At 37.5% G+C, this 62,252-nt stretch overlaps 2 protein-coding genes and 7 non-coding genes across 9 annotated transcripts; 5 read left to right on the plus strand and 4 right to left on the minus strand.

The window, feature by feature from the left end:
• The first annotated feature begins 15,873 nt into the window (after window positions 1–15,873).
• RACK1 (receptor for activated C kinase 1) lies at window positions 15,874–23,138 on the plus strand. The gene is made up of 8 exons (XM_051996064.1): window positions 15,874–16,093; window positions 19,058–19,229; window positions 20,200–20,347; window positions 20,585–20,680; window positions 21,435–21,545; window positions 21,913–22,053; window positions 22,513–22,623; window positions 23,013–23,138. Exons 1-8 carry the CDS (start codon window positions 15,985–15,987, stop codon window positions 23,076–23,078), a joined length of 954 nt encoding a protein of 317 aa, XP_051852024.1. The 5' UTR covers window positions 15,874–15,984; the 3' UTR covers window positions 23,079–23,138.
• On the plus strand, window positions 17,372–17,438 carry LOC127563610 (small nucleolar RNA SNORD95). Its single transcript, XR_007954052.1, has one exon. It is a non-coding gene; the product is annotated as a small nucleolar RNA SNORD95 (small nucleolar RNA).
• LOC127563609 (small nucleolar RNA SNORD95) lies at window positions 22,123–22,191 on the plus strand. The gene has a single exon (XR_007954051.1). It is a non-coding gene; the product is annotated as a small nucleolar RNA SNORD95 (small nucleolar RNA).
• A 1,239-nt stretch (window positions 23,139–24,377) lies between the features above and the next one.
• TRIM41 (tripartite motif containing 41) lies at window positions 24,378–36,008 on the minus strand. The gene is made up of 6 exons (XM_051996055.1): window positions 34,855–36,008; window positions 32,875–32,970; window positions 32,078–32,308; window positions 27,965–27,987; window positions 27,550–27,677; window positions 24,378–27,111 (listed from the first exon to the last, which is right to left on the minus strand). Exons 1-6 carry the CDS (start codon window positions 35,656–35,658, stop codon window positions 26,507–26,509), a joined length of 1,887 nt encoding a protein of 628 aa, XP_051852015.1. The 5' UTR covers window positions 35,659–36,008; the 3' UTR covers window positions 24,378–26,506.
• A 993-nt stretch (window positions 36,009–37,001) lies between these two features.
• On the plus strand, window positions 37,002–37,074 carry TRNAV-CAC (transfer RNA valine (anticodon CAC)). The gene has a single exon. It is a non-coding gene; the product is annotated as a tRNA-Val (tRNA).
• A 231-nt stretch (window positions 37,075–37,305) lies between these two features.
• On the plus strand, window positions 37,306–37,378 carry TRNAK-CUU (transfer RNA lysine (anticodon CUU)). Its single transcript has one exon. It is a non-coding gene; the product is annotated as a tRNA-Lys (tRNA).
• A 5,502-nt stretch (window positions 37,379–42,880) lies between these two features.
• TRNAL-CAA (transfer RNA leucine (anticodon CAA)) lies at window positions 42,881–42,986 on the minus strand. The gene is made up of 2 exons: window positions 42,949–42,986; window positions 42,881–42,926 (listed from the first exon to the last, which is right to left on the minus strand). It is a non-coding gene; the product is annotated as a tRNA-Leu (tRNA).
• A 4,334-nt stretch (window positions 42,987–47,320) lies between these two features.
• On the minus strand, window positions 47,321–47,393 carry TRNAK-CUU (transfer RNA lysine (anticodon CUU)). Its single transcript has one exon. It is a non-coding gene; the product is annotated as a tRNA-Lys (tRNA).
• A 752-nt stretch (window positions 47,394–48,145) lies between these two features.
• On the minus strand, window positions 48,146–48,217 carry TRNAA-UGC (transfer RNA alanine (anticodon UGC)). The gene has a single exon. It is a non-coding gene; the product is annotated as a tRNA-Ala (tRNA).
• Window positions 48,218–62,252: the final 14,035 nt, after the last annotated feature.

A 62,252-nucleotide genomic window follows, 5' to 3' on the forward strand; every position in this document is an offset into this window, starting at 1 on the left:
TTTTCAAATGTTTAGAAAAATAGAATACTATTAAAAACACAAAGAAAAAAGAACATGTAGTACCAATTAGTTCTACAAAAAATAATAGCTAGTGCCACAAATTATTCTAAAAATTTGGAGAAAGATACCTTACCAAAATCATTTAATGAAATAAACATTGTCTTAATACTTAAACATGTGAAATATAAAACCCCAAAGGAAAACTATAGCTTGATATCATTAATGAATATTGACTCAAAAATTTTAAAGAAATCTTGTCAAAAAGACTACAATTTATTTAAAAAAGCAACAACATGTATTATGCTCAAGTGAAATTTATACCATGGATATAAGAATCTTCAACATTAGGAAAACAATCAATGTAATTAATAATATTAAAAACCAAAACATCTAAAACCATATAATCATCTTACTAAATGTAAAAAATCTTTTGACAAAGTACAAAATTCTGTTATGCTAAAAGTTCTATAAAGAATAAGCATAGAGACCTTTTTAATATTATAAAAAGCATTTATCAAAAGTCATCATATCTAATTGGTATACCCTAAGACCTTTATCAATAAATGAGTGATGCAAGGGTGTCTGCTTTTCCCACTATTATTTGACATAGTTCTAGAAGTGCTAGCAACAGGAATAAAACAAGAAAAAAGAACTACAGAAATAAGCATAGTTAAAAGGGACATAAAACAATCACTATTTGCTTATAATACAACTTAGAAAACCCTTGAGAATCAGCAAAGATGAGACAATGAATAGTTTCAGCAAAGTTGCAGGCTACAAAATAAACTCAAGTCATTAATGTTTCTATATAATAAAAACAAAATCCAAGCAACAAAAATTAAAAAGGAAATACCATTCCAAATAACAACAAAATACATAAAATGTCTTGGAGTTGACCTACTGAATTACAAAAGAGATTTGTGTAGATTTAACTAAAATGTACTCCTTAAAGAAATAAAGAACATCTTAAATAGCTAGAGAAATATTCAGTGCTCATAGCTAGGCCATGCTAAACTAATAAAAATGACAATACATTCCAAGTTAATTCATAGTTTTGATGTTATTCTCTTAAAATTACCAAATTTTAAATTTAAATTTAAAAATGTTTTAAAAGAACTTGATACAATAATGACAATTTTTTTTCTTTCTTTCTTTGTTCCTTTCTTTCTTCTTCTTTTCTTCTTCGCTGATTTGAACTCAGGTCCTCCTGACTTCAGGGCTGGTGCTCTATCCACTGTGACACCTACCTGCTCCAATAATGATTTCATTTGGAAAAATAAAAGAGCTAGAATATCAAGGGAAATTTTGAAAAGAAGTAGGAATGAAGGAAAAATTACAGGGAAGATGGAGGAGTAAGTCAGAAAATTCTATGCTCTACAGATTTTATTCAGAAACAAGACAGAACATAGTGGCAAAAATCAAATATTGGGGTAGAACAGTCATCCTCCTAGGACAATTGAGAAGATCTCAAGAAAGATCTGAAGGATGGAGGCATGACCAAAATGACTCCAGATTGTCTTTACTGAAACAACAAACAACAATGCCCATCCCTAACTACAGCTGGTTTGGGGGAGACACTCTTAGTCTTGGCCATGGGAACTTTCATCTTACAGACATCTAAATAGGGAAAGATTTGAAGGACCCTCTGCTGCCTAGGGACTCAAGGTCCTGTTGTGCTGATCAGAAACACTAGGCTATGGCAGGTGAGCAGCTAGCACACATTCCTTGTGAGTGGGATAGCAGAGGGGATACTGTTGGTTGTGCCTAACTTTGTTGGGAGGAAGATGCCCTTTCTGGTGAGATCATAATAAAATTCCTTTCTGCTTTTACTTTGAGAAATCTCCTTTATTTATTTGAGCCAGTGGTCTTGACCCACACAAGGCCATGATTCAGTGCTGAGTAAATGGTCTTAGAATCAGCTCCAAATAGTGATCACCAAATGGTGATCACCAATCATAAATCGTGATCGTGAAGCTAATTAGTTTCCAAACATATGGCAATTTTCCTTTGGAGTAGGTTGAGATGCTATTCTCATTTTCATTCTCATTCCACAGTTTCTCCATCAAGATAGGAAATATTTAATCTGGAAGCGATCATATGAAGATAGGAAATGTTCTTCCATGGGAAACATAGCAAAAACTTTTAAAGTATGAAAAGAATTCATATTGGCTGGATGATACAGAAAGTGCAGCATCAACAGATGTAACAATGTAGATTATTATAAAAAAAAAATCTTTCTCTGACTTTAGGCAAAAGGACTGTAGTCTTAGAATACTAAGAAAAGAGATAAGAGCCTTAAACTGGCCTTTCTCTTTCTGCAGTCCTTGGTTCTTTTTCCTGACCCTTGGATACATAGTGACTGGAAATTGCTCTGAGTATAAAATGATGGTAAGCTCTTTGAAGTAAGGGATTATTTCATTTTTGTCTTTGTATTTCCAGCATCTAGCACAGTGCTTGGCATGCAGACTCAATTTTTTTTTTTTAATTAAATTGAATTGAATTAAATTTAACCAAATTTTATGCTAGCTACGGCAGGAGGCAAGGATACACAGATACTAAGGTGAATTTTCCCCAAAGATCTAAATACAATCTTTTCAGATTTTCTGAGAATTCTATCTCCCTCCCCCATTCCCACACCAATCTCTAAAAATCTTATAGCTTCAAAGAAAAAGTGTTTTTTTTCTCTTCTTCCAGAACTAGAAAGCAGCAATATAGTTATTGTATCTATACCACCTTGTGGTCATGCATAAGAAGTGCAACTTCACAAGAGAACACACACACACACACACACACAAACACACACACACACACACACCCCAAAAACTAATAGTTTTGATTATATAATATTAAAAAGACTTTTTCATAAATAAATTAAGTAGAATATATCAACAAGCATTTATTATGTACCTACTGTATTTCAGACACTCTTATTCTAATAAGGGAAATGGTCAAAAAGGCAATGACTTTCTGCATCAAATTTGCGATTAAGAGCTAGTACTCAACAGGTCATAAAATATGAATAAACAGTTTTCAAAAGCATTGCAAATAATCAACATTTTTAAATGCTCCAAGTCACTAATAAGAGAAATACAAATGAAGGAATGCAAAGTTTTATGTCATACTCATCAAACTGATAAAAAAAAAATTTGAATAAGTTTTGAGAGGATGAGTATACCTTAACAGAAAAAGGGGTCTCCAGTCCCAGTCTGTAAGTGAGGTTTTTGGACAAAAATTGGTTAATTTCACTGAGAAACTCTTTCCTTCAGTGGGCTGCTTCCTGATCAGGAAGATAGCAAAGGTTTGGGTATAGTCTGGTTTTTTATTTAGGTTTCTATGGTTTGGGGCGAGGAAGCAATTAGGGGCTAATTTACAAATCAATAAGGTTGGTGATTGTTTCCCAGATGAAAGTGATTTCCAGATCAGTTGGAAGTGGGAATTTCCCCTAGGAATTTGGTAGTTTTCCCAGAGCCAGGAGATTCAGGTGGGTGAGGATCATTTTTAAGAATTTCCCCAGGTCAGGTGGCCTGTTCTCCACAAAGATCAGGGGAACACAGAATCCTCTTACATCATAGTCATATTATTACATTTTTAAAATGATCACATTCTTTATTACAGACCAAATTTCCTTCAACACAAGTCATATTGATGAGATCAATGTCAGTCAGAAAGTTGTTAAAATCCCCTTTGTTGGTTAGTGCACAGGCTCTTCATGAAAGAATTCATGAACCTGAAATATTAATTGGCAAAAATGAAAGTTTATTGTTGGATAAGAAGCCAGTTTTGCTAAAAGACTGACTTCTTTAGTAGCAAAGTCCTATTAGGGAAGTGGAAGTTGGCACTGAGAAGAAAATGCCTTCTTAGTGGGCAGAGTCCTAGAAGCAGAGCAAAAGAACCCAAAAAAACAAAGGAGTCTTGAGACTTCAGGTTTCAGAAAGTCCAAGTCCCCAGGCCTAACTGCTTATTGGTATCCAGCCCAGATGGCCAATTGGAATTAACAACACTTCAAAGGGGTGTTTTTTGACCAAGATTTCTAATTGAATCAAAGGATCTGGCATACCCAAAAGATAACTTTTCTGGGGTGATATGCCTTCCTCAGGACGGGCTGAGACTCCAAAAGGGATCATAGATCAAAAAGGAACACAGTTTCAGAGTGATAATTTTAAAGGGAATACAGTTTTCCTCTCCCTTCAATACCATGATTAAATTTGAGATATTTTATTTATTTTAGAGGCTAAAATGGTCCCTAAAGGCTCAAATGGCACTGTATCTTTGATTGGAATCTAATAAATGATACTTTTCACCGCAGGATTTTGTTTTTTTACAATGAAAGCAAAAAATCAAACCAAAACAAAAAAACAAACCCCCAAATTCTCAGCTATAAACATACTATCAAATAAAACATTAAAAATATAGAACAACTTTGCTTTAAAAATGTGGAATAAATGTTAGTGGCAAACAAAACACATAAGCAAAATAATTTTAAAGGGCAGATTTCCTGCATAGAGTGTGAAAGTAAAGTCTATGTCATTTCTCAGTTCCTCTAACTAATACAGAATAAAATCATAATGAAGATCACACCTGCAATCCCCAATTCTACTAGCTTGAAACTTATTGTTGAAGACTTTATCAATAGCTTGGGGGTAAGACTCTGTAGTAACCAAAGAAATAAGGTCCTTCTTCTACTGGAAATGATGAGCAGGATGTTCTCAGGGAAAAAAAACAAACAAACAAACAAGCCTGGAAAACTTCCAGGAACTCAAGCAAAGTGAAATGTACTGTATACAAAGTAATAGTAATATTCTGGGATGACCTGCTGTGGTTGACTTTGCTGTTCTCAGTAGTATAATCATTCACAACTATCTGAAGGACTTATGATGAAAAATCCTATCTATACACAGAGAAGGAACTGAATGTGTTGAATGCAGATTGAAGCATTCTCTGTCTTTTCAATTTAACTTTTCTTGAGGGTTTTTATTTTCATTAGGATGAGAGATCTGGTTTTTTTTTTTTTTTCTCACAACTTGATTTTTATGAAAATGTTTTGCATAGCTTCATGTGTGATTGCTTATTTGTGGGTGGAGATAAGGGAGAGAACCTAGAACTCAAAAATTTTTAAAACAAATGTAAAATTTTGTTTTGTTTTGTATGTAACTGGGAAAAGTATTAAATAAAATAAAATAAACAAAAAGAAATAAGGTCCTTGCTGTGGCAGATGTCTGTGATTAATTGATCTAAAGTACATGGTATATAGTTGTGAGGGTGTTCTTGTAGAGGATTTCTTTAGTCCTAATTTCATTGTACATTTTTCTCTAAATGTCCGGACCTGACAAATTATCTGACATTTATGAAAATAGCCCAATTAGCATTAGCTATTTTGAAGGCAAAAATTCCCAAGACATTGAAATGATTGACCAAACCAGAGAACAAGTGATAAAGCAGGTGAGTATGAATACCTAATGTTCCACACACTATATGATGCTCATGAAGTTAATAATTTTATTTTTGACGAAGGAGGCTAAGTCTTATTTTGGGGCCATATATTGGAAAATATATATACATAAAAGAAAAACAACAATAATTTTAAAAGCATATGTTAAAAAAAAGTAACACATTTCCCAGCATTCCAAAAGAAAGTCTGATTGTGTTCACTTAATAATAATTCACATTTATATAAGGTTTTAAGATTTAGAAAATACCTCACAAAAATAACTAATATTATTGTTCCCATTTTACAGATGAAGAAACTGAAGTTCATAGATTTACCAAACTGATGAGCATTAGAGCCAGAATTTGATTACAGTTAGGTTTTCTGACTTCCAAGACAAGGCAGTTTATACCACAGAAGATCTTTTAATTAAAGAAATTGAAGAATTATGAAGTCAAGATAGCAGAAGAGTTATCAGTGTAGCATAAATAGACTCTCATAGTCTCTCCAAAACCTCTATTGTCGAGGTCCTTACTAATTGCATTTCTCCTCAAGATTCTAGGGGTAGAGGGTTCATTTTCTAATGCTCATGAGCCTCATGCTCAACAGATGATTTCCATTAGTCATTCTTAAATAGCTTTTAGAAATAATCATTTACTGTAGTGGTAATCTTGATACAAAACAATCTTCCCCCAAATCTGTGACACATTTCCATCAGTGTAAGTAGAGTTCAGAGGGAATGGATTTACCTTTAGGAACCCATAAATAAATGGTAAAAGATATAACTCAATGCTCTTGGAAATCCTTTTTTCTGGAGCTATCAAGATAGTTCTCTTATATGGTATAGCTTTTCTGCTGGGTTCCTTGAAGAACCTTGAATTTGATTTACATTGCATCCGGTGTTTTTTGGGTTTTTTTTTCCCATCTTAAAATGAAAAACAATCATGAGCCATTGTTTCCCTAGTGACAAAACTAGGATAGCAACAAAAAAGTACCAATCTTTTAGTTCTCTGAAATTCTAAACATTCTCTCTAGCTGAGTAAGGGGAAGAAATGTGAAGTTCAGATTCTGCTCCTTATCTCAATTAATTCATTATCAGGGCTTCGCTGGAACTGCTCACCACTCATTCAAATCTTCTGGGTTCTGAAATAGTCTGCTATTTTATTGACTTACAAGGAGAGAAAAAATTTCCTTGACAAATCCGAACATAATTCCTTACAATCCCACCTCATCCAATGACTTTGAAACCATGAGATAATGTTTCTTTTTAATTTTATGTGCCAATTCTTGGCACATGGTAGATGCTTAATAAATGGTTATTTTATTCTTTCCTTCTAAATTGATCAAAACTTCCTCACCTTTCCCTTACCCCCACTTTGTCTAAAGCAAGGTTTTGAGAACCTTTTTTTCTGCCAAAGGCAATTTGGATATTTATAACATCATTCACAGGCTTTACAAAATTGTCAATTTAAAGAACTCAAGAAGTGAGAGGTGGTCACCTGAGGTTGCCTTGGCATGGCCAGATCAAATAATTTCTCACCTGTAGGCTTAACTTTACCCCCACACCTCGTTTAAAGTCTAATTAACTTATTAGATGAAGAGTTTGACATCTGAGCAAGTTTCTTCATTTGCTTCTTGTTGACTTCATCTATAAAATTAAGATGACTATATTGAGTCCTTAGTTTAGAAGGCACCTTAGCCTCCTGAAGAATAGATATATTCTATATGTATATTCAGGGAAGGCTAGTACCTCTGGTATGAAGGCCCTGAGCCCTTTTGAGGCCTGCTTTCCAACTGTAGTTTCCACCTGATCCACCCAACTCTCACTTGTGACTCCAAGAGCTGTAGCAGGTGGCCTGGACACACCCCAGCAAACACTTTTGGCAGAAAGCTATATCAGGCTGAGGTGAACCAAGGATCTCAAATCCTTCAATGAGTTAGAAAGTGTGACTATCTCAAGCGTGTGAAAACTTCCCTCAGAAGAATGGATATTTGAGAACAATCTGTTTCAATGGCCATGAAAGCAACTGAAGCAGGCATTTGTGGAATGTTAAGAGCTTAGTGAGATATCAAAGATACTTAGGTCTATCAAAAACATCACTAGTCATCCTGACTTTGTCTTGCCACTGAACTTTGATGACTCTAGAGAAAGCCTCATTTAAGTCTAATTTATATGTGAAGCAAAAGACATTAACCATAGCATTTTTTTTTTTTAACTATTTTTACCTATCTTAAAGTCCTGTGGCATCAGGCAAGTAACAAAATAGTAGGTGCAGTTACATCGGGAGCTAGAGTTACAATGCTGCAGATAGATAGCCCATGCCATACAGCTGTCTTCTCAATGGAGGGAGCAGTGGGATTTGGTACTTCCTTGAGTGTCTGAACAGACTTTTAAAAGGATTGAACTGCTTACCTCCTGGTATGAGAAAGGAGATAGAAGAGGTGCCCTAAAAAAACTGTCTGCTTCACCCAATTCTGACCTACTTGCCATAGTAGATAGGGATCCCATCCTGCTGTTGAAATACCAAAAAAAAAAAAAAAAAAAAAAAAGGTAAAAACTTCTGCAAAGATGATTCTACTCCTCATTAGTACATGGAATTTGTCCATGCTTTTGTGAACAACACAAAATCCAATAAGATTTGAAAATTCTTGTGAGAGAATTTAGCAAGTATCATACCCAAATAGCAGCACTGGTTGAAAAAAAAAAAAGGTTGGCAAATGAAAAAATTTTGAATATTGTGGATAAATTCTCTTACCTTTTTTTTTTTTAAACTTTTCAGAGATGTACACATAAATGATGAAGTTGATGCACACATTGTGAGAGTTAGCTCAGTGTTTGGGAGACTCTGAATTGATTATCAAACTGAAAATTTACAGAGTCATTATGCTGATCCCATTGTTGTGTGCCTGTAAAACCTGACAGTACATCAGCATTATGCCAGGAAATAGAATAGATTCCATTTGAATTGTCTTAGGAAAATTCTGAAAATCACCTGGCAAGATAAGGTACAAGTCCTTTTTCAAGCTAAACTGCCAAGCATTCAGCCCCTATTGCAGAGATCACATCTAAAGGACTGGTCATATTATTTGAATGCCAAAGGTATGTTCAACTAACATACTATTTTATGAGAACTCATGCATAAAAAACCACTCACATGGCAAATGTTCTTCAGAAGAAAAAATACAAGGATGTTCTCCAGATCTCTTAAGAACTTTGGAATTGATTACATGATGTGGGAGACACTGGACAGTTGTCCAGCATGGTGTACCTATATTAAATAAGGCACTATGCTGTATGTATAAAGAATTGCAGTAGCTCAAAAGAAATATGAGATGTGCAACTTTAGACATACCTCCACTCCAAATGTTTATATGGATTATATAGGCCTGATTCATGATAGAGCCTTCTGAGCTCACATTGGTATGATCAGCCATAATTGGACACACTATATCTTTTTTTTTTTTTTGAATTTTTTATTTACAAAACATATGCATGGGTAATTTTTCAATGTTGATCCTTGCAAAACCTTGCGTTCCAAATTTTCCTCTCCTTCCCTCCATCTTTTCCTCCAGATGGCTGATATGTTAAATATGTTAAAATATATGTTAAATCCAGTATATGTATACATATTTATACAGTTATCTTGCTGCATAAGAAAAATCAGATCAAGAAGGGAAAAAAAAACTGAGAAAGAAAATAAAATGCAAGCAAACAACAACAGAAAGAGTGAAAATGCTATATTGTGGTTCACACTCAGTTCCCATAGTCTTCTCTCTGGGTGTGACTGACTTTCTTCATCACAAGATTATTGGAACCAGCCTGAATCATCTCATTGTTAAGAAGAACCATGTCCATCAAAATTGATCATTTTATAATCTTGTTGTTTCCATGTACAATAATCTGCTCATTTCAATCTGCTGATTTCACTCAGCATCAATTCATGTAAGTCTCTCCAGACCTTTCTAAAATCATCCTGCTGATTGTTTCTTATGGAACAATAATGTTCTATGACATTCACATACCATAATTTATTCAGCCATTCTCCAACTGATGAGCATCCACTTAGTTTCCAGTTTCTTGCCACTACAAAGAGGGCTGCCACAAACATTTTTGCACATGTGGGTCCCTTTCCCTCCTTTAAGATCTCTTTGGGATATAATCCTAATAGAAACACTGCTGGATCATAGGATATGCACAGGTTGATAACTTTCTGGGCATAGTTCCAAATTGTTCTCCTGAATGGTTGGATCCGTTCACAGTCCCACCAACAATGTATCAGTGTTCCAGTTTTCCCATATCCTCTCCAACATTCATCATTATCTTTTCCTGTCATCTTAGCCAATCTGACAGGTATGTAGTGGTATCTCAGTTGTCTTAATTTGCATTTCTCTGATCAATAGTGATGTGGAGCACCTTTTCATGTGACTACAATTTCACATCATTTCCTTTGACTATTTATCAATTGAAGAATGGTTTGAACTATTATAAATTTGAGTCAGTTCTCTATATATTTTAGAAATGAGGCTTTTATCAGATCCTTTGGATGTAAAAATGTTTTCCCAGTTTATTGCTTCCCTTCTAATCTTGTCTACATTAGTTTTGTTTGTACAAAAACTTTTATAAAATTTTATTTTATTTTATTTTATTTTATTATAGCTTTTTATTTGCAAGCTATATGCATGGGTAATTTTATCTCACTGACAAACCTTTTATTCCAATTTTTCCCCTCTTTCCCTGCTTCCTCTCCCCCCAATGGCAGGTTGACCAATATAGTGTACAAAAACTTTTTAACTTAATATAATAAAAATTGTCTATTTTATGATCAATAATGATCTCTAGTTCTTCTTTGGTCACAAATTCCTTCATCCTACACAAATCTAAGAGGTAAACTATCCTATGTTCTTCCAATTTGTTTATAATATCATTCTTTATGTCTAGATCATAAATCCATTTCGATCTTATCTTGGTATACAATGTTAGTTGGGTGGGTCTATGCCTACTTTCTGTCATACTAGTTTCCAATTTTCCCAGCAGTTTTTGTCAAATAGTGAATTCTTATCCCCAAAACTGGGGCCATTGGATTTGTCAAATACTAGATTGTTATAGATTGACTATTATGTTCTGTGAATCTAACCTATTTCACTGATTCAACTTCTCTGTTTCTTAGCCAATACCAAATAGTTTTGGTGACTGCTGCTTTATAATATAGTTTTAGATCTGGTACAACTAGGCCACCTTCATTTGCTTTTCTCTTCATTAATTCCTTTGAAATGCTTGCCCTTTTGTTCTTCCTGATGAATTTTGTTATTTTTTCTAGGTCAGTAAAATGGTTTTTTGGGAGTTTGATTGGTATAGCACTAAATAGATAGTTTAGGTAGTATTGTCATCTTTATTATATTCACTCGACCTATCCAAGAGCACTTGTTATTTTTCTGATTGCTTAGATCTGACTTTATTTGTGTGGAAAGTGTTTTGTAGTTTTGCTTATTGTTCCTGACTTTCCCTTGGCAGATAAATTCCCAAATACAATATACTATCAACAATTATTTTAAATGGAATTTCTCTTTGTATCTCTTGCTCTTGGATTTTGTTAGTGATGTATAAGAATGTTAATGATTGTGTGGATTTATTTTGTATCCTGCAACTTTGCTAAAGTTGTGGATGATTTCTAATAGCTTTTTAGTTGATTCTCTAGGGTTCTCTGTGTACCATCATATCATCTGCAAAGAGTGATAATTTGTTTTCCTCATTACCTACTCTAATTTCTTTAATCTCTTTTTCTTCTCTTATTGCCAAAGCTAGCATTTCTAATACAATATTGAAAGAAATAGTGATAATGGGTAGCATTGTTTCACCCCTGATTTTATTGGGAATGGTTCTAGTTTATCCCCATTACATATGATGCTTGCTGATAGTTTTAAATAGATGCTACTGATTGTTTTAAGGAAAAGTCCATTTATTCCTATATTCTCTAGTGTTTTTATTAGGAATGAGTGTTGGATTTTATGAAATGCTTTTTCTGCATCTATTGAGATAATCATATGGTTTTTGTTAATTTGGTTATTGATATAGTCAATTATGCTAATAGTTTTCCTAATATTGAACCAGCCCTGCATTCCTGCAATAAATCCTGTTTAGTTGTGATGTATTATTATAGGGATAATTTTCTGTAATCTCTTTGCTGATGTTTTAAGATTTTTGCATCAATATTCATTAGGGAGATTGGTCTATAATTTTCTTTCTCTGTTTTTGTCCTACCTAGTTTAGGTATTAGTACCATGTCTATGTCATAAAAGGAATTTGGTAGGACTTTTTCAATCCCTATTTTTTCAAATAATTTATGTAGTATTGGAGTTAATTGTTCTTTAAATGTTTGGTAGAATTTACATGTAAATCCATCTGCTCCTGGGGATTTTTTCTTAGAGAGTTGATTAATCACTTGTTCTATTTCTTTTTCTAAAATGGGACTATTTAAATAATTTATTTCCTCTTCTGTTAATCTGTGCAATCTATATTTTTGTAGGTATTCCTACATTTCACTTAGGTTGTCAAATTTATTGGCATAAAGTTGGGCAAAGTAACTCCTGATAATTGTTCTAGTTTCCTCTTCATTGGTGGATAGTTCTTCCTTTTCATTTTGGAGACTAACAAACTAAAAGTTTATTTATTTTGTTGGTTTTTTCATAAAATCAACTCTTAGTTTTATTTATTACTTCAATAGTTTTTTAGTTTCACTTTTATTGATTTCTCCTTTTATTTTTAGAATTTCAAGTTTGGTATTTGATTGGGGGTTTTTAATTTCTTCTTTTTCTAGCTTTTTTAGTTGCAAGTTCAATTTATTGATCATCTCTTTCTCTAGTTTATGCAGGTAAGCCTCTAGAGATATAAAATTTCCCCTTATTACCACTTTGGCTGCATTCCACAAATTTTGGTATGTTGTCTCATTATTGTCATTCTCTTGGATGAAATTATTGATTGTGTCTATGATTTGCTGTTTCTATAATATCACTCTTTATGTCTAAATCATGAACCCATTTTGACCTTATCTTGGTATATGGTGTTAAACGTGAGTCAATGCCTAGTTTCTGCCATATTAGTTTCCAATTTTTCCAGCAGTTTTTGTCAAATAGCGAGTTCTTATCCCAAAAGCTGGGGTCTTTGAGTTTGTCAAACACTAGATTGCTATAGTTATTGAGTATTTGGATGCACTATACCTTAACTACAATACAATGATGACATTTTGGTACTCTTCAAGAATGAAGGGCAGCAACTTCTCTTACAGTGATTTTCAAGGAAAGTTCTTTCCATCAATCCATAGGAGTTTATTAAACATCTTGCTGTTTTCTAGGCACTGCTCTAGGCACTAGAGATATAATTACAGAAGAGACAAAAATCTTTGCTCTCAAAGGTTATACAATAATGTTCACTGATAAGTAAATGTATCCAGATACTAGAGACAATGTCCATTGGAAAACAAAAACTTTAGAGTGTCCTCAAATCCCAAGAAAGGAGAGCTGGTTCTATGATGGACTATACTTAGAAGCTAATCTCAACTTTTTCTAAGAGGGACAGAGAGAGAAATCATGTGAGAGCATTCCCCTGAGAATCAGTATACTATATAAGAAATAAGATCCTAGCTTCCAGAGAGGGATATAACAATCACTGTTGCCAGTAGCAGTAGCCTATAACTGACTGGGATTTGCCATGACAGCCACTGGAGAAAAGTAGCATCTCATAGCAAGAGATGAGAAGACAGGGACTGTGTGATCAATTCCTACACCAGAGTCCCAAAGTAGGCAACCAAGTTTGCTGAAACTCTTTCAACTGCTGACTCTTTCTCATGCTACTCTTCTCTTTTCTAGTGCTTCTGTGTTTGCTCCTTGAATCTTTGTTTCTTAGGAGTTTACTTACTCTCCATTTCTTTTCAGTTTTTAAAGCAGCATTTTGTCAAGATAACTGGTTAGAAATTGCATCATTTATCTCTATGATTCATCCCATAGCCATCATTCAGGAAAGCAAGTGCTGTGGAGAAGGACCATGCATCTCCACAAACTAGTAATCAGCTGTTACACACAGAGCAGACAAGTCAAGCTAATCAAAAAAGCAGGACACCCTAACAGCAAAGAGATGCCAGAAAGTAAAAACACTACCACCTCCCCTATATCTTGATAGAGGCAGCTCAATACCCTGAACCCAAGAATATGGGAATAGCAATGCTTCTAGCCTAGTATACTTAGATATCATTCTGGGAAGCAACCTCTTGGCAAATGTGCCAGTAGCCATAACTACTGAAGATCTTGGGGAAAAAAAAAAAGTTTTTCCCACCAATCTTTGCCTTTGTCAGATGGTTCAACATCAGAAACTGATATAATTTTATCATTTTACATTTTTTTTAAAAAGCATTAACATCTGTTTTGTTTGTAGCACTCTAATAATCATGAGTTGATTATCTTTGGTTAGCCTCATTAAGCTTCTATCTTCTTTTTCTATTTAACGTCCAGGCTCAGCAGAGTGCTATGCACATAAGTACTTAATAAATACTTCATTTCTTCATTCATAAATTCATTGAATTTATTCAACAAAGAAAATAATAGAGTGGGAACACCCTTTGGAGAGAGGGAAGGATAAATTTTTAAAAACTGATCTATTTTCCTATCTGAAGACTCAAGTTGAGCAAAAGAGAATTATCAATTCAAATTTTTACACCTTCCCGAGACCATTAAAAAACTGAGACTTTGATTTTCCTGGGCAACAAATTAATAATAACTTGGTTGCAGCTTTGATAAGTTGCATGACCTAGTGGTCATGGTCATTTTCTTACCCCTTGTTTTGGTTAGATTTAAAGGAAAACCATGTTCTCTAAAAGAGAGGACAAAAGTAGCTGAGTAATAATAGTGACCACCAAAGGCTCTCAAAACAATATATACTTTTCTCAACCCTCAATGCTAGGTTCTCTCCCTCTCTCTGTATGTGTGCATTTATGGGTATAAAAGCACATCTATATACAAGCACACCTATATACATAGGAACATACAGATATACATGTACTATATATGTAATTTGGTGCTCTCCTACACATAACACATACAATTGAGGGAATCTGGTGAGTACCTGAGTTGAGCTTTGGAGGAAGATAGGGATTTCAAGAGGTGAAGGTGAGGAGAGAATGAAGGATTATAAAATGTACTTGGGCAATGATAAAATGTGTATGGGAAAAAGCAAGGCAGTCAATCTATCTGAGACACTGAATGGATAAGAGAAAATAATGCATAAATCAATCAGTTTGGAAGGATAAATTGGAATCAGATTATGAAGGACTTTGATTGCCAAGGAAGAATTTGTATTTTATCTTAGACACAATTGAGCCCAGTGAAGCTTGTTGAACAGGAGATGTAAGTCACATGGTCAGAGCCATGTTTTTGAAACGTCGGTTTTGTAGTTATGTGGAAGAAAGATTGGAAATAGGAAGAGATACAGGGAACTTAAATTCTTTTGGGTGTTATTAAGAGAAAAGAAAAAAAATTGATTTAATTTTTCTGGCCAGTCTTGCTCTCAAATCAACCAGCATTTTAAAGTACATCATTAAAGTGGGTATAATATTCCATACTCAGCATTAGAAACGGGTGCTGAGAATATATATAAGTAAAAGACCCTTCCTGATCCTCAAGAGGGAAATTAAAAGGGAAAAAAAAATTCTGGAAACTAAATTATTTCTCTATTCTTAATGACAGCTGGAGGACGAATAAAGGGCAGATGATATTTGTGATGCAACCATATCCCAAAAAGGATAATTGAAACATTTTTTAAAGCATGTTTCAGAAAGAAACAGAAAAATGCAGAGGTGGTAATTGAAAATAAAGTATTGCCTTATACATTTTTAAACAGTATTAAAATGATTCATTTTAATACAATCTTCCTCATATGCTTTATTTTCTATTAGAAATGCTCCTATTTTTGGTCGAGGTGCTTTGCCAAGGAGAGGATGGGTAGCAGAGAACCAGAGAAGTAAGTGGCTAGCGAAGGATGTAACTAACACAAGATGCTGAAAGCATTCTCAATCTCAAAGGACCTCAGATTGTACAATACAGATACATAGCGAAGGAGAGCAAGAACACATGTTCCAGGCTCACTTTGCAGTACAATTTTCCCTTCTTGACTTTCTCTTTGTGGATCACTATTCTAGTTTTGCAGTCGAAGGATATGGTAAAATAGCAAGGAACACATATAAACACTAAAGACACCAAGGAAAAGAACGAGGACATAACGCTACGCAGCTCCGCTGAAGAAGACGTCATGACGCACGTTCGTTTTGCCGCGCTCCGCCAACCCCCTTTCGCCTACTGCCTGTGGACAATACCGCCGCCATTTCGTACGGAAACGTGTTGCGTCAGATCACCATTTTAAACCGGATCCGGGAACTTCGGGTATATCCGATTCCGGCCGGAAGCTGTTCTCTCTTTTCTTGCTGGCCTGCTGCGTGGAGGAGAGTTGGCTACTCTCTCTCCGTGCAATCTGGATCCATCCTTCTTTCTGGAGCGATCCCCGAGGTCAAGTCGTCATGACTGAACAGATGACCCTTCGGGGTACCCTTAAAGGCCACAATGGCTGGGTGACCCAGATCGCCACGACTCCTCAGTTCCCAGACATGATCCTGTCAGCCTCCCGAGGTACCGCGCCCGGATCACGCCTGCGAGGGGCGGGGGGAAGGTTAGGAGAGACTGTCTCACTGACCAGGGAAGATGGGAGAGGCGAATGCTGGAGGAAGAACCGCAGGGTTCGGGAACGTGGAAGAGCACTTGTAATGAACGGTTAACTCGGCCCTGGTTGACGCGGCAAAAGCTCCAGCGTGGGGGTGGTGGCGGGACGAAAGTGGAGGGAGAGAGGGAGGGAAGAGAGTACTTTGGGAAAGAGCACATTACTGGATGAAGCTAATCCTAAGGGAGAGGGGAGCCCAGTCCTTGTGTAAGGGATGGGGCGAATAATAGTGCCCATAAAATTGCCTCGGGGGGGAAAAATGCCAGTATGGCGAGTGGTGAGGTTTTTTTAAAGCATTCTCTTAGGATACTGGAATGGATGGAAAGGGACTGTGCTCTTGCATGTTGGTTGCAGGGGCCGATAGGTGACGAAGTGGATTACCTGCCATAGAGTCAGTAGAATAAGAGTTCGAATCTGGCCTTGGACATTTATAAAAGAAAGTTGGTGGTTTGATGGTTTTTCGACCCGGCTTAGGGTTGTAGAAAGGGTAGTGCGCCCATGTTTACTGAAAAGAAGGGAGGCAGAATTAGTCTCATTCAAGGAATGCCAAGCCGAGTGTCCTGATTTGAGGACCTACTTTTTTTCCCTTTGAAACCCAAGCCCCATTTTATGATACTGGGCCCACCCCCACTTTGACACCCTTCCCTCACCACACACTTCTTTCCAAAGGCAAGAATCTCTGAATGGAGTGTGTGAATCCCGATCTTTGGATTCCCCTTGTTTCTAGAGATTTGGGTCTTGGATTTTCATTTTAATAAAAACCAGGCTTTATTTCTAACTGTGTCTGGGCCTGTTTCTGTAGTTTGGAAGTAATTGAACTAAGATCTCTGAGCTTCCTTCCAGCTTTATCATTAGAATGTGTTTTAGGGTACTATTTTTATTAATGGGGCTCCAACATAGACCACTACCGAATTTCTAGTGTTATTACTTGACTTTGTGCATTTAATCTTGTTCTCATTTGTATACCTGATATATACCAAGATAACTTGATTGTCATCTTTATGTGTCCAGGACCTAGAACTTAACTTAATTTTTTTTAGACTTTTGCTAGGGGAATAGTTTAAGACAAAGATTTGTAAAGACAGCAAGTAATTTTAGGAATGAGGAAGACCTTGGGTGTGGGGGGGGAGGAATGGGAGAAGAGCAGAGGAGGTTGGTTGTCTTTCAGGGAAGTGTTCTGGGGCCAGAGAGAAGCAATGATGATTCTAACATGCCATCTGATTGCTTGTGCTGAATACAGAGGCTGTTTCTGAGCTTCTGCCTTGTCCTGTTACTATCCTGATGAACTAATTTTTAATTCACCTAGTTTTAATTAACTTCTATTTAGTGCCAGGCACTTTTCTGAGTTTTGGAGATATGAAAAGGGCTAGTTCTAAAAGGGTTGGATAGTTTTGCCAGGCCTGGCATTATGTAGTGATTTCATGAAGTGCTCTTGTCAAATCCAAGTACTGGATAAACAATTTTCCTTTGGAATATTGTGATATATTGAAAAGTGTTATGGATGGGAGTGAGGAGACCTATCTGGTTCTAATTGTTCTGTAACCTTGGTTAAATCACTTAACCTCCTAATTTAACTTAAACCTCTTTGGGGCTAAAAACTATAGGAAAATCCATTTTTTCCATGCCTAAAATGAGATTATTGGGGACTTAATTGTATGTGAACAATGCCAAGTCTCTTCTCCAATGTTATCAGAATTAATTGCAATTAATGACTATATACCTGAAGCCATTTTTGTGTTTGGGTCACTGCTAAGCTTAGATCAGTGGGTCTTTTTAAAGAATTTGCAATTGATCCCGGGTTATTTCTATCTTCTGAATCCAATTCTCCCTGTGCAACAAGAGAACTGTTTGGTTCTGCACACATATATTGTATCTATACTGTGACAGTCAACATGTATAGGAGTCGGGGAAGGGGTATGGGGAGGGAGGGGAAAAAAAAAGAATTGGCAATTAAGTCAAGCTTTTAGAGAAGATCTAAGACTTAGAAAGTACAAAGAATGTTTAGGAAATAATATAGTCCAGGTTTGGGGGACATATATTAAGGAGTGTGAGACTGAAATGGTAGATGAAATAATACATTATGAATTCTAGGCAAAGGAATTTGACTAATTGGCTGGCCGGAGATTGGAAACAGTCCAGTGTGGTAAGAAGGGGGATTCAAGAGAGTATAGGTTTGGGGGTGAGTGATGCTATTCAAGCTTCTAATCTATGCTATTAACCTTTTGAACCCCAAACATTAAAATGGGTGTTGCAGAAATTGCTTGAAATCCAGTTGAAGCCAAAGTTTATGTGAAGTAATGAAAAATATAAAGTACTTAATTGAGTTATGATCTATTGACTTATAGCATTTGATGGGTTTTTTCCCCGAGACGCATGGTTTTTACATTTGTTTTTATGAGATTTTGAATTCCAAATTTTCTCCCCTCTGTCACCTCCTTCTACCTAAGACAGCAAACAATAGATTATACATGTATAATCATGTTAAACATATTAGTTATGTTGTGAAAGAAGAATCAGAACAAAAAGGAGAACCTAAAAGGGGGAGGGGGAGAGAGAAAATAGTATGCCATAGTTCTTTCTCTGGATTGTATAGCACATTCCATCATGATGAGTTTGTCATTTGGGTTTTAGAGAAAAAAGATAAATTGGGTAGGTAGAAAGCTTGAATGAATAAAGGGTGAGGGCAAGTTTCTTAGAACAAGTACCATGAGGACAAGGAGAGTCTGTATTCTCTAAAAATGCAGATAGATGTTATGAGTTGATCTCAAATTATAGATAGTTTGAGCAATAAGAAAATTAAAAGCATTTTAGAATCAAACTAATATTTACCCAACTGGTAAATATTTTTTTCTCTTCATTTGTTCCCTCCTATCCAGATAAGACCATTATCATGTGGAAGCTAACCAGAGATGAAACAAATTATGGGATCCCTCAGCGTGCCCTCAGAGGTCACTCACATTTTGTTAGTGATGTGGTCATTTCCTCCGATGGCCAGTTTGCACTCTCGGGCTCCTGGGATGGTACACTAAGACTGTGGGATCTCACAACGTAAGTACCTAGTTGAATGGCTATCTCTTAGGATAGATATTAAACCTGTGACTTTAGGTGATTTGAAGAGGGGAGAATTACAAATACTAGCTATGTGACCCTGATTGCCTCAGTTCCTCATCTGTAAATGAGCTGGAAAAGGAAATGGCAAACTACTCCATTGTCTTTGCCATGAATATCCCCAATGGAGTCACAGTTGGACACAACTGAAATGACAGAACAATGACATAAAATTGGTGTGTGTTGTAGGTGGCAAGATAATGGTAGTTTGAACCAAGGAAGAATAATCCTTGGGGATATTGAGTAAGAATAAAAGACAAACCAGAAAAAAAAACACAATAGTTTTATTTCTCATTTGAATTGGAACATTAGTTTTTATAAGGCCTAGATAGTTAAAGAAGTAGCCTGGATCAAACCAAACACATGGTAGCAGAGGGAATTGTTCGAAGGTCAAGAGACTTTGTCTTGAAAAGAGCTCATGATATCCCAGTGATGAATGTATGACATTGTCAGCTGATCTTCTTGGAGACTGAAGACAAGTCCTGCAATTCTGATGGGACCTTCAAAACTATAGGCATAGATTTTTTACAGTAAGACTTGATAGTATTCTTTCAAATCCCCTTCCCCCCACCACCACCCCACCCCCGCTTTATAACAAAGAAATTTAGGTGAAACAAAGTGACATCATCTGACACTGTATATATAAGATTTTGTACCTGTATTTTCCCTGTGCTTCCTTCATTCCCCAAATCTAGGGGGAAAGAAGGTATTTCATTGTGTTCTGAGACTAGTATTAGTCAGTGGGCCCAGATTTTCAACAAGGCATTCTGGCTAGCCTTATAAAGAAGGAACCATTTTTCCTGGTAGATTATAAAGATAACAGAAGGTCATTATAAAAGAAGGATGTGGGAAATTGTCTTGGGAGAAAGGGACTTCATGTGTTTTAGAGGAATACTGTTTTCTCATCTAGTGGCACCACCACCCGGCGTTTTGTTGGTCACACCAAGGATGTGCTGAGTGTAGCCTTCTCTTCAGACAATCGCCAGATTGTCTCTGGTTCCCGGGATAAGACTATCAAGCTGTGGAATACCCTGGGTGTCTGTAAATACACTGTGCAGGTAAAAAATCAGTACAGGATTTGTGTTAGGGTAAAAGACTTTGGGATTTATTGTACAGTAAGGTTAATTTCCCACTGTGATGCATGTATAGCTAGGGCAGGATGTATTTTTTCATCTAGTCTAAATTCTTTTGAGCCAACTAGAGTTGGAAACATAAGGCAATAGAACCACAGCCTTAGAACTGAGGACAGGAATAAGAATAATTGTGTCTAATTTCCCCTTTTGAATATTCCACAGGATGAGAGCCACTCAGAGTGGGTGTCTTGTGTCCGTTTTTCACCCAATAGCAGCAATCCTATCATTGTTTCCTGTGGCTGGGACAAATTGGTCAAGGTAAAAGTGATCAAGCTGCATCTACTAAAATTATTCTTAATCTGCTCCTGACTGGTGGTTTTTCTATATTTGGCAGTTAAAATTGTATGACTTTGATTAGTTCAAGTAGGCATGGCTAGAGATACTTTGTTGGTTATTTTAAGTTTGTTCAATTATCCAGTCATTGGCTACCAATTTTGTTTCATCTTATGGTTACTAGAGAAATTAGAGCTGTGACTATATTTACAGAAATTTTGTTCCAAAATCATGGGACTCAGTTCTGCAAACTGGTTATTTTCTGAACACTCCTAATACTTTTCATGGCTTCTTATTTAATCAAATTGGTAGGTGGGAGGTAAAATAACTCAAAATTAGGAAATATTCCCTAATAATTAAGTGGTTCTTATTTATATATTGAGCATCTAACAAAACTATGAAATTCAAAAGCCTGGTTACATTTTCAACTGTACTTTGTGGCCTAAATTAGCAAGTAACAATTTATCTGGTTGTTGGTTTTTTAAAGTTACCTGTTAAGGGGGGAAAAACAATCTGCTGCAAATGACTGATAGATTTTAAAGAGTACAAGTTTGTATCAAACTGCAGGCAATGTTGTGTCTGAGGAAGACAGATCCATTCTAAGTTGTTTCAATTGAATTTTCATTGTTGGACTCTGATTATCAGCCAGGAAAACTGAAAAATTGTGAATTGATTGTATGAATTGTCTATGCAGAGCAGATCCCTCTCTCTGAAACTTTTTCCTCTTTTGTATCTCTAGGTTTGGAACTTGGCCAACTGCAAACTGAAGACAAACCACATTGGCCACACAGGTTACCTAAACACAGTTACAGTTTCTCCTGATGGTTCTCTTTGTGCCTCTGGAGGGAAGGTATGGGAAATTAGAGGACCTTCATCCAAAAAACTGCCCAAGAGTTAAATATTAAAAAATCTTAGTTTGTGGTAATTGAGTTTCATGAGTCTTAATCTGAAAGGGATTCAGTTATTCTTGATGGAAACCAGTGCAGTAGAGTAGGGGCTGCTAGAAATGTAGATTCAATTTCAGTTACCACTACCTGTATGATTTTTTGATAGATCATTTAACCTCTTGGGATTTCTATCCTGGCTCCTTCAGCTTCTATAGGAAATTAAAGGAATTAAAGATTCACAGGCAGTCCTAGAGGAAGGGAAACTTGAATGAGTTGGGCTGGTTTTAAAGAAACGAACTGTATGGGAATATTTTTGATTTCTCTTTGTAGGATGGTCAGGCCATGCTGTGGGACCTTAATGAGGGTAAGCACCTCTATACTCTGGATGGTGGTGATATAATAAATGCCCTCTGCTTCAGCCCCAATCGCTACTGGCTCTGTGCTGCCACTGGGCCCAGCATTAAGATCTGGGTGAGTGAATGGATTTTATATTGTCTAGATTTCAGAGAAATGTTAATGAAAGGGGTCAAAGGCCATGGGAGAGCTGTGATGAACCCCAACATGCCATCTGAGTAATGCTGCTGAAAACCAGAGGCTGTTTCTGAGCTATCTTCTGGCACCCCAAGGTCTGAAATTAGAGAAAGCTGGGATGTTCCTAAACTGGTGGAGAGTATATAACTTTAAGTATATGTCTTATGTCATCTATCCTATATTTTTGTTAAAGGAAAAAAGAACATGAAGTGTCTTATGAAATAGTTTGATAGTTGGTAGACTGAGTCTGTCCTCACACACCTTGATATTGCCAAGGGCTGTAAATTGGGGATAATATCTAGCTTGACATGGTTGTGAAAATCAAATGAAATAAATAAGAATAAAGGGGGGAAAATGTATGTGTGTGTGTGGTATAATTCTAGTTGTTGTGAATTTCAGGACCTCGAGGGCAAAATCATTGTGGATGAGCTTAAACAAGAAGTGATCAGCACCAGCAGCAAGGCTGAGCCTCCCCAGTGCACTTCCTTAGCCTGGTCTGCTGATGGCCAGGTAAATCTTTATCCTGTCCTCCCTGACAGCTGATTGTCTCAAGGAAACCTTGGACCCTTCTTAGATAAACTCTCTCTGGGTTTGAGTGAATTTCTTGGATTGGATTAACATTCCATTTTAGGAGATAATATGCAAGTAGGAAAAATTCCACGTGGGGTGTATATATGTTTCCAAATTTCCAAGGGATGACATTAGCAAATGTGGTTAGAGAAAGGCTTCTTACTCTATAAAAGAGGAGGATTGCATTCTGGGCATGAAGATAATAAGGAATTTCTGATCTTGTGATTCTTTGGAAGTACTGTCATTGTTAAGAAATGGTGAAAGGGAAAGGTCATTTTATCTTGGAATTTATGTAGTTGTGACAAATTACATTTGTCTTCTTCTTGCAGACTCTCTTTGCTGGATACACAGACAACTTGGTACGGGTGTGGCAAGTGACCATTGGCACTCGGTAAAAGGGTCAATCGTAACTTGATATTTTGAAATAAAGACATTAATTTTTGCCTTCAAAAAAATGAAGTTGTTATTTCTTTGATTGGTTCTTCTGGTTTCTCGAAGGGTAATTTCCTCATTTTCTCAAGATAATTTTTTTTTTAAGCCTAAAATCTGGCAAGTGACTTTTGAGGACAGATTCCTAACTAAAAGCAAAGAAGATTGGGATTATTAAGAGAAAAAGTCTATGGATTTTTGTGGCAGAATCACTGGCTAATTGTAGTCATGGGAATAGAAAGAGCAGTCTTTTTAGTATGTGGGAAGTCGATCTTGATGCTAAAAAGTTATTTTTCTATTTGGGAACATGGTACTATTTTAGATAACCCTCCAGTAGCTCTTTTCCATCCTAGAGTGAACATAACATAAAATTATTTCTGTAATTATTACACAACAGGAAAGGGATTATCAACAATCTTTTCTACATTTAAACTATTCAGTGATGGTATAAGAATAAATGTATAATTTGAAATGAAACATATAGGATGAGTTAATAAGCACCCAATTGTAGTTTCAAAGTAAAATTGAAGTTTTTATTGGATTGTTACTTCCATGATAATGTCTCATTTAAGTAAGTACAGGGAATTGGGGTTATTTGAATGCTTTATAAAAACCTTCCACTAGTGTTTAGCTGGAATCCAATCAACAACTCAGTGGCCATAATTCAAGCACCTTTATAGACCCTTCTGGTGGCTTTTGGGGTAGGGTTGACAAAGGTGTGAGGGGAGGAGAATGGAGACTTAAGTTGTCTGCTATTCATAAAAGGTAATTTATAAGTCAAATGTAATTTTGGTAGATAGTAATTGATGGCCTTTTCCTTATGAGGGAATAAAATGGCATAGTGGTAAAATACCAGTGGAATTGGTATCAAGATCAGGGTTTGGATTGTGATTTCCTTACTGTGTAACATTGCTTGGGTCACAGACATCAATCAAGGTTTTTTTGTTTTGTTTTTGCTAGTTAACACAAGGTTATAAATAGACCCTCCATTTCCCAGGTAGGCAATAAATATTATCTTTTTGTGTGTCACCCAGCTTTTTGTAAAATTCAAGCAATGACAAACTTTGATGACTTAGAAACTGAAATATATTAAGGTTTCATGCTAAGTTGGAAGTAAAGGCTTTTTTTTTTTTTGCTTAGGGGAGGTGGGTGGGCTACAAATAAAGTATAGAAACACATATGAGTGTATCATGTAATTCTGTAACATTGGCCTATTTTGATCCAAGATTTCCTTCTGAATGAAAGCAGATAATTCAGCTTCTGTATAACCATATCCTTTAATTCACGTCAGGTCAAGTAATTAAGAAAACCATTACAAAGAATGACAGAAATCCATGAGCAGGAGAGTGGCCCTCTAGGCTATATTCCTAGCAATGCTAGAGTTTGTGTTTGGTTAAAAACAAAGTAGTTGGGTGGAATCTAGGGAATTCTAAAGATGTATCAACATTAGGCAAACTACAACATCCAGGGCTTGGGTCCCCCATTCTAGAAACTTAAGACTTGACACTTGAAGATTCCAGCTTTTGGAAACTGTCGGGTTTGTTGGCAATTTCAGGTCAGCCCAGAATCCAAAGTGAAACAAAGCAGCGCTGATTAACAAGTGCAGCAAGGAGCAGAACCTGACATTGGCACAGAACCTAATTCAGATTCCCCTAAAGAACTGCAGATAAAACCTGGATTTTCTATAAGGACTACTTAGAAGTAATCTTAAACAATATATACACTACAACAGTGGTATGAAGCTCAAGTGGAAATGGATCTCTATATATAAAGTTATATTGGCTTAGAAAATTACAAGTTAGCATCTGTTTTATTTTTAAATAGTTCACAATTCTGTTTGGGAGGTGCTTAGTTGTTTTCTCTTGAACTTGACATCACAGGCACATTGCACATACCCTAAGCATATTTTTTCTGCCTGTCCCCCAAAGGATATTGTGTGAGGCACAGGAAACGAATGAGACCTTAGCTGCAGAATTTGGGGATGTAGGGTGAAGTAAGGTTTAGAACAGGGGTCCTCAAACTTTTTAAATAGGGGGCCAGTTCACTGTCTCTCAGACTGTTGGAGAGCCGGACTATAGTAAAAACTTTGTTTTGTGGGCCTTTAAATAAACTTCATAGCCCTGAGTGAGGGGGATAAACGTCTTCAGCCCACATCTGGCCCACAGGCCAGTTTGAGGACCCCTGGTTTAGAAAATGAGACACACGAAAGCAAAAATGATTGGGAAAAAACGAAGGTAATCATGGATGAAGCTGGGAAAAGAGGAAAAGGAAATCCAAAGAACAAAACAAAAAAAATGAGAAGTCCCCATTTTGCTTCATAGCATTTATATGAGTGATCTTTGTAGGATGGGGCCACCCTCCTTAAAACCAGATTTACATGATCAATTTCTTCCAGTTATTTGCTGTTTCGCTACTTCATGCAGATTGGCACTCACTGGAAGAATCTTAACTATAGTGGCAAAGTAAGTGGTAATATGGATAAGGAAAAGCATTAAAAATTTAAAGCAATTAGAATGCATCTTAACCCAGAAGGTACAAAATAAAATCATACTTGATGCAACTGATAAACAGTAAACTTTTATTGTCCATTTCTACACAGAATTCCACTCCCACCCCTCAATTCCCTCCCCCCCCCCAACCAACCTCGGCTAAAGAGCAGTACAGAGAAAGGCAGGAGGCTAAGAAATGGGGTGGAGCAAGGGTTACTCTCAAATTTTAAGTGGAAGGTTCTAGAAAAATATAGACTATGCCCAAGACTTCTCAAAGGATCAAATTGATCCCTACCTCCTAGTGGGCTGCCAAGTAGGGTATGCTGCAAACTGGGGAGGGGCAAGGGAAATCTGGGCCTGAGAATATAGTCATATTTTTTGGTGACAAACTCCCCTTCAGAAAATGGAGGCAAGTGAGTAGGAGAAAAGAAAAAAAAAGGTGGAGACAATCTAAGGTGAAAAAGAACAAAACCATGAGGATGAAACCAATATGGTTTTGATCTGAGACAACTTGGAGGAATCCAGCCTTCCCATCTCTCCCTCTCAGCTACAGACAGTTGACAGGTATTTGAGGATGGGAAAGGGTCTCATACCATTAAAGAAAACAAAACAACAATATCCCTTCCCTAAATAAAATTCATTTAGGTAAAACAATACAGGTGGAATTGGAAAGGGTTAAGGTAGAAAATGGGGAAAGCAGATTAACAATTTTTCTTTCAGAGACCCAACCATAGAAAAGGATTGAGAGGAGAGACAAGGGAAGAAGATGAAAACCGGAGGTGGGAACATAGGAGAAAAGAATAGGGATGCAGAAGAAAACCAACCTCCCCAGCTTGAGGACCCACCCTTAACCTCTTCCAAGATAAAGGAAGTTTGGGGGAGGGGAGAGCAAGCATTGGGATGCTTTAGGGGCACAGTTTGATTCGAGTACCTTTGGAAATCACCCTGAAGAAGGGAAAGACCCTCTCACCCAAAAAGGCAGCTGAGAAAGTATGTACATGTCCTAGAGTCTCAGCATTATAGAAACCTAGTCGTCCTGCTTCATAGTCCAAGTATACCCCTAATCGATGTGGCTTGTCACCAGGGCTCAAAGGTGTCTGCTCAGTTGAGCTCTGTGCCTGGTACCGCTTTCCATTGGTGCCCACACACCATACCTCCCTTTGAAACATTGGCTGCTGGGGCAAATGGGGCCGTCTGCGGCGATGGTGGTGGCGGGATGGTGTGGCATCCCCACTACCACCCCCAGGACCCACTGCTGGTCCTCCCTTGTCCTTGTGACGAGTTGATTCACGAGCAGCCCCTACAGCCCAGCCACGCCGCCCCCCGACTTCTACCTCCCAATAATGGCGACCAGAACGGAAGCCCTGGGCACCCAGCACACAGCATTCAGCTGAAAATCGTTTGGGGTGATCAGGAAGTTCCTGGCGCCGCTCTGCCAGACGGACCCCACGTCGGTCTGGTGACAGGGCTAGAGCTGGATGAGCAGTATCAGGATCTAGAGTCAGGTCCACTGGAATGAAAAAGAAAGGGATGGTTTTCAAGTTTACTTGGGTCAGTCCCATTTCTTCCCTTTTCCCAACCTAGGTGTCTTTATTCAAAATTCTTACTCTCCTTCAAAGAACCAATCCTAAGTTGCATCCTTCAACTTCTCCTTTTTTTTTTTTTAAGCATAATTTTAATACAGGCTTTGAAATATTATTGCTATATTCTGTCCACAGTTCCAAAGTATCAGAAGGTAAGGGCAGAGGGAATATTATCCTTGTCCTAAAGGAATATCCTTCAACTTCTAACCATTTTTTGAGGACCTACGTAGCCTACATTAAAATCCAAGTGATCACCTATATATCTTCCTTTCCCATCAATTCTATCAATATACATATACCTTCCCCAAATTCTGGCTCTAGATTGTACAGGGATGAAGGAAGAATATTTGTGAATGCTCTTGTACCTCGGGCAGCCTGACAGAACATCCGGCTCATCTTCCTCACAATGGCATCTGTCAAGAAGTCATGACTGTGGGGATGACTGGGATCTGGGGACCAGATCTCTGGAGGTTGCTGCTGTACCTCCTCACACCTGGGAGAAGATCAGAGGTTGGTACCCATGGGAAAATAAAGGAAGAGAAAGGAAAGGGAAAGATAGGGGAGGAAAACTGGGATTTGAGAGAGAACATTTAGTTCCTGAGAAGAGAAGGATTCAGGGGGTGGGGATAATATATATAGGTCCAGGAAACGGGATAAGGCAAGAGCTAAACATCTGGTTAAGCTTATTAACAGGGTATGTAAGACAGTTAGGGCCAAGAAAATCAGATGCATTGGTCCTAACAAAAATCTGTATTCTGAAATTGAGGAATACAAACTTACCTGTTAAAAGTCTCCTTGATATCCTGAGAATAATAAGAGACAAAAAGTGAGGATAAGGAAGGGGAAAGAAAGATTAAAGTCAGCCCTTCACAGTTGTTTTTCCTTATCCCCCTAGATAGCTAACCCAAAACAGACCAACTTTGGGGATGTTTGAGAAAATGGAGGAGTTTTTAATTCATCTCCTCCAACCCCTTATCCCTCCCATTATTCAACCCATGTCCACTGAGGGTCTTTTCCATCTTTAAGGGGACCTAAAAAAAGCAATGTCACATCTCCTATTTACTTGGTCCAGTATTTTATTGTTTAGAACCTTTTCTCAAGTCTGAGTAAATATCCCACCTATTGAAATTTAATTCTATTACTTTTCATTCTGTAAAATAAGCCTTCAAATACTCATGTCAATTACTCTGGCTCCATTCTCTTTAGGCTGAATCATCCTAGTTTTTTCCTACTGCGGAAAGACAACCTAATAACAACCAATCCTTTAAGATGCACAATATTGTAGGGGAATAATAACAATAATGAGTAATACTAAAATTACTAATAACATAATCCAAAAGATACAATTCCAAGGTATCATTTCTATTTACTTTAGAATGTGTTTTATGATTTTGCTATCTCATCCCTTCCCCAACATTGAGTTTATCTTCCTAATTATGTTATGGAATACAGATTCATCTTAACAGCAGAAACCTAAGTATATATTGGGGGAAAGTAGCCCAGAAAAATGCTGAGATTGGAGAAAAGCTGTCTTGGGGAAAAAACAAATCTGTCACAGATAACTGCCTATTTAATGCCTCTCTTACCTTTCTCTCTTCTCCCAACTTCTCTGATAATTCATGACTCTCAACCACTATCATCATTCCATTTCTCTGTAAGGTCAAGGAGAGTTGCTAAAAGCAGCACAACCTTTAAGATTTGGCCCCAGTTCAGCTTTAAGCTGTCCAATCTTACCTTAACATCTATTTCTCTGGCAATTCTTTTATTTACCCTTGACTCTCTAATATATTTCTCCTTTAAACTTCCAATTTCCTACCCTCACTTACTGCATGATCTCTGCCCCTTGAATTACAGGATTCATCTGATAAGAGTTTCCTTTTACTACCACATTTAGACCAATACATTGAATGTCAGGAATGAATTGGGCCTTGGAAAGAGTATCTAGTCCAATCCTGAAATGAAATTAAGGGACACTAGGCCTAAGTTCCCTTTTCTGTAAATATAATTCCTCCATCTAAATGCTATACCCCATTTCTCTTAAATGCTACTTAATCATTTATAGCTTCTTTACTCTCCTTTTCCATATTCTCCTTTCTTTTGTGTCTTAAGAAAATACCTTTTAGATGACCCAACTATTCTTTCTACCCAGCCAATGTTTCCCTTCTTTGCCTCACTCCTCAAACATGGGATTGGCATCTATTGGCTCCACATTTGACATTTTTGTTTCTTTCTTAACTTGATACTCCAGTTTCCATTCTTATAAATTTATTGAGACTACTCTGAAGCCACTAATAACCTCCTTTGTGAAGTTTAAAAGACATTCTTCCTTGACTTTAATACTGATGACACTTCTTGAAATACTTTACTCCTTTGGCTTTTGTGATGCTGCAGTCTTCCTTTTTTGATACTTCTCAATCTCCATTAATCATTTTTCTTCTGCCTCCTAAATGTGAGTGAACATTAAAAATATTCACAGCCCTCCTCTATTCTTTCAGAATATTAATTTCTGTCAAAAAGTATTATCATCCTTCTAAGATCCTAAATTCTACTAGATTCAATAATTATTAAGCAGTTATTATATATAAAGATACAAAGATAAAAGAGAGCATAATTCCTGCTCTCAAAGAGTTTACTATGGAGGAAGGTGGAGGTGTATATTGGGAAATGATGTGATGTAAAAAAGGAGCAGAGTTTGCTAAATTTGCTAAATTGCTAAACTTAAAGTAGATACTTCCCTCTCCTTCAATCACTAAAGCCAATTTGTGGGAAGCTTCCTACACCCTCCTTTTAAAAAATGCCTCTCAGATTCCTAAACATAATTCCATTGTTCATACTTTCTCTCCTAGATGAAGTTTAGGTTTACTATAAAAGTCTTGCAGTTAGCTTCTGCAATCAATCATAAATCATAATTCACTTCATTCTATATAGCATAATATCTTACAATAGCCTAGCATGGTATGAGTATTAAAGAGTATGAAGGAACAAGACACTAAGTTGAGAAGTCCTGGGTTGTAGTTCAAATTCTGCCACTAACTATGGGCAAATTGTCTAATCCAAGATATCAGTGATTTGTCTGTTTAAAAAAAAAAAAAAGGCAGAAAGGGAAATCTGAACTAATTGATCTTCTAATCCATTCTATCTTCAAAATTTTGATACCGTACAGCTTTCAAAGTCCTTCATAATCAAGTCCTACTATCCAATTATATTTAAAAACTACTTTGTCAAGCTATTTTGGCATCAATCAGGTTGTTTATTCACTGTTACCTCCAATAAACTCACTCCTATCGCCAATCTATTGCACTTGTTATCCATGGCTGAAATGTCCTCTTTCTTCATCTCTATTTAATTGAATCCTGCTTTTAAAACACTTTTCTAAGAAGTCTGTGAAGTGATAAGTATAGTTATTATATATCCATTTTACAGGAATAAGAAATTGGAGGTCAGGGATAAAGTAATCCATGGCCACATATCAGGGATAAAGTAACCACGCGGTCACTACTTGGAGACTAGGCCTACCTGTTTTTTCCCCCACCTTAAAAACGGATCTTAGTCTCTCTCCTCTTCAATTCATTTCATGCATTGAAGCCAGATCAATCTTTCTACCTCAAGCCCTGTGTGACCCCTAAGCATTCCTGATACAATGGATTCAGCCCAGATTCCTTCACTAGATGTTCAAAGGCCCTCCACTAACTGGTTCTAAATTACCAAGTTTATCTCACACACTGACTAAAATCAAAATGGATTCAGCTACTACTCCAACATGCCCTTAATTTTTTTCACTTTTGTAATGTACAGCTTTTCACTATATAATACTTTCTACATGTCACCAATTCAGAATCCTACCTATCCTTCAAGCTCAGCCTTACAATTCACCTTCTTTCTAAAACCATTCCTAATTCTGCCTTACCCTGCTTTGAACTCTGATTACACTTTTTTTCTTTACAGATCTTTCATGGATTTTAGTTTGTATTTTATTTACTTAGGAACTTCCATTATTTCCATATCTGAGATTATGCCTTACTCTTCTTTTTCTCAGTAGAACCTAGAGTATAGTGCCTTGTACAAAATAAGTGAAATTAAATTTTTCTCTGAATTTAAGTAGTTCCCGTCTTCCAAACTATAGTTACATAGACATGCTGGGAAACAGGCCTTTACATTTATATACTGAAGCAAACATTTTGATTCCTATGAATTCTAGTGGGACCTAAAAGAAATTCTTCTTAAAAACTTTCTGTTCTCTTTCATACTCCATTTTTAAAAAGGTTTTTTTGAATAGATATATCCATGAGTTCCAGTTCTTATGCTAGATATATTCCACAATTTTAAGTTTGTAAATTCTAAACTACAAATAAGTCTTTTTAAAATGCTTTTTAGTACAAACCAATCTTGTCTAAGTGATCTAATTAAATGGAATAGGGTCCTGAGTCTATGCTGTATGAGATTAGTTACAGTCAGTGGGGATATATTTAGCCTGGAAAACAGAAAATTCAGAGGAGACAACATAGTTGCCTTTGAATGTTTAAAGGGCTGTTGTGTAGAAAAGGGATTAGACTTGTTTTTTCAGCAACTTTCAATTCCTTCTAATAACTTAACTATAAAGTATCAACCATCCAGGGCCGAACCTCCTCCTGATCTGAATTGCTATAGAATTTAATGTGACCACAGAAATACACATTTATAATTTTCTAATTTAGACTGGCAAAGACCATGACTCTTCACTCTGCTCACAGTGAATGGCAAATAAATACATACTAATGATTATATTTAATAGATTTTCAATAAATGCTGACTAAGGAAAAAAACAGCAGGAATAGAAAGAATTGTGATTAAAGAGAACAAAGGAAGAGGATATGGATAGTTAGATATGGAATAGAATTTGAAGTTGCCCCTCACCTTGAGCAGCCGAAGTCCCCCCTGTTGGCTTCGCTCTTGTGCCTCAGCCAACAGTCGACTTAGCTGTGTAGCTTGCTCTCCTAGGCGTCCCGCTGCTGCTCCTGCTCGCCCTAACTGGGCTTCATGCTGTTCTCTTAAACGCCGTTCAAGCCCAGCTTGTTCATCAGCCAGAAATCGTGCCAATCTTCCAAATTCTGATGCTACCGCTGCCAGCTCTGTCTTCATCTGACTCTAGGAGAAATAAAAAAGGGACAAGGAAATCACTTGGCCGTTCATATATCATGAGTTCACTTTTACCCCTCTCCTCTAATCCTGGCCCTTGCCATGGGATACCAAATCAAAGGTTTCTAAGTAACATGCTGAAAGAGTACTCACCAAGAGTCCATAGACCCTGCTTCTCATTTTTGTGATGATGGGAAAATCACTTAATTTCTTTGAACCTCAGTTTTCTCATTGGTAAAACAGGGAAGCTGGACCAGATGATTTCCAAGGCCTCTTCTACCCACTTAGATATATATATATATATTTAGTCTTTCTACCCTTCAATCCCTCTTCCCTAATATGCTCACAAAGACTCTCCTAGTATCACATTTTCTACACTAAACTTCCATTCTTCTCTAAAGCAGCATCTGGCCCCTGATTGCCACTCTATCTCCCACTATGGGACCCTTTCCTTCCCTCCCTGTTCCCTTATCTCACCAGTATCTGACTTCTTCAAATTCTGCTTCTACCCATCCTCTTTAGAAAGAGGACTCTTGCCTTGGACTGTGCCCATCCTCCCAATCACATACACCTGCCTTGAGCTCTGTGACCCTCCTCTCTTCCTTGGCCTTCAGTTTCTGCACAGCTTCCAGGTGCTTCCTCAATGGCTCCACGTGACCCTGCAGCTTGGCCTGTCACATGTAGGAATGGGACAAATATATATATTTTTTACAGAAATACATTATAATTTATCTCTACATAAAATACTCAGCTTCCCTTTATGGGCAGTGAAAAAAAAACTTCACAAACAGGCAAAAACGGCAGTGTATTACATTTACATTTACCTCTCACTTCTTTCCTTTATTGAGGCCCTGCAACTTTTAACTTTATAAAGGGTTGGCAATTTACAGTCCTTGTCACCATTGGAATCATATGGCTTCAGTACTCTTTTTATAAAGTCAGTCTGCACAAACATACATTTCTTCCCATCATCCCAGAAAGGGAGAAGACCTTGACACACTTCTTTAAAGGCTTGTAAGTCCTAGGTTTGCAGTTTTATTTTTAATGGACATTTGTTTTATTTTGGATTATTTAAAGTTAGGAGTAAAAGGAATAGGAAGGTAATTTCTCAACAAGAGTTAGAAAATCAGATCTAGTTTAGCTCTCCAGTTTTCACTTTCACAATGCCTAAATGAGATACTCTTTGTGAACAATTTAACTGAAGGTATTTTTTCTTTAAAAAGAATTATTGCATGGCCAGAACAAGAACATATGGGTGATACCAATGAAAATCCACTGACAGCTCAACCCTTTTCAAATTATATGCATTTATTATCTATCAATCTTCTACTCTCGTGTTTTCCCTCCCCTCTTCTCTCTCATCTACTTTGATGGTTACACAACAGTAAACCCTACTGGTGGTCCTCAGAGTCAAAGAGAATGAAAATTCTATGAAGTAAAAAAGGAAAACATTTCTCTCATAATAGTTTTATTTACAGTTTTTGATGAAATATTTTACAATAATTATATTAAGTTAGTAATTCATAATTATTAATCTGTTACAACTTTTTATAAATTCCTAGCTGTTGATATGATATTTCATTCTGTGCAACAAAGTTTGTCAAGAGCAAGAATCATATGTTGTCCTTTGTATCCTTCTCTTTCCCAATGAAATTCTGATACGGTATTTAGTACAAGTCTATATAGGTAAAACTCATAACATATTGCCAAGGGAACTTAAATTCAGGCCTAGGATTCTGCTAGGAGTTATGTCTGGAGAGAGTGGGCAATAATTCAATTTACTCTCAGAACCAATACCAATACTAATGAAATTAGTTTTTATATACCATTATGGAGGGTGCAGTTCAAAGTAGTGTGGGAGATTGAAAGAAAAAAAAGAAAAACCACCCCCCTCAGGCAGTTTACAGTTTTAGGTTATGTGCAGGGATCATGATATTTAGATAAACCCAACTTGGCCTCAAGATACAATTTACTATTATAACTTAACCCTTCAATGCCAAGTTCAACAAAACACAGTCAGGCCCAGGAATAAATGCAGTATCAATCGGAATGTAAAAGTGAGATCTCAATCAGAAGTCACCCAGAAAAGAAAAAAAAAAAAAAAAAAAACAGGTAAGCTAATGTTGAAAGCAACAAAGACATCGTGTTTCTTGCTTTTCAGTATATACTATCCGATTAGTTTGAACAGGTCAGCAAGCCCAGAGAATGAAGCAAGTGTGGGTCTGAAAAGCACCTTGCCCTTATTATTTAATATTACAGTATTACAATATTACATCTGACAAATGAATAGTCATCAGCTAACTTTTAATTTAAAGTGTTTCCCCAAATTGTTTTTGTCCTAATTTTGTATAATTTTCCATCCCTGCCACTAGGAGTTCTTGGGATCACTAAAATAACAGTACTTGTGAGGTAACTTGAAGAAAGTAGCAGAAAGCAGAAATCACTTTATTTCTCTAGGTAGGTCTTTCCTTATCTTTGTCTTCTAATATAAAGGTGAAGAAATAAGATTGACCTCATCCCACCACCCCGAAACTATATCCCTCTCTCATTCTCACCTTATACTCCTGCACCACTTCCTCCAATGGCACCACACTGTGTTGCTTGTGATTTCTTGATTCTCGGCATACCACACAGATAGCCTCTTCATCCACCTCACAGAACAATTTAAGGGCCTCTTGGTGCTTGGGGCATACTCCTTGTTCATTTCCCCGACTTCCTCTCCGAGGCGCAGGGTGCATTTGCCGAATTACCTGCACCATGTTGGCCAACTGTAGATTGGGTCTAAAGCTCCTACGTGGAAAAGTTTTCCTACACTGGGGACAGGTGAATCTACGCCTAGGAGCGGTGGCTGGTGGTGGAGGGGTAGCTGGCTCTAGCTCTTCCTCTTCCTCCTCATCTTCCTCTAACACTTCCTCGTCTTCATCTTCTTCCTCCTCCTCACCCCTTAGTTCCTCTTCCACATCCCCCAAGTAGTAGTCCAAATCTTCCTCTTCATCCTCATCCCATACATAATCCATGTTGTCCCAGGTAGGGCCATTGATGCTATTGGTCCAAAACTCCTCATCTTCCTCTTCCTCTACTTCTTCTTCCATATCCCCCTCGTACTCGTCCTCTCTCATAGGAGTGTCCCACCCACCACTGGCACCCACTGCCTCCACTTCTTCCTCTTCTCCTTCATCTTCCTCTTCCTCCCTCTCCTCCTCATCCTCTCCACCCCACAATTGGGTCACACACACCCTGCAGAAGTTGTGCCCACAGCCAATGGACACGGGATCAGTAAAGTAATCCAGGCAGATAGCACATACTGCCTCCTCTTGGAGGGTTTGGACTGGGTTGGGTGCCATAGCAACGGCAGCCATCTTAGTCTCAAATCAATCAGGGAAGGTTATAAGCAAAGGGTTAGGGAAGTCGGGAAGAGAGACTCCTCCTTAAACGCTACAACCAACCTCCCTTTCTAGACCCTATCTCTTCCTCACTCCCAACGGAGACCACAGAGACACCCTGACCCCAACACACACTCTATCGAATACACAGTTTCTAGCTCCAACAAGAAAGGAGCTCTAATTTCCAAACCTAATTGATAAATAGCCCTTCCCACCCCAAGTCCTACGCTGTAGAAGGGAATATAGCACTATTTTGGTCCCCTCGACTGTTTACCTCGTCTGGGTTCTGAATGCAAATTCTACCTAAGTTCCCCCTTCCCCCTCCTCATCTGGCCCCCTCCCCTTACACCTAACTCCTCCCCTTCACTTCCTGTATCCTTTTCGTGACTTCCGGGTTACGTCTCACATTCATTTCCTTCCACTTGGGACTCCTTCACTCCTGCTTTGGGCTGTCCCACCCCTCCCTTCTCTTCTACTCGCACTCTAAGCCAACGGGAAGTGACTAGAAAGAGGCGCCCGAAGCGGAAGCAGGGGCGGGCATAGAAAGTTCAAGTCTCTATGGTACTTATTAAGGAGGCCAAAGCGGTCTCTTTCGTTGGAAAATAACTCACTACCATCTCATCCAAAATGGAATATACGAATTTGAAGGAGGGAGGGGAATAGGAAGGATGACTCTGTTCTAAGCCATCCGTCAAAGCGTTTTAGAATCTTGCTAGCGTCGTAGACACTCTAGCCCCCAACGGAGCTGTTGGGCAGCTCTTCTCGACAGCTACCGGAAATGGAGTTAAGTTTTGGGGAACTGGAAAGCGAGTAGGGAATTTTACGCCTACGTTATTGTAAGCTTCCGGTCTCTCTAGCCCAAGGACTTTATGGTTAGGAGGACTCTGGGCGATTTCGCTGCGGAGGAATTTTGGGGAGAGGTCAGTTGCTTTTAAAATGAACCTCACGAAAGAAATTGTGTGTGGAAAAAACAAGATTAAGGGACTGAAAGACATAAAGTTGTGGCAGTTATTGGAAACCATTTGGGTCCATGCTTGTTGCAACTTTGCAAAGGAATGAATGGAAAAAGAATAGGTGTGAGAGCTTAGAGCATTAAAGATTTCATATTCCAAAGAAGTCGAGCTTCGAGCTTAAAATGCATTGAAATGGGGGCCCGAAAGCAGAGATGACATTTGGTCCGTGGATTTGAGAAAAACAAAAAGCAAAAAAACCCGGGAAACAGTTCAAATAAGCATTTCCTTTAAATTTAGCAAATTATAGTGAAGAACAAACTCGATAAAGCTTTTTAGGGCTTGGAAAAAAAGCAGAGTAGTCAGTTGGTTTCCGTAGTGTAGTGGTTATCACGTTCGCCTCACACGCGAAAGGTCCTCGGTTCGAAACCGGGCGGAAACAACTTTTGAAAGTTTACATTACAAAATTTTTCCTTCCTCATTTATCCTCTCTCCCCCGTTTTAAGTGATTGTTTTCTTTGTGTTTTCACTCCTTCCCCCACCTTATTATAGATAATGTGGGAGCACTAGAAAGGAAATGAGTATAGAGAAAGCAACAAAAAAGATAAATTTTTTGAACTAATGGAGAATCCTCCAGCCTCCTGAGATATGTGAGTCAAACTACTTTCCCAGAGCCCGGCTAGCTCAGTCGGTAGAGCATGAGACTCTTAATCTCAGGGTCGTGGGTTCGAGCCCCACGTTGGGCGCAAGTACTTTTGAGAAATAACTGCATTTGTTGTCTTTTTGTGTTTTTTCTTTTCTTCTCCTCGTCTCTTATATAAAAAGAAACATTACTTATGTATGCTACGGCAAACCCCAATTCAAAAATACTTAGAAATATCTCAAAATGAAGAACAGAAGTTTTATTAGGATCTCGCGAGAAATGGACAGTCCTCTTGCTAAAGTTCCAGAGTCAGGAGGGTCGGTCTCACAAAGATTGTGAGATAATTTAAATGGTCAGAGAAAAAAAAATTACAGAAACTATTCGCCCACCCACTAAAATCATTGGCAAACTCGACCTTTATTCTTTTATTTGTCTCTGGATTATATGTGGACTTCTGTGACACTAGGGTCTTGGTTTATGCAAGACTTGTTTCAAAAGAAAGGAGTCTGTTCTGCTTCTAAGGTATTTAATAGTCAATTTAAATAGTTTAAGGAGGCTCGGTTTTACCTCAGGCTTCTCTCAATCAACAAATAGAGATTAGCCAGTTTGTAGACTTCTGGAATATCTCCAGGCCATTAAATAGTTGGTCACATTCTTCTCTAAGCAGTTATCTCTTAAATGTTTCTTTTGGAAAGTCTTCTAACGATTAACAATCCTTTAGTGCTAAATGTGGAATTATCAAGTGATTATTCTGAGAAGTCCTCAGTTTCCCGTTTCATTCACCTGTCTATATCCTGTATCTTTCATTCTAGTCTCTGTATTTTTTTTTCTGTCTTCTATTTGCTTAATTGTCTCTGCTCCACTTTTCAGTAAGGAGGGGAACTTGGTGTAGACAACACCGGGTTGCGGGATAGGGGTACAGTAAGGAATGGAGAACCGGCAGAAGTGGCAAAAGCAAAGGAAATGAATAACCCTTCCAGCACCCTGACAGATAACTTTCTCTTCTGCGAACCTGTTCTGAACAATGTGCAGAAGAGGGTAATGGAGATGGGGTTGGGGTAAGGGATGTGGAAGAAAGAGCGTCAGGGGTAAACAGAGAACTCCGAAAACTGGGAGCCGCCCCACCCTCCTATTCATAGAGGAAACTCCTAGGTGATCTCCACGTACAATTCAATTGGAGATCTTGGCCTGGGGCATAATCACCACTCTTTATTGAATTGAAAATCAGCTCTTAATTGCTCCCTAGTCCCAAACCATAGAAGACTAATAAAAACTAACTCCATACTCCAAACCTTTGCTAAATTCCTTTTTGGAACTAGCAGTCTGGGAAATTGTTTCTCAGTGTAATAAACCCAAGTTTTGTCAGAAACCTCCAGGACTTCGAATTGTATAATTCTTTTGCAAAAAACCTGTGACACCGGCCTGGAGATTCCATTGCTGTTAGGGTATCTCTCACCCCTCATTTCTCACACCTCAACATTAGGAACAAGGTTTTCCCCCTTTTCTACTTCCTCATCCAGAAACCAACCAGTGTGGGAAATCTCAAAGATTTATCAAGGCCAAAATCCAATCAGACAAATTCTAAGTTTGGGTTAGTGGATGCTTTCTTGCTCTTTGTGTTTGCTTAAGCAGGTCTGGGGAAGTGTTTCTTCTAACTTTTATCAGATAGATGATATGGAAATGGATATATCTTTGACCAAGATTGAGTGATCCAAGTCTTGTACCCTAACACCCTCATTTTAATAAATCATGCCTGCCATTGTAATGTTTATTTTCTCATTATTAACCTATCAGAGTTGATTGTCATCCCTTCAGAAATACCTACTCTTTGAAGGACATATAAATTCTAAATCCACCTCAATGAGGGGTCTTTGATCTAAGAGAGATGGCCAAATGACCATCCTTTTATTAATAAACATCCTGGCCTTATTAATAAAATTAAATTACCCACAAACTATGTCTCTTGGAACTTTTTAAATCACAGTGTTAAAGTTCCATTTTCAAAAGTTCCAAATACCTTTGACCATAATCTAATCACTCATTATTTCATCTTTCCCTATGCCTTAAAATACTCTAATCTTGTTCTTCAGTCTTAAAGTGACTTCTATTACTGTTGACGGGGGACACTGAAACTGTTGTCCTTGACTTTTGGAGTGAACTCTGAAACTCTCCTCTGATGGAAGCCCACCCTTGGAGCAGTTAAGTGGTTTCATTAAAAATAGCCCAGGACCACTCCCTACTTAGCTTGAACTTAAGTGATCTTGATGAGATCTAGATTTAGGGTGGTCAGGGAATCAAATGAAGAGATTAGGCTTCCCTACACCATCTTGGGATTTGGTGCATGGGTAGGGAGTTTTGGGAAGCCCCCCTTCTGGCGGGACAAAGATTCTTATAAAGGAATTTACAAACCTGAAAAATAGATTGATAAAAGAGGTTTATTATAGGAATTGGGAAGTTCCTATAATAAACCTCTTTGCTATGCACGAATAGGAAGGCTAAATTCCTTAGTGGAGAAGTCCTGGCAGAGAAATAAAATTTAGAGAAATTCTCACAGAGAGGCATGAAGTCTCGTTAGGGAAATAGGTGAGGGAGATAAAGAGAAGGTAGCGCTGGATGAGAATATTTCAGCGGACAGTTTGCTATGCCAGGAAGAAAGAGCTTCCTTGGCATTTTAACTCCTCTGTTTTCAAAGAGAGTGTTTTAGACCGGCTCTTAAAAGAGTTTAGAAGTTTTGACTACAAGCCAAAGGGGGCTAGTGGAGGCTAGTGGGTAGAGTTCCAAGTCGGCTCTTTTTATCTACAAGCTGGGTTTCAGCTTGAGCTGGAATTGAGAAAATCTTAGATTTGAATGGGTGTTTATCCAATTCAATGGGATTGGTATCTCCAACTCTGAGTTGAGCTATCCCAACCTAGATTACAGAATGAAGCTGTTTGTCCTCGGACAGGGTCTTTCCAGTGGCAGTGTTTAAGGAGATTTTCTTCTTCAAGGAGCTTCAAGTACTTTACCTCTTGGCTCATTCCCAAAGTCAGAGAGAGGGAAAGAGAGAGTTTTGGGGCTCCCCTCGTCAATCTCATTTAGCTGGATATCTGGACCTGATATTTCTATGGAGTAGCTGTGATGAGATATATGAATGAGGTGTATGAATGAATGAATGAGATCCCTTCTGCTCGGAGGCAGACAGATTCAGAAGCGGAAAAAATTAGGTAACCCCAAAGGCTGTGACAAAAAAAAAAAAGGTTTTATTTTACACTAAGAGGCTTTTCCCTTAGCGGACCTATTTCTTAAAGAAGAAATATTTTGTAAAGAATGACTGGCAAAGACCCACTTTAAGAGTAAATCTGGGGCGGTTTGAATTGATAATCAAAGATAATCAGAATTTCTCAATTGAATGAAAATTTAGAATTTCCTGAATGAGGATGTGACTTACCAAAAGATCAATGGGAGTTGATTTGTCCTTGAATAATGTTGCTTCTCTCATCCTGGGAGATCAGGTCCTCTCTCTAGACTCTTTGGAGCCTGGAAAATCCTGATCTCTTCTTTTGCAGATCAAAGGGGACATGGTTTCAATGATTATTTTACACTGTTTCTATAGAGTTCACTCACATCAGCTGTACCCTCTATTGAGCTGAAAATTAGTCCAGGACCACTCCTAGTAGCTGGAACTTAAATGGTCTCATTCAACTGGAAATCTAAGGCTGGGGGCAGTGACAATGATGGGGTTCTAGTTGTGGAAATCCTCTTTTGGTCAAAGGTCCTTCATGAAAGAATTCACCAACCTGAAGAGTTTTAGGTGGCAAAAATGAAAGTTTATTCTTGGATGAGATGTCAGCTTTGCTAAGGACTGACTTCCTCAGTGGCAAAGTCCTATTAGGGAAATAGAGGCTGGCACTGAAAAGAGAATCCTTCTCAGCAGGCAGGGTCCTGGTAGCTATACTAAAAAGGCAGAGCATTTTACTTTTGACCTTTTGCAAAGAAATGAGTAAACAGAAACCTATTATATGAGCAGATCTTGGTGGAAGATGGGGATTGGGACAGTTTGAGCTGATCAGACCAGGATCTACCAAATGAAATTGCTTTGAAGGCTTTTTCAGCTTGAATTTGAATGGGCATCTGGCTATTAATGGGGGTGATTTGCCTTAGAAATGGCCCAACCTGAAAAACAGGCTCTCTCACAACTCCATGGAGCTTGGGAAGACCCTGATCAGCCAGGGGAGAGCTTGAGACCCCAATCACCCTAAATCATTGAAACCAGGCTCTGTCTTCTGCTTTGGGATCATGCTAGCTTCTGTTTCACCTTCTGTCTAATCTGACTTATTTACACTATGAACTTCCCTTTAGCGCTGCAGGTTAAATCTCTCTATGTCTTAGAACATGGTTTGTGGAGCTGAGAATGAGAATGAGACTTCTGGATCTCAGCATAATTAATGTTGAGAAGTAATTTCTTTAGAAGCCTATGAAAAATAAGGAAACAGAAAGGATCTCCTAGACCTGAGTAGCAAGTGAACTGAAATCATCACTCATTAGGGAAAATGTAGCCTCTCATTTTTGAATCCTCGTTGACAAAATTTTAGAGTCAATAATACTAAAAGTCATTTTAATTCTTTATTTGTATCATAGCACTTATAGTATTTGGACATAATAAGCATTTAATAAAGAATTATTGACTTACTGATAAATGAATATTTTTACAGTATTTTAAGGCTTAAAAAGAACTGTCCTTACCTCATGGTATAAGATGGAATCAGTAGCATCTCACACTGTATATAGTGCAAATATACCGTTTTACAGATGGAGAAATTAAAGCTCCTCTCAAGAGAGTTCATGACACACTAAGAGGAGGGATTTGCTTCTATTCCCTTTTTCAACAAATTTAAGTCCATCTAACTTTTATTAATGACCTAGAAGATTTGAGGTATTTTACTAGGAGTTCAGAATACAAAAAAATGAAATAAGGGATTTCAGATCAGAATACTAACTACTTCTTCGAATTTGCAATTCAACGTAATATATACTTCAGAACCTTCAAAGGCTTAGGTTCAAACTAGACCAAAGGCCTTCAAAGTCTTCAGCAGGTGTTAAATCATCTAGCCTTTGAATACATCCAGAGACTCCCGGCCTTGTAAAGAGAAAAAAGGCGGGGAGTCCCAGGGGAAGTCTCAATAAATAGTCTCTGCGTCTAAATTGGGGGGGGGGGAAATAGATACCTATCTATGGGGGAAAAAGATAGAAAACTTATCTTCAAAAAAGTTTTTTTTTTTTTTTAAATATGGGGAAGGGGGGGTGGAAGGAGGGAGGGAAAAAGTCGGAACAGAAGTGAGTGCAAGGGATAATGTTGTAAAAAAATTACCCAGGCATGGATTCTGTCAATAAAAAGTTATAATTATTTTTTAAAAAATTAAAAAAAAACAAATAAAATACATTGATAGTTTTTTAAAAAGTTTTTTTTAAAGGTTTAAAATGAGTCTAGTTCAGGTTGGCAGTGTCTTAAGTGAGTTTAAACTAAAAAGCGTGTACTGTTCTGTAGCAATTTTAAAAATTAAAAAAAATCTCATTAAAGATACATATTTAAATTATTGAAACCCTTTTTAAACTAAAAAATTGTATGTGTCAGAAGTGGGATTTGAACCCACGCCTCCATTCGGAGACCAGAACACTCAGAGAGGAAGGCAGTGCCTTGAGTCTGGCGCCTTAGACCACTCGGCCATCCTGACACGACGAGTACAGCCTTCCCTTTTAGCCTATTCAAGTGACAGATTCGTTTTTAAGAGCCGTGTTAATAAAGAGACGTGAAGCCTACGATCTTTGAGAGCAGATGTCACAGCGATTTCCAGAGGGAAATCTGTAGGAAAAGATTACAAGAAAACTCTCCGTGAAGCAGAGATCGGCGAGACCATAACAGTCATAGCAACCTCCGCATGGGGATCCAAAGGGATTTTTAAAAATGTTAAAATGGAGAACAAGACTGGGGGATCCAAAGATGACCAAAGTGAGACAGTTCCGGGAAGGAAAAAGTGAGACTCTTAAAATGTCATTATTTTATTTATATTTATTCCCATTAGACTGGGAACTCTCTAGATGCAAGGATTGTCCTTTTCCCTTTCTTTGTACCCTCTGTCCTTAGCACAGTATCTTGGTACACGGTAGAAGTTTAAAAAATGCTTGTTGGCTGCCTGGATATAGCTAAAGGACGAACCAGAGTCTTCAGAGAGAAATTAACCTCAGCCGCTGTACAGATAAACGTTATAAATAGCCACATAAACATCGAGTACTAATTGGGAAGTAGGGAGTTCCCAGACTATACAAAGAAGAATTAACACGAAAGGAACAAAGGAAAGAAAATAAACTGTCACTGAAAAGATAATGAAATCCGTTGTATGATGTTTAACTTCTGTCTCCGCATCATTGCGGGGTGGATCCTGAGCTGGTCAGGACAGGAATCCAAAGTTAATTCTCACTCAGCGAAATCTCAAGGACCGTGATTGACAAGAGAGACATCTTATCCCCAGGGAACTGAGAGGGTGGAAGTCACCCCTTCCGAGCCCAAGCTTGGGCAACTCCAGACCGGAAGAGATGTGGCAGACAATTGTCTTCCAGTCTGTGGTACCTAGGTACCCGTCCCTAAGCCTACAAAGATAGATCCCTGAAAGGCAGGGGTGCCAGAGGTGAGAGCGGCCCGAGGGAGATAGATCATCCGAAGCTGGGAAACACAGTTGCCCTGAAATCGAGACCTAAGCTGAAGCATCCTCTCCCACTTGGGGTCCACTTGTCTTTTGCCAGGATGGGCCCCCATTCCGTAATTCCCCTGGCAGGACTTGCACTTTCCCTCCAAAACTCTTTAGCTTTTTTTTTTTTTTTTAAAATCGTTTCTGCTTATTTCGTCTTTTTCTAAAAAGTCACTATTAAGATAAAGCCTTGATTGACAGCATTTTGAACAGCACTCTTTTAGGGGATACCCTGTTGCCTTTTGCCAAGAACAGAGTAAAGGGGAAAGCTAGGTATATAGCAATTATCATTTTAATCTCTGGAACTATCACCTGTGGGTTCCAGAGGAAGCAAAAAAAAATTTTTATTGGAACATAAGATTATAGCTTCTTAAAAACAGAAGGGAAAAAATGAATCCTTATACTATACTGTACATGAGATGAATAGGCAGTTTTCTAAGTGTGAGATTTAATAAATGGGCTGGAAAAAAACTTAATTTGAGGAAGTGGCTTTAGGCAATTTTTCTTTCCTTTATCCCTCTCTCTACGTTTAAAGAATTCCTTTATTCTGTTATGTTTAAAATGTTAGAGGGAAATGATTCCTGGGTAATGACTCATTTTCTTAACAACTAACATTTTAATAAAAGATTGTCACTCTCCTATGTCAAGACCTCCACATGTCGGTGGACTCAGTTTACATGCCCTTGGCAGAGTAGGTGTTCTTTAGGATGGTAGTCAATAGAATATTATAAGAAATTTTGATGGTATCCAAAAAGATATTGGGAATCCTGGGTAGTGTCAGTTGTCTCAAAATAATTTGTAGACCTAGACAACTACAAATCAAGAGGCAAAAATTTTATTATGCTCTTTTCATTGGGCTAAGTTTCTAATAAATTAGCTATTAAGGAGGGGGAGAGTAGAGCCTTACCTTGAAAAGAAGTAACCTTGGGGTGACATATATACCTTAGCATCACAATTGGATATAGTAACTATGGGGTTAAAATAATTCAGTAAGTGCCCCTCTCTGCTTGCTTCAGAGAATAACTGTGGGAATTTAAAAGGTTCCAAGGCAACAAAGGCCCACTTAAATTCAACAAGGGACAAGGGCACTCTATTGTCAAGGCTCCCCTTCCCCCCCCCCCCCCCCAATGGCTCATCTGGCTAGCAAGGACCTACTCTTTTGCTTTTTTATTTTATTTTTTTTACTTCTTTTGCTTTACTAATTTTTTACCCCATCAATTCTAATGAAGTCTTAGGGGTAATGACCAAGTCATTACCCAAGTCTTGGACAAAGAGATTTATCAATCTCAATATCACCTGTCTGACAAAAGGGACAATCCATATTTTCTTGAACTTATCTGAGTAAACACAATGAGCAGGAATAGTCTTGATTGATTTCTGGATGAGAAAGTAGAAAAGGGGAAAAACCTTGGTCCTGATTCAATAATTAGTTATTAATACAAGAGAGAAATAATCATTTCTTTTATTTAGAGGCTGTGATTAAAATTAACCTGTTGGAAGGATTTGGTTAAGAGTAGTATTAAAGGACTTCTCGAGAAACAAAGTACCCACTTTGTTGTAGTCCTTGATCAAAACAACTCATAGCCCCAAAACATCGCTAGATTAAGATAAATAAGGAGTCCTTAAAAAAATGTTCCTGGGGTAGGCAGACCCTGTAACCTACCTAAACAGGCAGACAGAAAAGTATTCATATCTTTATAACAAGAAAGTGTTTGCATATTATGTAATGACCATTTGTACTTTTGCAATGTTTCCGAAATCGTAATTCACTTTGTTGACTTTCCAATTTATCTGCATATATATATTATACATATATATGTGTGTGTGTGTATATGACAAATATACATATAATTTTTACACAGTTTGTATGCTCCTTGAGCCCCTTTGAGCTTATTGAAAACTAGACCCTGTTTTTTATGTGTATCTGGCAATGAGTAGCCTAAATATTGATTACTTCCATTTCACATGGCCTTTAACATCTTAGATTTAGAGTTAAAAGAGAACTTAGAAGTGATATGGTTACAGTCTTCCCCTTTTTTGAAGATAAGGGTCTGAGGCCAAGAGAATTAAAATGACTTACCAAAGATCCCACCAGAAGCATCTGATCAGAGCCTTTGTTTGTTTCCACTGTACTGTGCTGCCTATACCATAGGATGGGGGAGTGGGAAGGGAAATTTTATTTTAGGGCAGTGAAATTTAGAGGACACTAACAGTTTTATCCTGTCTTAGAGGACACTAAGGCTAAGGCGGGGACTTGGATCATTGTTTTTTCTTTTCTATCCTTCTTTGTGTCACAATGGTATGTAAGACTCAATTTCTAGTCTTAAAGGCAAGGAAGGGAAGGGGTGGGGATGGAAGTGGGAGGCAGCGCCCAATACTGCCAGTTTATACATAAGATTTCTCCCCTTCTGGTAGCTGCATTCTTCATCCTCATTTCTTCAGTAACAAAGAAATTTCTACATTTTCCAGGATATGCCACCTTAGTTTTGCATTGCACCTTAAATGATCTGCCCCCACTGTTATCTTCCTTTAAACCCCAGACAAAAATTCTTAATTAAGATATTGTTCCTTTTTGCGAGATGATATTAAGTAAAAACAAAGTCGTACGATTCAACAATCCCATAGAACTGAGGGTGCACGGGAGAAGAGAAAGAGGCAGTTGAAAATAGTGGGGTTTGTAGAGACAACAAAAATGATTTTGAAATGAGGTTTTCTTTGAAACCCAGGTAAATCTCAATAGGGCCAGAAAAATTTAATACACAAAACCTAAAAGGATACCGAATATAAAATATTTAGTATAATGGCCAATGCATATGTAATATTGGCATAAAATGGCACAATGAGACTTTGCTATGAATTGAATTAGAATTGCAAATACTAGTAATTTAACTCCTGGGTTTAGTATTCTGCTAGAGGGAAGAAAAACAGTAAGTTGGCGGCTGTATTGACACCAAAGGTAAGGAGAAAAATAAAAAAAAGCTGCTGTTTTAGACTATTATAGAACCGGAGACCTATTATGTGTAAAACAAATGTAATAACCACTTCACTACGAAAACTAGAAACAAGAAGTTTCTAATTATATCAATAATGGAAGAAAGCTGTAATATTATCGTATTGATTCTTCAAGATTGATAACTGCGTGAGAATAGTGTCACTTATGCATGTCACTTAATGCTTACCTACTTGCCTTAATTTCAAAAGTTCAATCTTCTGCAGATTATAGTCTACTAAATTTAAAGATCTGCGGGCGCTAGTGTTTTTCATCTATCAGTATTGGAGTTTAAAAGACTTTTTTTAAGAGTAGGTGCAGGGGAAAAATTAGTCGCCCAACGTGGGGCTCGAACCCACGACCCTGAGATTAAGAGTCTCATGCTCTACCGACTGAGCTAGCCGGGCAGCTGAGTATTGGCTCTGCCAATTGCTTTTTTCAAAAAGTATCAAGTTGTGCCAAACTAACGGGTTCTTTTTTCCTTTCTTCCCAAGTGAACAAAAGCACCAGCGGAAAAAACGCTTCTTCTGGAGGTGAACTCCCTGCTGGCTATGAAAGACCTCCCTTGGTATCCTGCCAGCACCCCTTCATTAACAACAATGTTAAACTATTTCTCGCCCTACAGCACCATTAGTCCCAGTTTTTCCCCTCCTATTTTCCCCCTTCTGAGACGGTTTCCTCCCGTTTCAAGTCAAATCAGATTATGGGAAACAGCGGGCACCGCAAAAGTCCTCCTAGAGGGCAGCGAACCCAGGAGAGTGAAGCGGCCTCAATCGCACCCTTATTCGACTCAGTATTTAAGGAAATTAGTCCAAAACCGAGCACGCAGACGTACTGTGCGGAGGAGAGATGGGAAGAAGGGAAGTGTAAGAGGCCGAGAGAAATGTTAAACTTAGGGGCGGGGCTTTGCGCAAATCCTGTCTGCGCATGTGAGTCTTTTGGCAAATCCTGGGAGGGCAGTCTGCTAAAGGTTGTGGAACTGAAGAAGCCACGTCGCAGAGGCCGAAGAGCAACAGGAAGCAGTCACTCCTAACGTCAGGGTGGGCTATTTGCTTACTCGCATTTTTAAGCACGAGTTTGCATTTCTTACTCCAATTTTTTTGGATTTTTCAATTGTAAAAGGGTGTGGCTAGAAGGGAAGAGAGAAAAGAAAAGCAAGTGGAGATGCCGGGGATCGAACCCGGGACCTCATACATGCAAAGCATGCGCTCTACCACTGAGCTACATCCCCTCCCTGAGAAAGAGTGCTTTTTCATCAGCTACATGATGATATAAAACAGACTTTTATAATCAAATTATTAATGAAATGAAGGAAATGAAAGAAAATGAGGGGAAGGAGAGAAAAGGATAATCTCGTGCTTTTAGAATGTCAGTTTAACTGCATATTTGTTACCAAGCTTTTTCTTTTTAGTCTATTGGATGGATGGAAGTAGGAAATTTAAACAAATTTTTTTTTTCAATAACAATGTAAATCTTCCTATGCAACAAATCCCCATAGTTTATATCTGTAATTACTCCCTTATTTAACTCTTGCAAGGACTATTGCAGTAGTCTCCTTATTAGTATCACTGATTCCATCCATACTCTCCCATGTCTCATTGATGTTTTACAGTACTGCACATTCCTTATGCCTACCTATAAGGTGGTTATAGTGTTCTCAGGATCTTTCAATAGCCTCCAAAAATGCCCATAAAATGAAACCCAAACGCCTAACCTTAATGTAAGATCATTTCCCCATTCCTTTCTCTTTTAAACTACACTAGTTCCCATAACCTAAAGTTACTACAAACTCAATTGTATCCTATTTCCCAGCGTCCTTTTCCAATACTCCAAAGCCTGTAAGGAACTTTTTCTATCATCACCTATTGAATACTATCTGCCCTCCAACATTACCAATGCTATACAAATGCTATAATAGCTGCCATGAAATCATCATTGAATTTCCTATGCTGAAAACAGTCTTTCTTCTCTCTGATCTTTCTAACTTAGAAGATACATTGCTCAACTCCTCTCCCGAAGGAGCCTACTTTCTTCCTTAAACCCAGATACCAAAGTTTAATCCTGAAGTATCTAGTATTTAATGAAAATTAATTTTAAATTAAATGAAATGAACATTAATTTTATTAATAACAATTTTATTAATTTATTAATAATTTATTTTTTGTGCCTAAACTCTCTTTTCTTAATCTGTTTGATGCTTTAAATCTTCAATCCATTTGTTCCTTCAAATGCTCCAAATGATGCCTAAATACATCCCTTTCCTACCTTCATTTACTTAAAGACTAGGTTGTGTAACCGTCCCCAAAATAAGAGAATGGAAAGTTACTCAGTGTATGATATAAATCAGGTATGGGATAGGTATTTGTTTCCTATTCATAAATGAAACACTAAATATAAAAGCCTTACAGAAAAAGTATTATGATTGATTAAGGACTCCAACCAGGATTAAGTGGAGAGGAGGGACTGATACTAAAATCTTATCATAATTTAGAACAATTTGCAGGCCTGCTGAAGCTGAATTTTACATTTCACTAATCTCTGTACTGGCTCAAAAATCAGTATCTTCTGGCCACCTAGGCCTGGAGCTTTGTTTTTTTCTTTTTTCCATCTTTGTCACTGATGAGGAAATTCCTGAGGTCAACTTTACTCAATGGACAAAAGACCTCCAGATTTGTCAGACTCAGAGATATCTACATTGTCAGTCCTTCAGCAAAGGAAATAGATATTTAAAAAAGAAAAGAAAGAAAGAAAGAAAGAAAGAAAGAAAGAAAGAAAGAAAGAAAGAAAGAAAGAAAGAAAGAAAGAAAGAAAGAAAGAAAGAAAGAAAGAAAGAAAGAGAGAAGAGAGAAAGAGAGAAAGAGAGAAAGAGAGAAAGAGAGAAAGAGAGAAAGAAAGAAAGAAAGAAAGAAAGAGAGAAAGAAAGAAGAAAGAAAGAAAGAAAGAAAGAAAGAAAGAAAGAAAGAAAAGAAAGAAAGAAAGAGAAGGAGGGAGGGAGGGAAGGAGGAAGGAAGGAAGGAAGGAAGGAAGGAAGGAAGGAAGGAAGGAAGGAAGGAAGGAAGGAAGAAGGAAGGAAGGAAGGAAGGAAGGAAGGAAGGAAGGAAGGGTAACCAGGGATTCAAACAAAGCTAGCTGATGGAACATCTCTATTCTAACTTCCACTTTAGAGTAGGAGATGATGTCCTGCTGAGAAAAGGTCTGCCAATCCTCCCCAGCATCATTGGAAGCTTTGGAGTTACCTGATGTCAAGTAGAAGATGGGAGGAACAGAGTTCTTCTCTTTTCTCAAAGGTTATCCTCCTCCTCCCCTCCAATCCCATTATCACAAAGTGGGGGAGGACTAAGGGATTAACTTCAGGATTTTTTGCATCATACCAGAACTGTTTCTAATCATAGACTAAATCAATCAGGAAGTTTATCATACCTGAAAGATACAGCCAATTCTTGCGTCCTAAAAATCTCCAGAATCTTCCAGGGGTTTTCCCAGAGGATCATCCCTGGGATTGACTTCTATAGGCTAAATCAATTAAAGCTATTTGAGTGATTATGTCCGTTACTTTCTATTCATCTTATAAATGTTTATGTATCCCTTTTCGTTCATAATTTAGTAAATTCTTTGAGGGACAGGATCATGTTAGTAATCTTTGTATAGAAAATGTGCTTTGATTCACTCTGCCAGACTTAGGCTGATTTGCCTATTCCTCAGGATTCTAGGTGTACCTTAAAGCATTTGCGGTGTCTTTTCTAGTGCTTGAGCATATTGTTGGATGCCAATGACTGGTACCTCAATTCCATTTTATCATTTGACATGACTTAACTTTTACAAAGGGATATTTGTCTCAAAGAACAAGAACATAACAAGAAGTAAAGTACAAATATTTTCCAGCACCTGTGGGCACTGTCCCCTATTCTACTTTGGGAAGTACAGGCCCACCCATAACACAATTTCTACATATTACTGGTTCTACCACTTCTGATCATTCTTAGAAACTTGCTCTTCTAAACTTTCTAAACTCACAAAGGACAAAGCATGAAAATTAACTTTTTCATCTACAATGAGTATAAAAGAGCAAATTGGGAGACAAAAGGACCAAGGCCACAAGTAGGCCCCAGAGGGAAAAACAGTCAAGACCTCTTCCCTTATAGCATTGTTGACATCCATCAAAATTAAACTAAGGAATGGACAAGAAGAATGAAGGCAGTCAGCCTCCTTCCTATTCATCAAATAGTTAGCCAAGTGGAACGAGATACGTATTCCAATGTCTCTCCAAAGCACTTGGATTACATATTCTCATCTCTCTCTCTTTGTTTCTCTCAAGCAGCCCGCCCCAGCCTTTTCCATACTGTCAAAGATGTTCTCTATATGTGCCAGTCCCCATTACATTTGTTTTTCTTCCCCATTTTCTTTCTCCCAATTCCTACCATTCATATATTTAGCTATAGCAGTGCTTTAACACATAATTTTAAAAAATATATGCATGTATGTATGTATATATATTTATACACATACATATACATACTTACCCTCACACATATATGTATATAGATACATATATGTGTGTGTGGAATAGAGAGATAAGGTGAAGAACTTACAAGAATATGTGAATTCTTTTTCTGCATTTTATTTTCATTATTTCTGTGTTTCCCCTATGACCTGTATAATATGTGCAGGCCCATATTTACTTGAACCTTGGTCAGCTATAAACATATTTACTTAACCTGAGCTGATGACATTTATCAGTATTTGACATTTATCAATATTTAGTCTATTAGCTTGACCCCTATCTGTTTGATTAAGCCTGAAGGCCTGATTTTCTGTTTCCTAGAAATCAGGTGATTTTGGGGAAACAGAAATCTTTCATTCCAATCTCTCCGGATAGCAACAACCAATTAAATGCCTCCCCCTCCCCTTCTCAATGCTCTCTTGTATTGTAATCTCTTGTATAAAAACTGTGTATCTTTACTATTTCTTTAGCCCTCCTATCATGAGCTTTCTTTTTGCCTTATCTCATGATAGAATGGCTCATCCTCTGGAGGTTTTAATAAACAACCTTTCTGATTTCCATGAATGATCTCTGAGTAGTCTTTTGGGGTAAGGGTCTTCTACATCCCCCACATGTATATAAACACATTTGTGTGTCTTGATACACATACTTCCCAAAAAATATCTATAAAGGTACATTCTCTGAAAAACAGTTTATCTATCTATTGATAATGAAAAAGAAATGTTCTTTAACTTTGACACTATGGTCTAAGATTGTCCTCTGTAGTTAATTAGACTCTGGTTTGACTTTATTTTTATTTTTCTCTAATGCCATTGATTTAGTTACCTTGTCAATTAGAACTAGTTAAATTCAACCACACATTCTTATTTTGTATTTTTCCTAAATATTCTATAGGGAATTCATACAATATGCTTGAGGCACTTGGGCTGTTATTTTTTTCTATAAAAAAATAGCTTGAATCTTTTTCTTTTGTCAACCATATCCCTGATGGTATCTATTTTATTGTTTTATTCTTGTATCATCATTGGTATTATGTTGGAAATATACCCACCATATATTTTTCCAATTGCACTATGGCCACTTGAAATTTTTGTAATTCATGATCCTGTCAAAATAGTGGTATTAAAAAGATGAGTCTTTGTTGTAGCAGAGAATATTTGGTAATCACTGCCATACCTTTCAATAGCAATTTAGTTAGTTAATTGGAGACAAAATGGGTACCTGTAAATTGAAGAATGGTGCAATAAGTTGTGGTAGATGAATGTAATGGAATAACATTATATATCAAGAAATTACCAATATAAAGGTTTGAGAGAAACATGGGAACATTTGTGTGAACTGATGCAAGGTGAGATTAGGAAAACTAAACTGTACACATTGACTACATTATCGAAAAGATCACTGAATGTAAGCTTAATTAAATGAAAAACCAATAATGGTCCCAAATAAAACTTCTGTGATCATTCCAACTTTTTAAAAAATGACAAACCAGACTTTTGTTCTTTGATGAATTAAAATGTCTTTATAATTGTGCCACCTCTGATTTTAGGAAGCAAACAAACAAACCTGGGAACACGTGTATGAACTGATTGACCAAGTAAATAGAACCAGAGCACTCTGTACTATAATAATAAAATTGCAAAAACAATCAACTTTGAGAAACTTACGAATTTAACCAACTGGATAATTATTCATTATTCCAGGAAACCAATGTTGAACACTGTTTTCTGACAAAAAGGTGATGAATATAAAGAATGAGATAAACATTTTTGGACACGGTCAATGTGGGAATTATTACAAGAATTTTTATCTTTCTTTTTGTTCGATAGAAAGAGAAAAGTGATTGAAAACACAAGCTTGTTAATTGAAAAATAATTTATTTTTAAAAAGATTGTATTTATTGTATATTTATTTGGTCATAGTAAGATATTCTTTCCAATTTAATATTAAGTTCTGTTCTTCACCTTGGCTAAGGTAAATTCCACTATTTTCATTCACAAGAAAAGAGCACCAAAGAGATAATAATAATATGACATTTATATTGTACTTTATTGTACTTGGATTTATTGTATATTTATTTGGTCATATTAAGATATTCTTTCCAATTTAATATTAAGTTCTGTTCTTCACCTTGGCTAAGGTGAATTCCACTATTTTCATTCACAAGAAAAGAGCACCAAAGAGATAATAATAATATGACATTTATATTGTACTTTAGCGTTTTTCATGGTATCACAGTATTAGAAATTAAAAGAAATCTTCCCCTTCCCTCCCCGCCTCAGGCAATTGGGGTTAAATAACTTGCCCAGGGTCACACAGCTAGGAATTGTTAAGTGGCTGGGACCAGATTCAACCTCAGGTCCTCCTGACTTCAGGGATGTGGCTCTATCCATGGCACCACGTAGCTGCCCCAAAGAATCTTAGAGATCATCTAGTACAATTTCTTCAAGTCATAGGTAAAGAAACTTTATCAATATTAAAGAGATTTGCAAAAACAATCTGTGGGTCAGTGATAAAGTTCCTGAAATAAGGGTGAATAGACTACTCTGTAAGCCATAAAATTAGCAAATAAATAACATGAAGCTATTGAATTCTCTAACTTTTCCCTATGAATTTATCTTCTTGCTCCTGATTCTCTGTAAATTCTTTTTGCACTTAACCCACTTCAATTGATATTACAATTATAATAAACTTTGCCCCTTGACTTGGACATAGGTTCGAACCTGCAAATTCTTTTGAGACATTCCATGACACTGTCTGAAACCCCAACCTTTTGGGGCTCTCCTTTGAACTCAATATTTGATTGCCCTATATGAGTCTGATCTCCCCTGGTTTCACCCCCTCTCCTTCTCAAGGTAAGCCTCCCATTCTTTTCTCCCTTGATTCTATAGTTGGGATACCTCAAGCACCTGGAAAGGCTTATCTGGGTTGTCTTGAACTCCACACTGAGCAATTTTTCCTTGCCTGGAGACACCTGGACTTGGAAATTCTTCAAATTTCCAACATAGTTCCCTTCTACCTAAGGAACATCTACCACTTTTTCACCTTTCCTAGAATGCTGGTGGAGGTGAAGTACAATAGGATAGCTCTGGGCAAGTAAGGAAGGAATCTTTTGTCACCTTTTTCACCCTCCCTGGAATGCAGGAGGAGGTGAGGTGCTATGGCAATAGAAAATTTATGGCTTTTGCCAAAGATGGGACAGTCCTCTTCCATGTCATTTTGTCTGTTTGTGTTTCTGTGCAGAATGTCTGTTTCATGTTCTGTGAACTAAATTTTGTTATCTGAAAGATTTAAAATGCAGCCAGCAAGAAAAAAACTTTTATGCTGTAGTTAGAATGCTGGGAAACATTTCTAAACATCGTTAATTCCCATCTGAAAAAGGCAAAACCCAGACTTTTTTGCTGTGGACCCCAGTTCTGGCCAAGTTGGGGATTATAGAAATAAAACTAGAGAATTAAAATTATGGAAGTAAAATAACATCTTAGCAGATTCCCAAGGTTTTGAGAACAATTAAGGAGTTTGGTATGCAATGAATAGAGCAACAGCCCTGAATTCAGGAGGAACTGAGTTCAAATGTGACTTTAGACACTTAACACTTCCTAGCTGTGTGACCTTGAGCAAGTCCCTTAACTTAATTACCTCAGCAAAAACAAAAACAAACAAATAAATAAAAAATTCCTGAGACATTGGGGATAATTCCAGAAATTTACCCCATTCTGAAAGAAGAGAGTGAAAAAGAAAAAAATTAACTAGATAAATAGTAATTTTTCTGCTAACCCCTTCTTCATTCCTATCTTATCCAGAGTCCTCTTCTGATCAACTGGGAAAGGAAAATACAATTCACTTTACATAAAGACTAAGCTAATATCTCAGAAAATATTAAGGAATCCTCTTCACAGCCATGATCATTTAGCATGTTCCACTCCCCCAAATCCTGAAATACCTTATTTATGAGGATTGATAACAAAATCAATATAGCCCACGTTCCTTTTTTAGCCCCTCTTATCTCAAGATCAGATTAGGAAAAGAGAATGCTGAAGAGTTGTCCCACCTGTAGAAATGGGGAAAGAAGCAACAGCAGGGGGGACCCCACAACCTTGCCCAAGCACCTCCCCAATTCAGGTTAAGGGATGGGAATGGAGTGGGGTCAGGTCCCATGATCAGCATTCCCTGAACCCTGGCACCTTAAACTATTATCAAAGGGAGATCCTGGGACCAGCCATCTCAGCCTTCAGCAGGTTCTGTCCAGCAACTGCCTGGGAAGAATCCGGGTGCCCTTGGCAGCACCAAGCATGGCAGTGTGAAAAGAGAAAGCCTCTGCATTTGGTAAGTCCACCATTTTTTGTTCCAGTTCTAGATGTATATTAGCTATGTAAATTATTTTATCTCTGCCCAGTTTTATGATTTGTAAAGAGAAATATTAATGGATGTTGTTGTAAAGATCACATGGTTGCAAAAGTATTTAGCATAAAGCAAATGCGACATGATGTTAACTGGTTTATTGAATATAATTGTTTCATATTTAATAACTTTGTATGAGTTTTTTAATGCAACCAATATACATTGCCAATGTTGATATAAATGATTTTTTTGTGTGAGTATAAAGTAATGTAGAGGGTCACAGACAGTGGGGGAACTCTTGGTGAGGTATAAGACTCTGTAGCCCAGAGGAAACCTGCTGACAATGTCGGGTTTGGCTCTCCATCTCCCCTAAGGGCTCTCAGCCTTCCTGAGAAGTCAGGGGGAGTGTCAACATGTGTGTACTTGAAGCAGAGGTAACTTGCAGTAAAGAAGCATTTACAAAACAGTAGCAGGGTGCTTATAGTTATCACATGCTCAGTGTGCTATGGTGAAGTAATTGTACTAAGGTATTTAAGGCTGATAATAAATAAAATAAATAATAAAAGGGTTCCATATTTCAGCTAGTCCAGACACCACATTTTGGCACCCCAGCCGTGGGGCTCTAGAAAGCACACTACAAAGTCATTTGGAAGCAAATTCAACTAAATTAAACTTCCCACACTTAGGCTTCCCAGAGGATAATGCATTATAGAAAGAGAATGTCTTTCTCTTTCTTCCCCTTTCCCTTCTTCTCTGCAGAGGCTTTCTCACTTCACACTGCCATGCTTGGTGCTGCCAAGGGCACCCAGATTCTTCCCTGCAGCAGGGATAGAGGAATGAGAGGAAAAGAAAGAAAATATACTCAGTTCAGTGAAATTTGTTATTTAAAATATGATAGTAAAAGCAGTTTTAAAGGAAATCTAATCAAAGCCCACTAAAGGTTTATGTAAATTGTAATCTATTTGCACTGACAGTGTTAAAGTTAAATCAATTTTAAAATGACTTTATAGTGGCATGTATGTTAAAATTGGAAATTTAACTGTTAATTATGAGATCCTATTCATTTTTGAGATAGCTTCTGTTTGTTCTGAATTTTATTGTTTTCTTTTTTTCTAAAATAAAAGGTCATCAGCCCTGAGAAATGAGCCTGTTTAGGAAGTATGGCTCCTAAACAAGGAACATGTTTACCAAGAATCTATAGAGTTGTTTACTGATTAGTCCTTGGACCAGGATGAGCTTAAATATATAAAATGTTTTAAACAAAATCTCTTTGTGTATAAGTCCTGGTAAATTTTTAAAAATAATGTATCTAGCCCTAAGCTGTGACCCGTAGAATTTTCTATTAGAGATAAAATCTCGGGATTGTAATTGTAATCTTTTGAGTTTTGAATTGGGTATGATTGCCTGATGGATCATTAAGTCAGTAACCCACCATTTGAGAGAAATGCTTTAAGTTACTTAAAGGAGTGCCTTCCTGAATTGTCATAGGTGGATGTTTCAGCTGGGCAAAAAGTTGGGAGGACAACCTTAGTCTCTGTTCAAGATTGGATCCTTCTAATGTAGTTTCATTCTTTGGTATTTATTCTAGGAAAAACTGAGTGAATGTGAGACATTCATGATAGCAGTATCTACCCCAACTCCCCAGTTTTCCTCTGGGTGAGATTCCTGATTACTGTCCCTAGTAACTCCCATACTGTAATGTCTTAGTTTCCCTGCCTCAGTTTAGTTTCACAGTTCTGTTTCTTTGTTTCCCACCTGATTATTCCTGAGTCTGGCTCTAAGGTAGCATTGTCACTGCATGATTATCAAAAGGAGCTATGCTTTTTCTTGTTATATATGTGCTCTCAGGCTGAAACTAGTATAATTTGTACTCAATTTTTCCTCATATCAAATTTCTATAATCAGAGCAAGTGGTCAGTAGAAGCCATGAGCACAATACAAGTATGTGGATGATATCTTGATCTGCATCCCAACCCGAGAGACTTCTCTGGCTGTAGCTATAAAAATGCTTAACTTTCTGACCTCCCAACTGCCTGTCAGTCTGTTAAGTATTTGGGCCATGATTGAATTCCCTCCTCCAATTCCTTCATAGTAGAGAGAAAGCAATCTTATCACTCTCTGAACCTGTCTCAAAGAAACAACTGTGTATTTTCCTAGGCTTGGCTGGATTTAGTAGAATTTGAATACCTAACTTTGGGATTATTTGCCAAGCCCCACTGTGATTCTATTCAAGGTCTTGAGGGACTTTCTCTCCACTGAGACTCTGATCAGGTCAAGACTTTTATGACCCTGAAAGCAACACTAATCCCTGCTCCAAGGGCCAAACCCATTGCTTTAGAATTGGGGAAAGGCCCTTTAATCCCTTGTAAAACTCATTTTCACTGGCCACAAGCTAGGAGAAACAATTAGATAGGTCTGCCAGGCCTGCCCAGTTTGTGCTCATGTAAATTCTGAAAGGTCTGTTAAACTCCCTCCTCCTGAATTCCATCCAGAAGAGGGGTACATTCCCAGGGGAGGAATGAGAGATTGATTTTACACATATGTCCTTTTGCAGGAGCTTCAAATTGGTTTTTGATGACAACTTTATTAATTGCCTACTTCCTTTACAAAACTGAAAAGGCTCAGAGTTTTTGCTAAAGGAGATCATACCTCATTTTGGTCTGCCCAGCTCTTTACAGAGTAACACTGGCCCAACCATCACTTCTCAAATAACCCAAGCTGTAGCTGAGGTTATTGAGATTAATTATCATGGGGCAGCTCGGTATGGCAGTGGATAGAGCACCAGCCCTGAAGTCAGAAGGTCCTGATTCAAATCTTATCTCAGACAGGTAACACTTCCTAGTGATGTGACCCTGGGCAAGTCACTTAACCCTCATTAACCCCTCAAAATAAATAAGTAAATAATAATTAATTATCATTTCCACTTTGCCTGTCATCCTCTCTACATAATGCTAAACACTTTTAAACATTATGGGTACTTGCACCCTAGGCTACCTGAGTTTTTCACTATGTATAATGACACTGCTCTGTCCATTGCCCCTACTCCTTTGAGGAGACAGAAGCAGAGATTTTGGAAAAATGTTCTTTGGTATTTATTCTAGGAAAAACTGAGTGAATGTGAGACATTCATGATAGCATTATCTACCCCAACTCCTCAGTTTTCCTCTGGTGAGGTTCCTGATTATTGTCCCTAGTAACTCCCATACTGTAATATCTTAATTTCCCTGAATTATTATGTTATAACCTGAATATTTTATTCAGGCCACCCCCCCTCCACCCCTTCCCTTTTCCTTACCCCATTAAGCTCTGAACACTCTTACATTCCAGTGAGTCATAAAACTCTAGATGGTTTCTCTCAAATGCCTTAGTAGTATTCACTATCTTTTTTTGCCCCAGATTTTCTGTCTCTTGACCTTCTTGTAAGAATTTATGGTCCTTCATGAAATTATGACTTACACAGTGTTCTGCCTCCTCTCCTTCCTCCCCTTCCTTCCCCCCACTTTTGTTTCCCTGATAGCTGGATCCCTATAAAAGTTTCTGGAATTACTTGTTCGATGCTGGATGCTTTGAGACAAGAGTCCCATTCAGCCCGGCTAGTATCAGCTAGTCCAAATTCTCCACTATTAAAATATTTAAAAAAATTAATCTCTGTCTTGCCTCAGTTTCGCCAGCATTACAATATAACCTCCATTTTTGTTTATTCTTTTTTTTTTTTTTGCTCAAATTTAGTTCCTGCATTTTTAATCTACTTGTGAGAGTTGTTTCTTCCAGATTCCAAGCCATGAAATTCCACTACTTGGTCAATTTGAATATCATCTGATACCTGATTCTGATAATCGGCACCCTTTGGTTGCTGCTGCTTGTCATTCAAGTAAAGTATCTCCCCTCCTCAGTCTGGACTCCACTAGGCTGGGCAAGCTCTCTGCCTCTTATCAACCTGAAGCAGCTCCAGAAGATTAGATGGGTGTTCCTTTGTCCCAAAAGAATTTGGGTTTCAAACTGCTTGAGAGAGGAATAATAGGATATAGTCTAGGGTAAGTATAGCAGTAATCCTGAGATCCCCTGATTTTAGAGTATTATTGTTCTAACAATCTGTTTATTTATTTTTATTTTTATTTTTTTAATAAGTTTTTATTGATAGAACGCATGCCAGGGTAATTTTTTACAGCATTATCCCTTGCATTCACTTTTGTTCCTTAACAATCTGTTTATTAATGATTCTAAAGTTCCCTGGTTTTAGGAATACTATAATATAGTCCTACAAACATTGCTGACTGTCAGATAATCTGTTGGTCAAAGACAGCCAAGTTCCTGAGACAATAGTAAATAGACCATCTCTCAAACTTACCTGTAAGCCATAAAATTAGTAAATATTTAACTTGAAGCTCTGTTTTCTATTAACTTTGTCCTATAAATTTATCTTCTTACTCCTGGGTCTTCGCTAAAATTCTTTTGGAACTTATTTCAATTGGTGTTAAAATTATAATAAACTTTGTCCCTTGACTTGGAGATGGGTTCAAGCCTGAAAATTCTTTTGAGACACCTCACAATACCAGTTTGCACCTCCAGCCTTTTAGGGCATCTCTTTTGAATCTCAACAATATCTTTATTTAAATAAATTGGTTTGAGAGTGCTACAGATCAATGATGTGTTTTTATCTTTAGCCTTTTTTCCCCATTTTGCTTCATCTCTTTCCCTACTGTGTAGACTTCTGCTGGGAAGGACTGGGAAGCAGAAAAAGAGAAATGAAACTCACATTGTGCTCTTAACAGCTCTGATAATACTATATAAACACATATATAATTAGGTTTAGAGATAGGAGATGCTCAAATAAGTCAATGAAATAGATTCTGTAATTGTTTCTTATGTATTTTCACATATATGTATATTATATCTTATTATATAAGATATTAGATATCTTTATGTTAATTTATATGTAATATAACTTCTATATTTGTATATAATTTGTAATATGTATTATTTATAAATAAATAATATGTATTAAATTCTAAACACGAAAGGGACTCTTGAGTGATTTCATGAGTTCAGAGCTTGGACTTGCTAGGTTGCTATGGTAACTGCACAATCAAATTATACCCTCCAGCTAGGATACCGAGCCTGAGGTAATGTGTGTTCTAATTTTCGGTTTTCTGGAGGTTATGGTTATCATAAGCTAGTGGAAAAGCTAGCATCTCCAAGTATTTGTTATTAAAAGGGATGGCAGCTTTCGTTTTTTCTAATAGCACCTTGTTCTGGCTCATTTGGTCTTTTTACAAAAGGTATGGAAATTAGGACTAGAAAATATATTTTCTCAGGTACTTTTGCAATATTTTTGGTACAAATACAAGCTCTTCATGACTGAACTTTAAAATTTGATGCCTACCATCATCTGGTGTCTACATCAGCTATGTAGATTATCACTTAAGAAACAATCAGCCTTAAGCAGCTTGTAGAAAGAAATATTTATTAATGTGCTGATGAGGTGTGAGAAAGTGGCAAGGCCTAAGAAATCCTAAGGATAGCCAGCCACAAACAACGTTAGTCAATAGCATACTTCAATACTGAGAATATTGGTCAATAAGCTGTGATGAGAAGTACTTCACCCCTATTATTTCAATGGTACCTTTAAATTGTAATATTAGTATATCAATCTAATCTTTGTTTCTCTTTCCCTTAAAGTTATCTCCCTGATTCTGACTCTTTGCTAGATTCCCCTAGAATTAGCCTGCTGGTAAACGAGATAAAGTGAGATCTTTCAAGACAGTTGTGAAAATCGAGTAAGGCTTTATCTATTTCAAAGTTTGAGTAGGCCTGAAGGACTTTAAGCATTAAGTCAAGGGCATACTTAAAAGTGTCTCCTCCCTGCTATCCCCCTAAGGGCATACTTAAAGCATCCTCCCTGCTATCCCCCTAAGGGCATATTAAGTCCCCTTCTTGTTATCCTCCCTATTTCAACCAAATATAGGCAACTATGTACTTATTGATCAAGTTCAATTTCTTGGGTAGTTCCCGAGTTTAGAATGTAAGATTCTCAGCCAATAAGGATGCGGGTCAGTGGTGGGAGGGGGAATTTGCGTTAGGAATTAAAAGTGTTAACCCTGCCCCCTACGGTGCTTCCCCCTTTCGATTATCTGCTTGATGGGTGGGACACCTGATTCTCGATTCTCGCCAGAACGTATAATAAACTTTGTTTTGCTTCTAGAGATTTCTCCAGCTTTTTTATTAAATGGTTTCTGACCCACACACTGGGGTCACAGACTGACATCACAAGGTGTCTCAAACGAATTTGCAGGTTTGAACCTATCTTCAAGTCAAGAGCAAAGTTTGTTGTAATTGTTAACAACACCAATTTGAAGGGGATAAGTTCCAATAGGATTTATCTAAGAACCAGGAGCAAAAAGACAAATTTATGGGAAAAAACAGA

This window comes from Antechinus flavipes, chromosome 4 (genome assembly GCF_016432865.1).
Source record: "Antechinus flavipes isolate AdamAnt ecotype Samford, QLD, Australia chromosome 4, AdamAnt_v2, whole genome shotgun sequence".
Lineage (NCBI taxonomy): Eukaryota > Metazoa > Chordata > Mammalia > Dasyuromorphia > Dasyuridae > Antechinus > Antechinus flavipes.

Coding starts and splice junctions, on each gene's coding strand:
- RACK1 (XM_051996064.1), top strand. CDS start 15,985: ATGACTGAACAGATGACCCTTCGGGGTACCCTTAAAGGCCACAATGGC. Junction 19,230..20,199: donor AGACTGTGGGATCTCACAAC/GTAAGTACCTAG, acceptor TTTCTCATCTAG/TGGCACCACCACCCGGCGTT. Junction 22,054..22,512: donor GGCCCAGCATTAAGATCTGG/GTGAGTGAATGG, acceptor TGTGAATTTCAG/GACCTCGAGGGCAAAATCAT.
- TRIM41 (XM_051996055.1), bottom strand. CDS start 35,658: ATGGCTGCCGTTGCTATGGCACCCAACCCAGTCCAAACCCTCCAAGAG. Junction 27,678..27,964: donor ATCAAGGAGACTTTTAACAG/GTAAGTTTGTAT, acceptor ATCTTCTCCCAG/GTGTGAGGAGGTACAGCAGC. Junction 27,112..27,549: donor GTTCTGTCAGGCTGCCCGAG/GTACAAGAGCAT, acceptor TTTTCATTCCAG/TGGACCTGACTCTAGATCCT.